Genomic DNA, 72,089 nt, shown 5'->3' on the forward strand with positions numbered 1-72,089 from the left:
GTCTGTGTGTGTCGTTAATCGACACACACAGAAATGGAACAAAAAATGGCAGCCCCCATAGGGAAGAAAAAAGTGTAAAAATAAGAAACAGTAAAACACAAACACACAAATGAAAATAAACGTTTTTATTAAAGCACTAACATCTTTAACATATAAAAAAATTATTTGTGATGACACTGTTCCTTTAATAAAAAAGCCTCATCAACAAAGGATTTCAATTCATTTCATGAACTGGAAAAATGTTAAAAAATTCAGGGTTTCTATACTTGTAAAACTACCTTTGCAATCTATTTACTTAGTTGCCCTTGCGGTTTATATTATGTGGGGGAGACCACAACTGAAGTAACTCTCAGAATGAGGAATCATAAATCGAATATTAAGACCAAGAGAAGAGACCTACCAGTATCTAGACACTTTTTAGATTGTAAACATAATGTATCCCAAATGCGTTTTAAAATTATTGATTCTGTTCCCCAACATAGACGAGGAGGTGATAGAGAACTGGCACTCAAAAGAAAAGAACTTGAGTGGATATTCACTCTTGAAACTATGGCCCCAAAGGGGCTTAATGTGGATTACACATATTTCCCACATATTTGATAGTCCATGAGTCTGCTGCATTTTTCTCAGTATAGGTAGTTTGTTCTTTAGTATACTTAGGATAATTTATCTAGTATTCTATTTTTTTTAAAAAAATTCACGTAACTTTAGATTTGAATCGTAATTTTATTTTTTTTCTTATATATACCTATCTTTTCACTGACAATTTTCTTTTCTATTACAGATACTGATCCATATGAAGGGATGTACAACATGGGAGCAGAGGCTACGTTTTTTTCGGCTAGTTATGTTTTATTGATTACTCATTATTTACACATTTGTATAATTTATGCTCTCTGTGAAAGATTTGGAATACAATTTATATGGCATTTTGACCTTATATATGACTCCCCCACCTTTATATATGTCTTGTTCTATAATTCATATCGACAAGGTCCTATGTAAATACATAGACGGGTGTGATACACCACTTTAACCTCTGTTCCAGGATATATGGCTGTTCGTCCTACTGTGACACAGCCACTTCTCCTTCCTATGTTACAGTCCGTGGCCCCCTTTTTCTCTAGACTCCATATTGAGCCTTAGAATTATATATAGACATAAAACTATACATATACATTGGTGGTATGATATCTACATTAAAATACTCATTGCCGGATAAATCCTGCAGTTGATTATTACTTTGTCCTGCTATAATATGCGCTGTGACGGTATTAGATATCTGCGCATGCGCGGCTGCACTGCGTTCCGGGGATGCGTTCCATGTGACGCACTTCCGCCAGTCCGCCATCTTGCGCATGCGCATTACTGATCGTGGGACGCCATTGCTTGCTCCATGCTTCACCGAGAGCCGATAATGTAAGTTTCTCAAATACAAGTTTAAAATCTTCTTGAACTTTACTATTTTCGATATGATTCCTCTGCTCCGCCCCTTCATTAGGATATGATATCATTAAATAGGGTAATTATAGTATTACCTGTGTTATATACATGTCTGTATTTTATATTGAGAGATGTTGTACTGAAATCAATGCACTGGTCACTTTAATATATGTCTTCACTAACTATATGAATATATTCCATACATGGATTTACTTATTTATGCATATTATATAATTGCACTGTGTACTGTATACTTTGTGTATCCTCTTATATATATGTGGTACTGCACATTGTTTGAATTAGCTTGAGAAAGGTTCAGGTGTGAACTGAAACGTCGCTCATTCTTCCACCTGGTGGTGAATAAACCAACATCTCCCCAACGCTGAAGTCCTGGTGCTGTTACTTGTTCTTTTGTCTTTTGGTATATATATATATATATATATATATATATATATACACATATATATATCAGAGCATATATCTATAGCACAAGACAAAAAATATTGTATTCACAAAACCAATATGACTAATGAACTAATCAATAAATAAATCGAAAAGTATGAAAAATATATAAACTTTATTAGTCCCAACTCAGAGGACGAAATACCTCGACGCGCGTTTCGCAACCTACGTCAGGAGGTGGTCCAAATGTAAAAAAAACACGTCAAAAAAAGATCCAAATGAGGTGCGTGTTTTTTTTTTTTTCTGTCTCCCATTGATTTTAATAGAGGCTTAGAGGCAGAGACCGCTCCAAGACAGGTCAAAAACTGCCCGAGGAAAAGAAAACGCCTTCGCCTCGCGCGGTTACGCCTCTGACCTCCCATTGACATCAATGGGAGGCAGAGAAGCGTATTTAGCTGAGTTTTGTGCCCGTAGCACTCAATGGGCGCAAGCGAAAAACGTGGTGAAAAACTTGGCGAAAATTGCGGCAAGCGCTGTGCAGAAAGGTCAAAATCTGCCTCAAAATTCCAAACTGAATTTTGAGGCAGAATTTTCCTCCTGCAAAAAACTCTGTGTGAACACAGCCTTATTAAAGTCAGCATAAAAAACTGCATGAACTAGGCCTCATGCCCTATTTTGGAGCATTATTTTTTTTTTACGCATTTTTTCACCAAAAACCGCCCGTTTTTGCATTTATTTCATTTAAATAAAATGCCTGAAAACACAACAAAAGACACCTATAAAAAGAGTATTTTGCAGGCAGAAAAAATCTGATCAGAATGTGATTTTGACCTGCCTGCGCTTATTTGGCGCGTCTTTTGCAATGTTTTTTGTTACGTTTTTCGCCTGCGACCATTGAGGACCGTGGGCCAAAAAAATGCAAAGAAAAACGCTTTTTCTGCCTCTTATTGATGGGAGGGGCAGAACCGCAGCGACTAAAGGGCATGTCGCTTTTTTTCCGTGAGCAGCTAAAAAAAGCAGCCCGGGAAAAAATACCTCCCATTGAAATCAATAGGAGGCGATTTAGGCTGTTTTTTGGCGCTGATTCAAATGCAGTTTCCGTGTCAAAATTAGCGTAAAAAAACCACAAGATTTCAACCTGCCTGAGCTTTTTTGCCACGGCCTTCGCTGCATTTTTCTCCCACAGGCGTTGAGGAAAGTGAGCAGAAAACGCTTTTTCTGCCTTCCATTGATTTCAATGAGAGGTCAGAGGCGTAACCGAGGCAAGAAAGGAACGCCTATTTTTCCAGCGGGCAGCTATTTCAGGAGGCAATTTTGGTCGTTTTTGGCGCTGATTCCGATGCGGTTTCCACGTCAAAATCAGCACTAAAAAACTCTGTGTAAACTGACCCTAAATAAGAAAGCCTAAAAAAAAAGCCTCGATTTCAAAATCTGCCTCAAAATTCCTTCACACTGAGTTTTTTGGCGCGGCAAAAAACGGCCGAAATTTAAGTCCATTGATTTCAATGGGAGGTGGACATATGCCCTATCTTGAGGAGTTTTCCACCTCAAAAACCCCATTGAAATCAATGGGAGACGTTTTTTTTGCCGCGTTTTTGCAGCGATTTTTCGGTAAAAAAACGCTCGCGGTTATTCCATCTTTGGCCCTGTACACACAGACTATTTTGTCTAGTTTTTTGGCGCGGAAACCGCTCCGCAAAACTCGTCAAAAACCGTCCGAACATACCTCCCATTGATTTCAATGGGAGGCGGAGGCGTTTTTTTTCCGCGAGCGGCAAAAAGAAGTGACATGCCCTATCTTTGGGCGTTTCCGTCTGACCTCAGATTGACATCAATGGGAGGCAGAGAAAGCGTTTTTTTCCCCTTGGCGCTCAATGGTCATGGCATGTAGCACTCAATGGGAGCGAGGGAAAAACACAGCAAAAATGCAGCGAAAATCGCGGCAAACTGCGTGCAAACTGAATTTTGAGGCAGAATTTTCCACCTGCAAAAAATTCTGTGTGAACACAGCCCTGTTCACACTGAGTTTTTTTTTTACGAGTTTTTGGGCGCGGAAACCGCTCCGCAAAACTCGTCAAAAAATGGCCAAAAATGCCTCCCATTGATTTCAATGGGAGGCAGAGGTGGTTTAAGGCTATGTTCACACTGAGTTTTTTGCAGGCGGAATTTCCGTCTCAGATTTTCCTCTCCCTGCACGCCGATTTTCGCAGCGTATTTCGCTGCGTTTTATGCCTGCGGGCGAAAATCAGCGTGCAGGGAGAGGAAAATCTGCATCAAACTTCCAAACAGAATTTTGAGGCAGAAATTCTGCCTGCAAAATACTCCGTGTGAACATAGCCTTAAATTGAGATAGCTAAAAAAAAACGCGTGTGGTGATAAACCACTTGCAAAAACCGGAGCTGATTTTTCCAGGCAGAATTTTCTGCCTGCAAAAAACTCAGTGTGAACATACAATGTTGGGGCCGATTTTTTCTGCCTGGCAAAAACCTCTGTGTACATAAAGCTAGGTTCCCACAATACTTTTTTCCCGCGGCAAAAAAACCGCATGGTAATATGCACCGTGTGAAGCCAGCCTCATGTAAACATACTCTAATGTAGCGTCTATGGCACTGTTTGTATTTATAACGTATTTTACTATTGGAGGACTGAACCGCCTAATCCTAATCCTGAAAAATTCTCACCAGCCTCAGTCCCTCAATAAATAAATACAGCCAATCACAGCTTTTGTCTTATGTGCGTTCTGACATCACGAAACAAAGCCGTAGCCATTTGTGAGCCGATCAGTCATTCGTTGCGATACTTCCGTAGGCGGGGCTTCGTCTCTAGCTGCTGTAGCGTCAGGATTATTATGTGTCAGGACGCAGCACTTCCGGTCTTGGTTGGCGGCTGTATCCGGCGCTATCTCTTCTTGTAAACCCGACACATATAATACTGAGGTAAGCAGGAATGAGTGACTACACATAACGGCCATGTCATTAACGACAGACACGGAGGACGACATTGTGAAGTAATTGTTATTCATGTCACTGCTGGTTGTCTATACAGCTGGTCAGGGAAAGTAGAAGATCACCTACCTGTTATGGAAGTAGATTGGATGCCTCCAAGTATTTTGTGAGAGAGGATCTGGGCGCATTCAGGGATAATAATAGATTTAGAGGGGATATTCTATAATTAATTTAATGTTTAGTGAAATTAAAGGGGTTGTTCGGGCACGGGGCGGGGTTTCATACTCATGACCTATCCACAGGATAGGTCATCAGTATATGATCGGTGGGGGTCCGACACCCGGACCCCCACCAATCAGCTGATCCGGGTGCCGGAAGCTATGTAGTGGTGTGAAGTAGATGGCTCTGTATAGTGTATAGTGGCCGTGCTGGGGTACTGCAGCCTGGCCGCTATATTGTAACCGAAGCCATCTACTTCCAGCACCGACCCTGCATACCTTCCACAGCTGATCGGTGCGGGGTCTGGGTGCTGGACCCCCACTGATCATATACTGATGACCTCTCCTGTGGAAGGTCATCAGTATGGGAAAAACCGACCCCAGCCTGGACAACCCCTTTAATCATGTAAAGCTACGTATGGTCCCATGTAGTGGCGTTCGCTATCCTTTGCCGCATGCAGCGGGACAAGGCTTCCAAATAGATTATTGGCAAAACGATTTTGCAGGTAATCGGCCGTTTTACAGTTTGGCCGTTAACCTGGTTGTGTTCACACAGAGCAGATTTCATTGCGGAAAATCCGCAGTGTTTTATGGTATCAGCAGAATGGATGAGATCTGAACAACTTTCATCCACACGCTGCGGAAAAAATCGGCTGAGAAAGCGTCCATAAATTGACTTTCGGTTTTATAATCCGCTGCACGTCAATTTCTGTTGCGGAATCGTTGTTCTTTTTGCGGTTATTCCCATTGTATTCAACGTGGAGGTAAAACCCACCACAAATAGCAAATGTTACTATTTTTGCAGCGGAAAAGCTGCAATTTCACCGTAAACATCACAAATCAGGAAAAAAAATAATCTATTTTTTTTTTCATTATTAAAATGAATAAAATAGCCAATACTTACCCCCAGGTGTCGTCATAGCGACACAGCCCTCTGTTTTCCGTCCAGCCCGGCCTGCTGGGATGATGTTTCATCCCATGTGACTGCTGCAGCCAATCACAGGCTGCAGAGTCATCCCAGGAGGCCGGGCTGCAAGGAGAACAGAGGGATGCGTCGCTATGACGACACCTGGGGAATATTTCCTATTCACTTCAAAGGGAGAAGGCTGTAATACTGTGAACCGCCACTACATGTGTGTCGGCGATTGACAGTTTGAGCAGTAAGGGAAATGAAAGGGAAGCAGCGCTCGCAGCGGCCGCCCCTTCAAAACAGCTGATCGCTGGGGGTGCCGGGATTCGGACTCTGACCGATCAGATATTGATGGCCTATCCAGGGGATAGGCAATATATTTTTTGGGGAAAAATCATGCGTATCTGAATAGCGCGATTGAATTGCATAGGTCCGTGTTCTGCCCATTATTTTAACGGAAAGCACACGGACGTATAAAATGTTCGTCTGAATAAGGCGAATAATTATTCATTATTCTATATTCATATGCATCGTGGTTCTCGTGAATGCCTAAACAGAGTGTTAAAAAGCTCAAAGTGTAAGCCGTTAAAACCGTACATTTTGTCTGGCCACGTTTCAAGCCTTCATTTCTTTCCCTCAGGTCATGGACTCCCGCTTCAGCCGTGGAAAGTCCACTATTTTAGAGCGTTCACTCGCCAGGCCAAAGACCGAGGTCAGCCTTAGCGCGTTCACACTTCTGTTTTCTGAAATAGTCCAGTACTGCCAAAATCGAGTATATTCGGTTTCTGAGCTACAAGCGAAACTATCTGAGCTGGGCCAACAAGTCGGATGTCGCATCCTTGACCCGCTGGTGATGAGGGAGAAGAACGGAAAACGGGAGACCAAAGTCATCAGCGCGCTGCTTTTCATAAAGGTCGTGGCTTGGAAAGCTTTATTTGGTAAAGAAGCCGATAAGCTGGAGCAGGCCAATGATGATGACAAAACCTACTACATTATCGAGAAGGATCCGCTTATCAACGCGTACATATCCGTTCCTAAGGAGAACAGCACTCTGAACTGTGCGTCTTTCACAGCGGGCATCGTAGAGTCCCTGCTGACCTGTAGCGGATTTCCAGCAAAAGTGACTGCCCATTGGCACAAAGGAACCACTCTTATGATTAAATTCGATGAGTCTGTCATCGCACGGGACAAAGCAATGGATGGCCGCTAGCCGGTAGACCTCGCTAGCCGGTAGACCTCGCTAGCCGGTAGACCTCGCTAGCCGGTAGACCTCGCTAGCCGGTAGACCTCGCTAGCCGGTAGACTTCGCTAGCCGGTAGGCCTCGATAGCCGGTAGACCTGGATAGCCGGTAGACCTCGATGGCCTCCTCCGATATCCCTTCTGTCTCTTTTCACCTTTTGTAAAACTGTTTTTGTTTTTCCGTTGTCCTGTATTATCATTGTTGTGTTTTCCATCGGCATGACTTCTAGAATGTTTAACTCCTCGTTATATCATTTACTATTGCTTTAGGTTAAATTTGAAAAACCTATAATATTCTTTTAACTGTCTAAATTTTTTTTCTATATGTAACACTTTCAATATGGTTAGGATCCTGGCGAAATAAATATGTTCACGAAACACAAATAAAAAAAAAAACTTGCGTTACATTTTTATAGTTTTGAATTATTTTTTTTTATACCTTTTTGCTTGTCTTTAAGATTTAATGGCTATAAATTATAGACACAAACCCTGAATGTGTAAGAGATTTTGTTGGGCTTTCCTGTTCTGAGGTCTGTCAGGAGCCGTGGTGATATCGAGACTTGGGTGGATTCAAATACTACAACACCTCATTTCTACCCGGCTTGAATAGTGGCGGTGTGTGTGGTGCCCTTAGGCTACTCTCACGGGGCAATATATTGGTCAGTATTTGTGAGACCTACACTGAGAAAAAGTATAATGGAAAGATTTGCACCTCTTCGTTTTTCGGAAGCACTCCTAGTTGTGTTAAACACTGAAGCGAAATACTGCTGTGTGAAAGGAGTCTTACATGTCTATTGTTCTCCTCGAATAGTTTCATTTTTCTCAGGGCATATTAACCAGAGGAGGTCAGGATCGATCAAGGGAGAGACAACATTTTCTTAACCTCTGAGTGATTTGGAACAATCCTTCACTTTTATCATGGGGTTCCTTCACATCTGCGTCAGGGCTCGGTTTGACAGAACCCTTGCACAACGGAGACAAACGGAAACCATTAGCTCCGGATCCGCCACATTGCAATCAATGGTGATGCAAACGGAAACCTATGGTTTCCATTTGTGTCAGTCAGGGCTCCGTTCCGACGGAAAACTGAGTCGGAACGGAGCCCTGACGCAGATGTGAACATAGCCTAAGGTTCCATGCGCACGAATGTGCTTTTGCAGCCGCAATTCCCCCGAAAATCCACGGGAGAATTGCGGCGCCATTCATTTTTATGGGCCCATGGTTTCCACGGTCTGTGCATGGCCCAGGAGCCTGGACCCCAGAAAGAACGGACATGTCTTATTACGACCGTAATACTCCGTGACACTCCGCTGCCGGCCAACCCGAAAATCACGGCCGTGCACATGGCTACGGTCGTGTGCATGGGGCCTTCGAGTTCCAGTGGGGTGCAATTTGTCTACCTGTGGCCGGCTGTACTCGCTTTATTTACCCTGGTCCTCTGATAACATTGTTTTTTATCAATGTTATTTCTCTATTTCCATAATATATTATTTATTTTTTCCCTTCGTGCCTCAAAGGACAGGAAAATTTCAGCTATTTTTGTAGACCTCCTAGGAGTCCGGGTTCTAGCCTAGGTCTCGAAGCAGAGGTATAGGTACTCGTTGTAGGAGAATCCTATAGAGCTCCTGTTCTGTCCATATCTCCCGACATGCCATACGGTGGAATATGTCCTACACACAAAAAATAAAAAAATCATTCGAATGGAGAGTCCTGGAGATTGCACCCCATGCCCGGTATAGATTCTGCTGGGGGGATTGTTTCATGTTTTTCTGTTTGGATGAATTTAAATGGATTTTATGTGCTAGAAACTTTTTTCAATCTCCGCCCCCTTTTATTTAACCCCTTGGCGATGTGACTTTGTTTCGTCACTGTCGCCAAGGACCTAACGCTATCCAAGGTACAGTTACGTCGGAGCGTTAAGTACTCGTGTCTGACACAATGACCAAGTAAAGATGGCTGCTGTCGCTAAAAGCAGGCCTTGTTTACTCACCGCCGATCGCTGCAATTTGCCCGGTTAATTCTGAAAACGGGTTTTATTAAAAAGCTTGCCATGCACATTGCACAGATGACATTGCTATCCCAAAGTTTTAGGCCAGACAGAGACATCATTTTCAAGAGATGGTTATTAAGGCATTTCTATTTGAAAACTAGGAAGTGGGGTTTCCAAAATGGGGTCACTTATTGGGGCTTTCCACAAGGACTCTGGCACCGAAGGGAGCTCTGCAAATGCGACATGGTGCCCGAACACCACTCCAGCAAAATCTGTGCTCTAAAAACTAAATGGCGCTTCTTCAAATTGGAGCTCTGCTATGTGCCCAAACAGCAGTTTAGGGCCACATATGGGATATTGACATGGAAGAAATTTTGTGGTGTTTTCTCTCCTATTACTCCCTGTGAAAATGAAATAAAATTGGGAGCTAAAACTATGTATTTTTGGAAAATAAATTTATTATTCATTTTCACTGCCTAATTCTAACAAAGTCTATGAAACACAACAACCCTAGATGAATGCCCTGAGGGGGTGTTATTTTCAAAATGGAGTCTCTTTTAAGGGTCCCTCTCCCTACTGGTACCTGAAGGGCTTTGCAAATGCAACATGGCACCCAAAATACAATCCAGAAAAGTTTAAATGCCAAATTGTGCTCCTGCCATTCTGAGCCCTACCGTCTGACCAAATAGCAGTTTATGACCACATGTGGGGTATTGCCGTACTCTGGAGAAATTGCTTTACAACTGTTGGGCGGCTTTTTCTCCTTTATTCCTTGTCAAAATAAAAACCATTACGTTTTATTGGAAAAATATGTAGATTTTAAATTTCCAGTCTAATGCCACTAATTTCATTAAAAAAAACCTGTGGGGTCAAAATGCTAACTATACCCCTTGATAAATTCCTTGAGGGGTGTAGTTTGCCAAATTGTGTCTTTTTGGGGGTTTCCACTGTTTTGGCATCACAACACCTCTCCAAACCTGACATGGAGCCTAAAATCTATTCTAATAATGAGGCACCAAAATCCACCAGGAGCTCCTTTACGTCAATTACCGCACTAGGGCCACATATGAGATATTTCTGAAAACGGCAGAATCTGGGCAATAAATATCGCGTTGCGTTTCTCTGGTACAACCTTCTGTGTTACAGAAAAAATTGATTAAAATTGACATTTCTGCAAAAAAAATTAAATTTCTAAATTTCACCTCCATTTTGTTTTAATTCCTGTGAAGCGCCTAAAGGGTTAAGAAACTTTTTGAATGCTGTTTTGAATACTTTGAGGAGTGCAGTTTTTAAAATGGGGAAATTTATGGGGGGTTTCTAATATATAAGGCCCTCAAAGCCGCCACCTCAGAACTGAACTGGTCCCTAAAAAAAATAGGTTTTGGAAAATGTGAGAAATTTCTGCTAAAGTTTTAAAAGCCTTGTAACGTCCTAGAAAAATTCAAGGACTTGATAAAAACGAGGCATTTGGTAAATGTTAACTAGTAACTAATTTGTGTGGTATTACTATATGTCTTACAAGCCGGTACATTAAAATATAGAAAACTGCACATTTTTGCAAATTTTGGTGCTTTTTAGAAATCGCCACTAGGGGGAGCTAGCTCAATATGTATTTATATTGCAGCAATTCACTTTTAATGGATTCTGCCATTTTTGGCGTTGAAGCCTGTCAGTGTGAACAGAGCCTAAGATACACGTTGTATCTATCAGTGGTCGTAGAGCGGTTAGATCCAGGTCAGTGAAATTCTAATAGAAATCTCTTCCATGGGGCTGGTAACTGAGATGTCTACATGGGTGACTGAAACCTCCACCATGAGGATGCCTCCAAACAGTGGCGGGCAATTGGTGGCCCCTGGCCCACCCTCCTCCTTTTGCCATGTACCTGACTTGTCAAGCTTTCTAATATACTTTTCTAAAATTCCTCACCATTTTCAAGATTTGTTTGCTGTCAGTGAATGAACACTCGTGTTTACATTCACAGTATGCTTTCTTGAGGAACATTTATAGAAATCTCGTGGTCATGATAAAATTATCTGATCTATTTTACATTTACTGCAGGCATATGTTATCCTTAGTCCTCTTCAAACCCAGGAGCCCAGATTAGAGATCATTAAAAACAGGAGCGGGTATAACGGAGCGTTGTATATTACACGGGACCCCGGTAGTAATAGTAGCGCTGCACATTCATCCCGTCATTCTACTTATTATAACCCTATATGATGGATATAGAATTTACCTCAACGCAATTCGGCGATTCCTCTTTAATACCCCATATGTGGCTTTAAACTGCTGTTTGGTCACACTGCCAGGCTCGGTAGGAGCGGCATTTGGCATTTGGAGTGCAGAATTTGCTTGGTACTAGTGTTTTGGGTTTTTGCTGGTATTTGAATTGATAACATGGGGGCATATGTAACCTGTGCAGAGAACATCAGAGCAGAAGAAGGTGCTATAATAATGGGGTAAATAAAGATGTGCTTGAGCCCTCCTGTAATGTATTGGCTGTAATGTCTGTCCAGTGTCACTAGATGGCGCTGTGACTGGGAGGTTTTAAGATAAACCAGTAATGTCAGTTATTTGTATGTTGCTTCTCATATATGTAGACTTGTTGGTATTTCTTCTCATTCTCCATTTTGTGAAGCAGTAATAAGAACATATAATGTTGATGTCGCATCGTCGTCATTGTCAATCATAATTCATGACTAAACATAACAGTCTATATCTTATAATAATTACTGCAGCCACTGCAGGACATCTTTCACAATAAGAATAGGAGAAGCTTCATAGCAATCACTCCCAACATCTTGTTTGACCGTATAAAAGCCGCATGTCTTGTGCTTTTTATATGACTGGCCCCTTCCTGTGATCTGTCCCATATATAATCTACATTATGTGTACAGGAATCCAGGGAACTCTCCAATGTTACTCTCCCGGCTTCACCAGTAGAACAGAGGAGCTGTTTATGGCAGCCTGTAGTCTGTGAATGGAGAGGGGGGGCTGTCAGCTCGAGGTGGAGCGTTATGTTAGTAAATGATCTGTCATTTCTTTCCTGCTGGTCCCAGTCTTCTTCTTATTACACACATAATAATAATGGGCACCGTACTGCATTAGGCAGGTGCAAGGAACTGGGAGACCGGATAAAATTAAGGGTTAAAGGGTGGAGGCTTCTCCTCCTCGGAGGCCGTGCTCGTCTCACTGGTTTTCATTATTTTAAATTTATCATATTTTTTGGGACGTTATAAGACTTATAAGTTTACTATAATGCTGGAGAAAGACCCTATTAGGGGTGAATAAAAAGGACACGTTTTTTTCAATCGGAGTGCTGCGGTTGTCTCTTCTCTAACTTTGGATAAGTCCTTTGGACTCTGTAGATTTCACTTCAGTTTTGAAGGGCCTATATATTAGAAGCCCCTCACTCCATTTTAAACACTGCCACATCAATGTGTTAAAAACAGCATTTAGAAAGTCTGTTAAGGCCCCGTGCACACCGTAAAAACGCCCGTGATTATGGGAAGGTGCCCGGGCCGTTGAAAAATATAGAACATGTCCTATTTCAGGCTGTAATTACGGCACGGGCAGCCCCATAGAAGTCTATGGGGCTCCCGTAATTACGGATGGCTACGTGTGTGCACCCGTAATTACGGCAGCGTTGCTAGGCGACGTCAGGGGATTTCAATTTTAGAATAAAGAGAAGCAGAGAAAATGGCGTCTGAGCGATCATGTGACCCCTTGTGACATTTCCAGCGGGTCCGTAAATATGGGTGACAACGGACCTGTATTTACGGGAGGGAAAAAATATGGTCGTGTGCATGGGGCCTAACCCTGTAGGTGTTCGAGAGGGATTAAAGCAAAGTGGAGGGGAAATGTATAAATTTAATTTGTTTTGCAAATATTCAATTTTAATCCATTTATTGTAGCAAGATAGCAGGTGTTAATAAAGAAACACATCTTAATATTTATTAGGCAGATTCTGTAGTTTTCAGAAATATCCCATATGTGGCCCTAGTGGGCTACTTGACTCAAACACAGGCCTCAGAAATAATGGAGCACCTTGTGGATTTTGGGGCCTCCTTTTTATGAGGATGTTTTCGGGGGCACCAGTTCTTGTTTGAAATAGTCTAAAGATGACAAAAAATATCAAACACCCTTTTCCTAATTTTGGAAACTACAATCCTCAGGGAATTTATCTAGAAGTGTTAGAAGATTTGACCACAAAGGTGTTTCATTGAATTTATTAGAAATGGGCCGTGAAAGTGAAAAATATAGGTTTTTTCCCCCCTAATCGTATGTAGATTTAGCTAAAAAAATTCATTTCCACAAATAATTCAGTAGAAAAAGCCCCCAAAAAAGTCTTAGGTAATTTCTCCTTAGCACGGCGATACTCCATGTGTTATTAACTGCTGTTTGAGCGCACGGCAGGGCCCAGAAGGGAAGGAGCGCCATTACGCTTTTGCAGCGCAGATTTTGCTGGATTGGTTTGTGGACAGAATGTCACATTTGCAAAGCCCCTGAGGTACCAGTACAGTGGAAACCCCCCAGATATGACCCTATTTCTGAAACTTTACCCCTGAAGGAATTAATCTAGGGGTGTAGTGAGCATCTTGACACCATGGGTGTTTTATAGATTTTATAAAAATTGGACCGTGAAGATGAAACATTTAATTTTTTCCAATAATGAGTCGTTTTAGCTCATAATTTTTCACTTTCACAAGGAGTACAGGAGAAATAGCACCACTAAATTTGTTACGCAATTTCTCCCGAGTAAGGAAATGCCCCATATGTGGCCGCAAACTGCTGTTTTTACAAACGAAAAGGCTCTAAAATGAAGGATCGGTATTTGGAGCGCAGATTTTACCGGATTGGTTTTCGGACACCATGTTGCAATGCCCTGAGGTACCAGTACAGTGGAAACCCCACAGAAGGGACTCCATTTTGGAAACTACACTCCTCAAGCGCCATTTGGCTTTTGGAGTGCAGAATTTGCTTGGTACTAGTGGTGTTTGGGTTTTTACTGGTATTTGAATTGATAACATGGGAGCATATGTAACCTGTGCGGAGAACATCAGAGCAGAAGAAGGTGGTATAATAATGGGGTAAATAAATAATTGTGTGGTCTGCTTTGAAGTAATCCTATATGCTGGTTTTGCGTGGCAGGTGTGGCACTGATAAATGATGTCCTTTCTTATTCCCCTTTTGGAGCCCTCTTTGAACCATTTTTGGGTCCTTCCCTTGTTTGGGGAGCTTCGCTCGGAAAGTGTTGCCCTGGTATAATATGGGCGGCCCGGCTTCCAGCGGCGGTGATGACGTTTTGGGGCAGATGTGCTTGAGCCCTCCTATAATGTATTGGCTGTAATGTCTGTCCAGTGTCACTAGATGGCGCTGTGACTGGGAGGTTTTAAGATAAACCAGTAATGTCAGTTATTTGTATGTTGCTTCTCATATATGTAGACTTGTTGGTATTTCTTCTCATTCTCCATTTTGTGAAGCAGTAATAAGAACATATAATGTTGATGTCGCATCGTCGTCATTGTCAATCATAATTCATGACTAAACATAACAGTCTATATCTTGTAATAATTACTGCAGCTACTGCAGAACATCTTTCACAATAAGAATAGGAGAAGCTTCATAGCAATCACTCCCAACATCTTGTTTGACCGTATAAAAGCCGCATGTCTTGTGCTTTTTATATGACTGTGGCCCCTTCCTGTGATCTGTCCCATATATAATCTACATTATGTGTACAGGAATCCAGGGAACTCTCCAATGTTACTCTCCCGGCTTCACCAGTAGAACAGAGGAGCTGTTTATGGCAGCCTGTAGTCTGTGAATGGAGAGGGGGGGCTGTCAGCTCGAGGTGGAGCGTTATGTTAGTAAATGATCTGTCATTTCTTTCCTGCTGGTCCCAGTCTTCTTCTTATTACACATATAATAATAATGGGCACCGTACTGCATTAGGCAGGTGCAAGGAACTGGGAGACCGGATAAAATTAAGGGTTAAAGGGTGGAGGCTTCTCCTCCTCGGAGGCCGTGCTCGTCTCACTGGTCTTCATTATTTTAAATTGATTATATTTTTTGGGACGTTATAAGACTTATAAGTTTACTAGCATGCTGGAGAAAGACCCTATTAGGGGTGAATAAAAAGGACACGTTTTTTTCAATCGGAGTGCTGCGGTTGTCTCTTCTCTAACTTTGGATAAGTCCTTTGGACTCTGGAGATTTCACTTCAGTTTTGAAGGGCCTATATATTAGAAGCCCCTCACTCCATTTTAAACACTGCCACATCAATGTGTTAAAAACAGCATTTAGAAAGTCTGTTAAGGCCCCGTGCACACCGTAAAAACGCCCGTGATTATGGGAAGGTGCCCGGGCCGTTGAAAAATATAGAACATGTCCTATTTCAGGCTGTAATTACGGCACGGGCAGGCCCATAGAAGTCTATGGGGCTCCCGTAATTACGGATGGCTACGTGTGTGCACCCGTAATTACGGCAGCGTTGCTAGGCGACGTCAGGGGATTTCAATTTTAGAATAAAGAGAAGCAGAGAAAATGGCGTCTGAGCGATCATGTGACCCCTTGTGACATTTCCAGCGGATCCGTAAATATAGGTGACAACGGACCTGTATTTATGAGAGGGAAAAAATACGGTCGTGTGCATGGGGCCTAACCCTGTAGGTGTTCGAGAGGGATTAAAGCAAAGTGGAGGGGAAATGTATAAATTTAATTTGTTTTGCAAATATTCAATTTTAATCCATTTATTGTAGCAAGATAGCAGGTGTTAATAAAGAAACACATCTTAATATTTATTAGGCAGATTCTGTAGTTTTCAGAAATATCCCATATGTGGCCCTAGTGGGCTACTTGACTCAAACACAGGCCTCAGAAATAATGGAGCACCTTGTGGATTTTGGGGCCTCCTTTTTATGAGGATGTTTTCGGGGGCACCAGTTCTTGTTTGAAATAGTCTAAAGATGACAAAAAATATCAAACACCCTTTTCCTAATTTTGGAAACTACAATCCTCAGGGAATTTATCTAGAAGTGTTAGAAGATTTGACCACAAAGGTGTTTCATTGAATTTATTAGAAATGGGACGTGAAAGTGAAAAATATAGGTTTTTTTCCCCCTAATCGTATGTAGATTTAGCTAAAAAAAAATTCATTTCCACAAATAATTCAGTAGAAAAAGCCCCCAAAAAAGTCTTAGGTAATTTCTCCTTAGCACGGCGATACTCCATGTGTTATTAACTGCTGTTTGAGCGCACGGCAGGGCCCAGAAGGGAAGGAGCGCCATTACGCTTTTGCAGCGCAGATTTTGCTGGATTGGTTTGTGGACAGAATGTCACATTTGCAAAGCCCCTGGGGTACCAGTACAGTGGAAACCCCCCAGATATGACCCTATTTCTGAAACTTAACCCCTGAAGGAATTAATCTAGGGGTGTAGTGAGCATCTTGACACCATGGGTGTTTTATAGATTTTATAAAAATTGGACCGTGAAGATGAAACATTTAATTTTTTCCAATAATGAGTCGTTTTAGCTCATAATTTTTCACTTTCACAAGGAGTACAGGAGAAATAGCACCACTAAATTTGTTACGCAATTTCTCCCGAGTAAGGAAATGCCCCATATGTGGCCGCAAACTGCTGTATTTACAAACGAAAAGGCTCTAAAATGAAGGATCGGTATTTGGAGCGCAGATTTTACCGGATTGGTTTTCGGACACCATGTTGCAATGCCCTGAGGTACCAGTACAGTGGAAACCCCACAGAAGTGACTCCATTTTGGAAACTACACTCCTCAAGCGCCATTTGGCTTTTGGAGTGCAGAATTTGCTTGGTACTAGTGGTGTTTGGGTTTTTACTGGTATTTGAATTGATAACATGGGGGCATATGTAACCTGTGCGGAGAACATCAGAGCAGAAGAAGGTGGTATAATAATGGGGTAAATAAATAATTGTGTGGTCTGCTTTGAAGTAATCCTATATGCTGGTTTTGCGTGGCAGGTGTCGCACTGATAAATGGTGTCCTTTCTTATTCCCCTTTTGGAGCCCTCTTTGAACCATTTTTGGGTCCTTCCCTTGTTTGGGGGCTTCGCTCGGAAAGTGTTGCCCTGGTATAATATGGGCGGCCCGGCTTCCAGCGGCGGTGATGACGTTTTGGTGCAGATGTGCTTAAGCCCTCCTATAATGTATTGACTGTTATGTCTGTCCAGTGTCACTAGATGGCGCTGTGACTGGGAGGTTTTAAGATAAACCAGTAATGTCAGTTATTTGTATGTTGCTTCTCATATATGTAGACTTGTTGGTATTTCTTCTCATTCTCCATTTTGTGATGCAGTAATAAGAACATATAATGTTGTTGTCGCATCGTCGTCATTGTCAATCATAATTCATGACTAAACATAACAGTCTATATCTTATAATAATTACTGCAGCCACTGCAGAACATCTTTCACAATAAGAATAGGAGAAGCTTCATAGCAATCACTCCCAACATCTTGTTTGACCGTATAAAAGCCGCATGTCTTGTGCTTTTTATATGACTGTGGCCCCTTCCTGTGAGAACGCATCAGTTGTGCTCCGTCAGGCTCCGTTCTGTCAGGTTTCCGTTTTTTTGACAGAAATACTGTAGTCTACTGCGCTATTTTATTTGTTTCCATCAAAAATTACGGAAACCTGACGGAAAGGAGCTTTTTTTTAACATTGAAGTCAATGGATGACGGATATAGACTGATCTGCCATACGTTTATATCAGTTATACATTACGTTTAGCGGATCCGTATTTTTGTGCACATGCGCAGACTAAAAATGAAAGCAAGAAAGATTCAAAGATCAAGATGGATCCGTTAAAAACGGGGTATAACTGATGACAAACCGAAAGAAAGGAGTCCATTTTATTGACGGATCCGGTAAACTGATCCATCAAAAACGAAACATATTTTACCTTCCGTTGCATTCAGTCTGGCATCAGTCAGTCTATCCGTTTTTTTATTTTTTTTATTTCAACGGATCCGCTAAAATGGATACCACAACGCAGATGTGAACGAAGCCTAATAAAGACGGTCTGATGTATCTTTGAAAACATTTAGAATCCCAAAGAGGAGCTAAACCCATTCTATAAGCTTCGATGGCTGCTCCGATTCTAAAGGAATGTGTAGAAAAAGGGTAAATCGAGTGCTAAAATACCCTCCTTAAATCCCATTCGAAACTGTAATTGGGTCCCACACAATCCTATTGCATGCAAAGAAAAATAACCGTGAACCAGTAGGTCTAAGGGTATCTTCACACGGCCTATTTACGGACGTAATTCGGGCGTTTTTGCCCCGAATTACGTCTGAAAATAGCGCCTCAATAGCGCTGACAAACATCTGCCCATTGAAAGCAATGGGCAGACGTTTGTCTGTTCACACGAGGCGTATATTTACGCGCCGCTGTCAAATGACGGCGCGTAAATAGACGCCCGCGTAGAAGAAGTGACCTGTCACTTCTTTGGCCGTAATTGGAGCCGCTATTCATTGACTCCAATGAATAGCAGCGCTAATTACGGCCGTAATTGACGCGGCGTTCAAGCGCCTGCACATGCCGGTACGGCTGAAATTACGGGGATGTTTTCAGGCTGAAACATCCCCGTAATTTCAGCCGTTACGGACCCCCGCCGTGTGAACATACCCTAAGAGACAAATACCTACTAATTAACCCTTCAATTTCCAGCCAATTTTAAGCCTTAATGACCAAGCCATTTTTTACGTTTTTCTATCGTCGCATTCCAAGAGCTATAACTTTTTCATTTTTGCGTCGACATAGCTGTATAAGGTCTTGTTTTTTGCGGGACAAGTTGTATTTTTTAATAGCACCATTCTGGGGGACATATTATTTATTGATTAACTTTTATTTACTTTTTTTTGGAGGGGGAATAGAAAAAAAAAGGACATTTCGCCACTCTTTTTCGCGTCCTAAATCTACACTGTTTACTGTGTGATATAAATAACACAATAACTTTATTCAGCGGGTTCTTACGATTGCAAAGATATCAAATTTGTATCGTTTTTGTATGTTTTACTACTTTTACACAGTAAAACCGCTTTTTTTTCAAAATTATTTGTTTTTGTGTCTCCATATTTGAAGGGCCATAACTTTTTTATTGTTCCGCCGATGCGGTTGTATGAGGGCTTTTTTTTTTTTGCGGGAAGACTTGTACTTTTTATTGGTACCATTTTAGAGTAGAAGCGACTTTTTGATCACTTTTTATCACATTTTTTATAAGGCAGGATTCAAAGAAAACAGCAATTTTTGCATTATTTGTAATTTAATTGTTTACGGCGTTCACCGTGCCTGTTAAATAATGTAATAGCTTTATAGTTGGGGTCGTTACGGACGCGGCGATACAAATATGTGTAACTTTTTTTTAACTTTATTTTGTTTCTTTAATAATAAAGCATTTTGAAAGGGGAAAAAGCGGGTTTTTCTTTTTTTTTCCCCACTTTTTTTAAATTAACTTTATTAAACTTATTTTTTTACTAGTCCCTCTAGGGGACTTTAATATGCGATCATCCGATTGCTTTTATAAACACTGCAATACTTTTGTATTAACATATGAGGTGCCATCCTGAAAACAATGATCTTTTTTTTATAGCCTATTAATAATTGTTTAATCAAAAAATAGCTATTTAAAGCGTTCTCTCCCAATATTTTTACAAAAAAGGATACACCAGCGGGCGTTTTACATACAGTCCCATAAGCAAGCCCTTCATCAAACATTTGCACACAAAAAACTAAAGCGGCTTTCTCAGAACTATGGACTGTGGATAATTTATTTGTGCCCATAACAATGCACAATTTTCTCCGTGCTGCGACATAACCTGTCCAAGTTGTTTTAGCCACTGAATGCCCCAAAAAGTCAAAAAAGTAAGTAGAAATTATTCCCCACAGGTGCTCCGGGCAGAACTCCTCGACTTCCTTGGCCCAAGGAACCAGCTCTCGAAACCTGGTAAACTGAAATCGTGAAAGCGCATCAGCCACAGAGTTATCTACGCCAGGTACACTACCGTTCAAAAGTTTGGGGTCACCCAGACAATTTTGTGTTTTCCATGAAAACGCACACTTATATTTATCAAATGAGTTGCAAAATGACTAGAAAATATAGTCAAGACATTGACAAGGTTAGAAATAGAAAATGCATAAAAGCAAAAAAGAGGGAATACGTGGGCGCTGCTTGGTTCTAAATGAAAAGTTGGTTTATTAGGTAAAAGCAAGGTATAGGACATGCTACGCGTTTCAACGCTGGACTGGCGTCTTCATCAGGCAGGTAAAACATACAGAGAAAATGAATGTATATATACAGAGGCATGTGATTAGGTTAATTTGACCAATTCAGATGGAGCAGTGGAAAAAACCGCCAAAACATAGAAAGGTCCAAGATCAGAGCAATAGTTTAAAAGTTTTTTCATAGTTCAAAACACAAGATACAATGTGATTAGTATGAGGAATTACAAATTGATGTAAGGACACACCATGGTAGAGTACAAATGTACGTGTGCTTGATTAAAGAATTGCAGCGCACTGACAGTCTATTTTCGTAATAGATAAAAACACTAATAATTCATAAAACAGGAGTTGTAACGATAAATATAATACAACCGTACAGATAAGCATGAAATGGTATAAATATATGCAAAAAGAAAGTTTATCATTCCAAATGAAAAAGGACAGGGGAAATAAACAGACCTTGTGGGAGTCATGGAGATCGCAAACAGTACGGTGGTCGAATGGAACCGGAGAACACTGGAACGCACAGTGGTACGCAAACGCGAAAGGATCGCGTGAAGCGAGATGCAGAGGGGAAAGGAAAGGTAAGACGAGAATCAATGTGAGTGACGATGAAATAAATTGATTTGAGTTGCATAATGAAAGTGAATTCAATGTACATGGTAGGCATCAAACAATAATTGAAAATACAATGCAATAGATTTGCGTAAATTAAATCATTAAAATAATAGAAATAAATATTTAAATAGATGATAAGAGCAGAGATTAAATGGTGAATTAATTAATTAAACCCCAAATAAAGTATAATAAAATCGGATGAAAAGTTAAAAATTAAAAGTTAAAAATATTAGTGAGAGAGGGATATTCACAATATCATAAGAAAAATTAAAATAACGTTGGTAGTAATATGGCAAATGAATTGGAGGGGAAATAAAAATGTTAATCCAATGCAGATTCTGTAATATCGTTGAGGCCATTTGGATGTAAGGTCCCCAGTTTGTAAATCCAAAAGTTCTCCCTCTGTTTGAGTCTGATGAACCTATTAGACAACTCTAACGGAATACTTTCAATGGGGATGACAGTCATGACATCAAAATTGCATTTGTTTTCCAGAGTGCAATGGCGGGATACACTATGTTTAGGATAACCATTTTTTACATTAAATCTGTGTTTATTGACCCTATTTCTCAGGGTTTGGGTTGTGCGACCAACGTACTGAACTCAAACTCAATATATATATATATTATGTTACTTATGTGTGTACCTACTTATTACTCTATCATCCTAAACCTATTTAAAGCCGTGCTGATCCAGCGGAAGGCAAAAAAAAACCTTGGAGGAATGAGTGAATTGTCCTCCTATTAAGGGGGGGAAATTCCTTCCTGACCACAAATATGGCGATCACAATAAATCCCAAAATCAAAGGCGGATGTCTAATCTATCTGTTCAATTTGTCTATGTGTGGGTGTCTATACTTATCATGTAGCGTGGTGTCTATACTTATTATGTAGTGTGGACTCTATACTTATTATGTAGTGTGGGTGTATTACTTACCTGGCCTGTGCTGAGGTGAAATCAGGTGTAATAGCCGCTCCGGTACATTTCCGCTACTCAGTGGCCCCAGGACTACTACATGCGGCTATTGTTCCTGATCTCTCCAGATGGAAACTAAGCACAGGCCACTCCTGGGTGGTGTAGAGGATCTTCAGGCTGGAGTTATCTTAGATGCCAGCCTGGGATTGGAGAATGCCAAGTCAAGCTCCTGGGTCAGCAGCAAGACAGCAGAGGTGTGGCATGAAGATGGCATGGAGAGAGATGATGGTCTGGGCAGCCGAGGTGACATACAGCAGCAGAGACATGAGGCACAAGTCAGGACGCATGAAGTTCTGGGCCCTTGTCCCGGGATATTATCGGGTCCAGCTTGGTGACATGACGCTGAATCCGGCCAAGGGGTGAAGGGCTTTCTAATTCTCTGGCCAATTCAGATGTTGGTTCTCCAGAACTGGCAAAAATGGTGTAAATGGCAGACGTGCCCTCCTCTCCTGCAGTTCCTCCCAGCCGATGGTGGAGAAGAATGGATGCTCTCCGATGTTACTGCACACACCGAGGCGCGTCTTAGGATTTTTACGGACCAGTCTCTTGATAAGTTGTTTCACGTCAGCATTAAGGCAAGTTGGAAATTTTGGCTTCTCGGTGGTGATGGCTTTGTAAGCCATTTGCATGATGGGGCCGTTGTAAAATGGGAAGCGTCCTGATGCCATCCTAGATACCACTATCCCCAGGCTCCACCAGTCAACTTCTGTGCCGTATCTTTTCTTAAGAAGTACCTCGGGGGCCATGTAATTGAACATTCCCGTCACTCCACGGATCTTATTGGACACGGTGATGCCATCTTGGGCCAGCCCCAGATCGATGATACGGATGTGGCCATCTGCATCCAACATGATGTTCTCCGGCTTTAGATCTCTGCAAAGAAATAAGACAAGAGAATGACAAATCAGCCTAAAGATACAGGAGACGGGGGATGGGTCACTGTAGCACCAGACAGAATAACCAATCAGGACTCTAGGAAAGCTGGGTGCATTATTTCCAGCATGTAAAGGAGACAGAAGGAAGGTGAACGTTCTGCTTACCGGTGGACGATGTGTCCATGGAGGAACTGGAGGCCACATATCATGTGTGGAACCTGATGGGGAGAACAGAGTGGAGTCTCAATGTCATCACATCTTCCTCTATCAATTCCCTAATATCATGTTATGATGGAGTGTGTGTGGTCTCTAGCAGAGAAGAGGCACTGATTATGGCAGCCTGTATTTTGCATTCTCTGCATTGTCCTTCATCTGACCGCCCACCTCACCTTTTATTCTTTTCACCCCCTCAGTCTCCTGAATATTAACTTGCCTCACGTTGCCGATGTCCAAGCAGTCGCACATCCTGATCAAAGCCTCCAGGCTGCCACCGGACAGATACTCCGTGATGAAATATGCCCGCTCCTCAGACTAATGTGCGGCATAGGAACGGGCAGTCTCTTGCTGGCAGGACTATCCGCCGCAATCTCGTTCATTAGTCTGCATTGTCCCGTTTGTTGATCATCTTGATGGCCATGCAGGTGTTTCGGTCGGGGACTGATGCCAGGACCACCAGAGGAAATTTGGGCTTCTCGGTGGTGATGGCTTTGTAAGCCATTTGCATGATGGGGCCGTTGTAAAATGGGGAGCGTCCTGCTGCCATCCTGGACACCACAGTCCCCAGGCTCCACAAGTCAACTGCTGTGCCGTATCGTTTCCTAAGGAGCACCTCAGGGCCATGTAATCGAACGTTCCTGTCACTCCACGGATCTTATTGGAGGTGGTGACGCTATCCTGGGCCCGCCCCAGATCCATGATACAGATGTGGCCATCTGCATCCAACATGATGTTCTCCGGCTTTAGATCTCTGCGAAGAAATAAGACAAGAGAATGACAAATCAGCCCAGTGATACTGGAGATGGGGGGAATGGGTCACTGTAGCACCAGACAGAATAACCAATCAGGACTCTAGGAAAGCTGGTTGCATTATTTCCAGCATGTAAAGGAGACAGAAGGAAGGTGAAAGTTCTGCTTACCGGTGGACGATGTTGTGTCCATGGAGGAACTGGAGGCCACATATCCTCTCTGCTGTGTGGAATTTGATGGAGAGAACAGAGCGTAGTCTCAATGTCATTACATCTTCCTCTATCAATTCCCTAATTTCATTTTCTGATGGATTGTGTGTGTCTCTAGCTGAGAAGAGGCGCTGATTATGGCAGCCTGTATTCTGCATTCTCTGCATTGTCCTTCATCTGACCTCCTACCTCACCTTTTATTCCTTGCACCCCCTCAGTCTCCTGACTATTTACTTGCCTCACGTTGCCGATGTCAGAGCAGCCGCACATCCTGATCAAAGCCTCCAGGCTGTCACCGGACAGATACTCCGTGATGAAATATGCCCGCTCCTCAGACTGATGTGTGGCATAGAGGCGGCTTAGGAACGGGCAGTCTCTGGCCGGCAGGAGTATCCACCGCAATCTCGTTAATTAGTCTGCATTGTCCCGTTTGGTGATCATCTTGATGGCCATGCGGGTGTTTCGGTCGAGTACTGATGCTAGGACCACCAGAGGAAAACAGGTGTAGAATTGGAAGGAGGAGAAGAAGGAACAGGGGTGCACTGAGTGGTGGGTCAGCCTTTTAGTACCCAGCAGCTTACAGAATAACAAAGCTGATCTCCTGGCCATAATGCAGTGTCTGCTGTTAGGTGCTGTATGGAGAGATCTTAACCCCTTACCAACATTTGACGTAATTGTATGTCTTAGGCCTCATTTACACGAACGTATTATACGCGCGTGCGACGCGCGTGCTTTGCACGCATGTCGTACGCACCTATATTAGTCAATGGGGCAGTTTAGACGATGCGTGAATTGCGCTCAGCGCGTGTGCGTAGAAAAAAACTCACGACATGTTCTATAATCGTGCGTTTTTCGCGCACTCACGCACCCATTGAAGTCAATGGGTGCGTGAAAACCACGCATGCCGCACGGAAGCACTTCCGTGCGAACTGCGTGATTCGCGCAAGAGCTGTCAAACTCCTGAATGTAAACAGAAAAGCACCACGTGCTTTTCTGTTTACAAACATCCAAACGGAGTGTCAAATTCGAGATGAGCGCACCGAACTTCACCGGGTTCGGCCAAACTCGTTTTGACCGAAACCGGTAAAAAATGTTCGGGTACGCGACGTCAGGAGACAGTCACTGTCCACGGTGCTGAAAGCGTTAAACTGGTTCAGCACCATGGACAGTGACTTACGCTCCGAAAATCCATGAACCTGTAAAAAAAAAAAGACGTTCTGACTTACCGATATCTCCGGTCCGACCTCCCGGGATGACAGTTCAGTCAAAGTGACAGCTGCAGCCAATCACAGGCCAAGCACAGGCTGCAGCCAATCACAGGCTGCAGCGGTCTCATGGACTGCGGCGTCATCCTGGGAGGTGGGGCCGGATGACAAGAGAGGGACGCGTCACCAAGGCAACGGCCGGGAGCCCGGACTGGGGGAAGCAGGAAGTTCTTGGTAAGTATGAAAGTCTTTTTTTATTCACAGGTTGGTGTATATTGTGTTCGGCATTCACTGTCGAGGGTGCTGAAAGAGTTACTGCCGATCAGTTAGCTCTTTCAGCACCTTGGACAGTGACGAGCGTCGACTAGCCTCATCTCTATGATGGCGGCTGCGCGAAAATCACGCAGCCGCGCATCATACACGGATGACACACGGAGCTGCCAAGTGCCTTTTGCGCGCGCAAAACGCAGCGTTTTTTGCGCGCGCAAAACGCACACGCTCGTGTAAATGAGGCCTTAGTTTGGAGAAGGGGAGTATGAAGTTATAGCTCTAATAGCGACTTGGAGTCTAAACTGTTCGATAGAACGAAGCTCCCTCTGCCGCTCCATCCTCCGCATCATGATCACAGTGTATGGATGGTTGGCATTGCTGCCTAATCAACGCCTCCTTGTCTGCCATTTTGGTCCTCCTATTAAGCCTTGCCAGAGGCACAGTACACTGCACTACATAAATATTACTGTGTATTGTACCAGCAATCTAATGATCGTATGTTGAGGTCTCCTACTGGGACTAAAAAAACTAATTTAAAAAATAATTTAACTTGAAAAATAAAAAAATTACTTTTTCTCCTAAGTAATGTATAATATAAAAAAAATTATTTTTATCACAGCTTCCAGAAAAGGCCGAACTTTTACAATAAAACATTATTTAACCCGTAGAGTGAATGCCGGAAATAAACAAAATAATAAATTGCCAGAGTTGCTGCTTTTTTGGTCACCTTAGCTCCCAAAATACTAAAATGGAATAAAAAGTGATCAAAATGTAATCCACAAGGGCACCAATAAAAACTACAGCGCGTCCTGCAAAAAACCAAGTCCTCACACCACTCCACTGACCGAATAATAAAAAGGTTATTGGTCTCGGAATATGGCGACACAAAACACATTTTTCCTTTTACAAATAGTTTTTATTTTGCAAAAATATTAAAAAAATGAAAGAAACGATATCATTTTGGTATCGCCGCAATTGTACTGACCGGCAGATTAAAGTTAACATGTAATTTTTACCGCTCAGTTAACGCAGTGAAAGCAAAATCCTTAAACCAATGGAGGAATTGCTGTATTTTTGCTATTTCTTCTAACAAAATAATTTTTTAAAATTTCCCAGTACATTATATGGTACATTGAATGGTGCTGTTAAAAAACGACAACTCATCCCGCAAAAGAAAAAAAAGCTCTCATATGGCTATGTCGAGAAAAAATAAAAAAGTTATGGATTTTGGAAGGATGGGAGGAAAAAATAAAATGAAAAACTAAAGTAGTGGTCATGAGGGCAGGAAAAATTCTGGATATCCTATTAGGTTTCCCATAGAAGAACACCACAATTATCATCTATCCAGCATGACATCACTGATAACACAGAACTATTGATGGAGAAAAAAAGGTAATCTTTAGGTTTACCGTCCCTTTAAAATTAAATAAGGAGATATTAAATTTACTTTGCCAAAGCTGCCCCTGCCCAGAACCTGGTGGATGGTGAAGTGGCTGGTGGTAAGCCTGGCATAGGGGCTGGATGTTCCAGGGTCTTGGTTGCTCCCTGCTCCTCATCCTCCAATCCCCTGTCCTTGGCACCTCTGCTCTTCTTCCTGATCTTCTTGGATTCTGTGTCGCTGTCCTCTTCCCTCTTCCTCTTCTCATCTTCTCTCACCAACTAAATAGCCTAAAACAGCTTTTACCTGCACTGATTCATTGCAACAAACTCTCAATTATCATTATATAACCATTATAGTTGTTTTCTGGTTGGAAAACCCATTTTCAAATTCCCTATTAGGGAATTCTGGGGTTTTAGAGGTTGTCCCCCCCCCCCCCATTTAGGATTCTTATCAATTAGCCAGAATGGAGAGGGGCTACAAACAGCATCTCCTACTCAGGAGGACCCAACACATCCACACATAACATGTACTTTAATTGTAGAGCTGTGTAATTCTGTTTTTCCCCTTTAGAGGCGCTGTAGGGAAATTAAACACTGGTAGCCATTTATATATATATATATATATATATATATATATATATCTTATGTTACTTATGTGTGTAGCTACTTATTACTCTATCATTCTAAACCTATTTAAGGCCGTGTTGATCCAGAGGAAGGCAAAAAAAACCCTTGGAGGCATGAGCCAATTGTCCTCCTATTAAGGGGGGAAAATTCCTTCCTGACCCCAAATATGGCGATCAGAATAAATCCCAGGATCAAAGTCTGATGTCTAATCTATCTGTTCAATGTGTCTATGTGTGGGTGTCTATACTTATCATGTAATGTGGTGTCTATACTTATTATGTAGTGTGGGTGTATTACTTACCTGGCCTGTGGTGAGGTGAAATAAGGTGTAATAGCCGCTCCGGTACATTCCCGCTACTCAGTGGCCCCAGGACTACTACATACGGCTGTTGTTCCTGATCTCTCCAGATGGAAACTAAGCACAGGCCACTCCTGGGTGGTGTAGAGGATCTTCAGGCTGGAGATAATTTAGATACCAGCCTGGGATTGGAGGATGCCAAGTCAAGGTCCTGGGTCAGCAGCAAGATAGCAGAGGTGTGGCATGAAGATGGCATGGAGAAAGATGATGGTTTGGACAGCCGAGGTGACATACAGCAGCAGAGACATGAGGCACAAGTCTGGAGGCCTGAAGTTCTGGGCCCTTGTCCCAGGATATTATCGGGTCCAGTTTGGTGACATGACGCTGAATCCGGCCAAGGGGTGAAGGGCTTTCTAATTCTCCGGCCAATTCAGATGTTGGTTCTCCAGAACTGGCACAAATGGTGTAAATGGCAGACGTGCCCTCCTCTCCTGCAGTTCATCCAAGCTGATGGTGGAGAAGAATGGATGCTCTCTGATGTTCCCGCACACACCGAGGTGCGTCTTAGGATTTTTACTGACCAGTCTCCTGATAAGTCGTTTCACGTCAGCATTAAGCCAAGTTGGAAATTTTGGCTTCTCAGTGGTGATGGCTTTGTAAGCCATTTGCATGATGGGACCATGGTAAAATGGGGAGCGTCCTGCATCCATCCTGGACACCACAATCCCCAGGCTCCACAAGTCAACTGCTGTGCCGTATCTTTTCCTAAGAAGCACCTCTGGGCCATGTAATCGAATGGGCCCGTCACTCCACGGATCTTATTGGAGGCGGTGATGCCATCTTGGGCGGGTGCCATCTTGGGCCCGCCCCAGATCGATGATACGGATGTGGCCATCTGCATCCAACATGATGTTCTCCGGCTTTAGATCTCTGCGAAGAAAGAAGACAAGAGAATGACAAATCAGCCCAGTGATACAGGAGACGGGGGATGGGTCACTGCAGCACCAGGCAGAATAACCAATCAGGACTCTAGGAAAGCTGGTTGCATTATTTCCAGCATGTAAAGGAGACAGAAGGAAGGTGAACGTTCTGCTTACCGGTGGACGATGTTGTGTTCATGGAGGAACTGGAGGCCACATATCATGTGTAGATTCTGATGGGGAGAACAGAGCAGAGTCTCAATGTCATCACATCTTCCTCTATCAATTCCCTAATATCATGTTCTGATGGATTGTGTGTCTCTAGCAGAGAAGAGGCACTGTTTATGGCAGCCTGTATTCTGCATTCTCTGCATTGTCCTTCATCTGACCTCCCACCTCACCTTTTATTCTTTCCACCCTCCTCAGTCTCCTGACTATTTACTTGCCTCACGTTGCCGATGTCCAAGCAGCCGCACATCCTTATCAAAGCCTCCAGGCTGTCACCGGACAGATACTCCGTGATTAAATATGCTCGCTCCTCAGACTTATGTGCGGCTTAGAGGCGGCATAGGAACGGGCAGACTCTGGCCGCCAGGAGTATGCGCCGCAATCTCATTAATTCGTCTGCATTGTCCCGTTTGGTGATCACCTTGATGGCCATGCGTGTGTTTCAGTCGGGGACTCATGCCAGGACCACCAGAGGAAAAGAGTTCTTAACCCCTTAGCAACATTTGACTTAATTGTATGTCTTAGTTGGTAGAAGGGGAGTATGGAGTTAAAGCTCTAATAGCGACTTGGAGTCGAAACGGTTCGATAGAAGGAAGCTCCCTCTGCTGCTCCATCCTCCGCATCATGATCACAGTGTATGGATGGTTGGCATGGCTGCCTAATCAACGCCTCCTTGTCTGCCATTGTGGTCCTCCTATTTAGCCTTGCCAGAGGCACAATACACTGCACTACATAAATATTACTGTGTATTGTACCAGCAATCTAATGATCGTATGTTGAGGTCTCCTACTTGGACTAAAAAAACTAATTTAAAAAATAATTAAACTTGGAAAATAAAATTACTTTTTCTCCTAAGTAATGTATAAAATAAAAAATAAATAAAAATAATTTTTTATCACAGCTTCCAGAAAAGGCCGAACTTTTACAATAAAACATTATTTAACCCGTAGAGTGAATGCCGGAAATAAACAAAATAATAAATTGCCAGAGTTGCTGTTTTTTTGTTCACCTTGGCTCCCAAAATACTAAAATGAAATAAAAAGTGATCAAAATGTAATCCACAAAGACACCAATAAAACCTACAGAGCGTCCTGCAAAAAACCAAGTCCTCACACCGCTCCACTGACCGAAAAATAAAAAGGTTATTGTTCTCGGAATATGGCGACACAAAACACATTTTTCCTTTTACAAATTGTTTTTATTTTATAAAAATATTTAAAAATGAAAGAAACAAAATCATTTTGGTATCACCGCAATTGTACTGACCGGCAGATTAAAGTTAACATGTAATTTTTACCGCTCAGTTAACGCCGTGAAAGCGAAATATTTAAACCAATGTAGGAATTGCTGTATTTTTGCTATTTCTTCTAACAAAATAAGTTTTTTACATTTCCCAGTACATTATATGCTACATTGAATGGTTCTGTTTAAAAACTACAACTCATCCCGCAAAAGAAAAACAAGCTCTCATATGGCTATGTCGAGAAAAAATAAAAAAGTTATGGATTTTGGAAGAATGGGAGGAAAAAATAAAATGAAAATCTAAAGTAGTGGTCATGAGGGCAGGAAAAATTATTTTGGATATCCTATTAGGCGTCCCATAGAAGAACACCACAATTATCATCTATCCTGCATAACATGACTGATAACAGAGAACAATTGATGGGAAAAAAAAGGGAATCTTTAGGTTTACCGTCCCTTTAAAATTAAATAAGGAGATATTAAATTTACTTTGTCAAAACTGCCCCTACCCAGGACCTGGTGGATGGTGAAGTGGCTGGTGGTAAGCCTGGCATAGGGGCTGGATGTTCCAGGGTCTTGGCTGCTCCCAGGTCTTGGCTCCTCATCCTCCAATCCTCTGTCCTTGGCTCCTCTCCCCTTCTTCCTGATCTTCTTGGATTCTGTGTCGCTGTCCTCTTCCCTCTTCCTCTTCTCGTCTTCTCTCTTCTCCTCGTCGTCTTCTCCGTGTCCAGTTGGTCGTATGCAGGTGACATGATGTCAGACGTCGTGGAATCCTCAGGTGTCATCTGCCTGGCAGTGGCTCTTGGACTTGCTCTGACATATCTGATGTGGGCATCATGAGTGCCAGTCTAGTGCACAGAGCAGTATTTCTCAACCAGGGTTCCTGGGGTTCATTATAGCCCAGTCAGGGGTCCGCAGAACAAAGTAGCAATACATGTCACTTCTACAGTAGAGATAGAAAACTCTATTTACTCAGGTTATTGGTAAAACATTTTCTTATCCAGAATATAGAATTATAGAATGCTTTACCCCCTCTACACCAACTCCTATGAGATACACAGGAATGGGAGTAGTGGTTCCCCAGAGTAGAAAAATAGTTCCATGGTAATAAGGTTGGGAGACACTGGTTCAGAGGAATGAGAGAGAACTTCATGGCGGATCTTCTATTTCTGTATTGATAGTAGATGGGGAGAGGGCAGGTGATGGGATGGATATATCGGGGCTGGCAGTGCTGCCCATAGTTCATCAGAAACTGTACTGTAATGTTATAATAAGAGCAGTTGTGCTGAAATGCTAGCAAATGGGGTAACCCTGGCACTGTTTATAGGGCACTCTGACACTGTTTATAGGGCACTCTGGCACTGTTTATAGGGCACTCTGGCACTGTTTTATAGTGCACCTGTAATGACGGGGGGTAGGGAAACGGACAAGTGAGCCCTAGTCTACCCGCCACTCTGTCCCTGCCTACTTGCAACGACCCGCCCTAGGCGACGGGGTACAACTGGGCGGCGGTCCCTGCGCTCAGTAAGTGCACGACAAACATACAAGGGAATACAAGCAAGGGAAAGGGGCAGTTGCCCACGGCAACACCGTGAGCAACCAGAGTGGTGAACGAGCCGAGTCAAGCCAGGAGTGTGCGAGGTACCAAACGAAGAGCAGAAGAGTAGTCAGTAAGCCAGGGTTTGTATGGAGCAGGATCAAAATAGAAGGAGCTGTAGCTGGGACAGGAAACCACACGAAAAGAATCACAAGCACCGAGGGACAGGAAGGGCAGGCTTAAATAGACCGAGGGCGGGAGCTAGCTGAGTCTGGCCAGGTTGCGATAGGCTCTCCCACTCCTAAGCCTGCCAGCCTGAGTGGTGGAAGCTGGAGTCAGTCTCAGGGATGTAGATTCAGGTGCTGACTGATTAATTATGGGAGTTAACCCCGAAGCTGTGCCTGGCAGATCCTTTACAGCACCCTAGCACTATTTAAAGGGGCACTAGTATCGCATTAGGAAGGTGTACATAAAGCATTCGGGATTGCCCTGGAAATGTTATGTTACGGCTGACATTGGTATTTATGGACTACAGACAATGCTGTTGTGACACCAGTCGGGCACTTTACGTCTGTGGTTAGACTCAGCTCGGATATTCCTTCGTCACTAGGACTGGCAGCGCACATACAGAGATGACAGGGACACTTTGAGACGTTCCTCTTGACTGTTCTGATGCCTGAAGATAGATGTCCGCACTGTGTTTTCTGTGGAGCAGATGGGTGACGTCGAGGGATGGGACAGTAATTTAATTTTAATATTTTCCAATCCGTTTCTACACTAAAGGCAATGAAAATACTAACATGAACACTGAATGTATAATATATAATGGTGTGTGAATAGACCATAATTGTAAGATCATTTATAATGGAAACCACGTCACAGCCCCGAATCTATTGTATGAAGGACATCTCCTTCACCAGGAGGACCCCATTGACTTATTATGGACCATTGGGTTCGGTCATTGTATCATTCGTTTTGATGGAGTTTGTGACAGAGGCTCTGAAAGGATCCGCCAACACTAGAGATTGAGGCGTTGTCTCCTGCACGTCTTCTGTGTCCTCATCCCAGTACAATGTCTGTCGAGGGGGAAACATATTATTTAATTTTATTACACACATTTATATACTGGACATAACCTGTAACTAGTGAATGCATGCAGAAAGCGTAAGTGAATGCATATGTTACACTTCACATATGAATGCTCCGTCTTTTTTATTATTGTATCGCATGTTGGTAACATTGAACCTTCTTGGAGAGAATTAGAAGGGAAAGTGGATTAGAAAGTATTTACTATTAGGAATTGTGGGGCTTGGATACGTTTTGTTACAAATGGTTTGAAAAATAAAAGCTGGTGGAGACTCTGGTATTATTCAGGTGAGCACTTAGGGTCACAATCTCGTGTATTTGACTAAACTTGTACAGCGCTGCCCCCAGATCCCCCTCTGTCCTCCCTCCTCACTGACTGTCTCCTCTTCCCTGGTACCTCCTCTCAGGCTCATGCCCCCCAATAGACAATGATCGGGATAAAGCTTCCCTATCTTCTCCTCAAAGCAGTTCTGCAGCATCTGACAATAAACTATATCTTGTAATACTTACTCTAGCTACTGCAGAACATCTTTGAGAATAAGAAAAGGAGAATGGGAGAAGCTTCATACCAATCACTCCCAACATCTATTGATTGTTTGACCATATAAAATCCGGATGTCTTGTGCTTTTTATAGGACTCTGGCCCTATTTTATAGCGTTTCAATAATTGTTTAATCAAAAAATAGCTATTTAAAGTGTTCTCTCCCAATATTTTTACAAAAAAGGAGACACCAGCGAGCGTTTTACATACAGTCCCATAAGCAAGCCCTTCATCAAACATTTGCAAACAAAAAACTAACGCAGCTTTCTCAGAACTATGGACTGTGGATAATTTATTTGTGCCCATAACAATGCACCATTTTCTCCATGCTGCGACATAACCTGTCCAAGTTGTTTTAGCCACTGAATGCCCCAAAAAGTCAAAAAAGTAAGTAGAAATTATTCCCCACAGGTGCTCCAGGCAAAACTCCTCGACTTCCTTGGCCCAAGGAACCAGCTCTCGAAACCTGGTAAACTGAAATCGTGAAAGCGCATCAGCCACAGAGTTATCTACGCCAGGTATATGCACCACTTTAATCCAAATATTACATTTTAGACACAGCAATACCAAATGGCGTAGTAATTTATCTACCAATGGGCATTTAGACGACAGGCCAAACAACACTCCTTTATTATCAGTGTGAAGGAGGATTGGTTTATTTTCAAAAGCATTACCCCATAGAGATAAAGCAACTACCACTGGAAATAATTCCAATAGTACCATATATTTTAAAACGTTATGAATAACCCAAGCCTGGTCCTATGCTTCTGCATGTCAACGACCTTCCCCAAAATGCTCCAAAACCAATAGAACCGGAAGCATCGGTAAACAAATGCAGTTGCTGAGAGCTGACAAACTCTGCCTGCCAAAGAGAACGACCATTATAAGTAGACAGAAATTCAAGCCAAATTTTAAAATCCTCAAGTATATCATCTGATAATGTAAGAAAAAAACTTTGATTTTTTATATCCACGCTCTCCATAGCAGCCCGCCTACAAAAAACTTCTACCCATGGGCATGACTAGACGCAAAAGCCAATAAGCTCAATACCAACTGAAGCTCCTGAACAGAAACTATACACATTCTAAACAATAAAGTTTTAATTTTAATAACCTTACTCATAGGTAACCCATAGGTCATGCGCTAGAGGTACCCCTAAAAGTGCACAGGTATCAACAAATGTATTCAACATTTGCAAACAAACCGGGGATTTACAGGGAACTACAAACAGAAAATCTTAGAAATAATGTAGAACACGGCCTTTCATAACCTTAACCGCAACAACCCATTCCAAAAAAACTAGAAAACGCTTCAAAATAAAACCAGGGTAAAGAACAGACCATAGGCAAACACATATCTATATAAAACTCATCTTTAAAATGAACATCTAAGGAATTACATCCAGAAGGAAGTATAGGTAAAAAAATGAAAAGCAGACTGTATATCCACCTTAGCCATGAGAGATTTAGGTCCAAACTGTTTAACAGTTCCCCATTCAATGTATTTAGTCTAGCCAATCCTCCACCAACTAAATAGCCAGGAGTCCAGCTTTTACCTGCACTGATACATTGTAACAAACTCTCACTTATCATTATATAACCATTATAGTTGTTTTCTGGTTGGAAACCCCATTTTCAAATTCCCTATTAGGGATTTCTGGGGTTTTAGAGGTTGTTCCCCCCCATTTTGGATTCTTAACCAATTAGCCAGAATGGAGAGGGGCTACAAACAGCATTTCCTACTCAGAAGGACCCAACACATCCATACATTACATGTACATTAATTGTAGAGCTGTGTAATTCCGTTTTTCCCCTTTAGAGGCGCTGTAGGGAAATGAAACACTGGTAGCCAAGTTCCCCCACAGATTACAGGACCCCTCTAACAAAAAGATATTGTAAAAAACCTGACTACCCCTGTAAGGCTCTGTTTACACCACATTTGGGCTTTACATCTGACGTATACCTTCGAATGGGTAAAACCTGGAGAATAAGACACCGGGGCCTATACAACATTCATAACACAGATGTTCAATGGGAATAAAAACAAGCACAAAGATTTAGAGAGGTAAAAAAGGGCAATGTTATTTATAGATGAGAAGGGAGTTATATTTTATTATTGAGAATTATTATATATCTATTGAGACTACTATTATTATATACTGTGTATGTGCCATTTATTTATCTCTTATACTAAACCTATTTAAATGCCGGGTTGGTCCAGAGGAAGGTGAAAACCCCCTTGTGAGGAATGAGCCAATTGTCCTCATATTAGCGGGGGAAATTCCTTCCTGACCCCAAATATGGTGATTGGAATAATCCCAGGATCAAAGTCTAAAACCTAACCTGTGTAATATATGGAAAAGCTGGAAAAATGTAACTATTTTTTATTTTTTTTTGTGAACTATTGTATTTATGCATATGTGACCTATAAATTATATTCAATTAACCCTTTTTTTTTTCTCTCTCTCTCTGCTGTGTTTTTTGCCCACATTTTTTTTAAGCCGTTGAAGCAAATGCAAAAACCGCAGAAAAAATAGCACCAAACGAGCGCCGCAGGTTTTTTCTGCCTCCTATTAATTTCAATGGGAGGTCAGAAGTGGGAACCACTCGAAGACCATCAGCCCCCCACTCACAGTAAAATGACCATCAGCCCCCCACTCACAGTATAATGACCATCAGCCCCCCACTCACAGTAAATTAACCTTCAGCCCCCCACTCACAGTAATGACCATCAGCCCCCCACTCACAGTAAAATGACCATCAGCCCCCCACTCACAGTAAAATGACCATCAGCCCCCCACTCACAGTAATGACCATCAGCCCCCAACTCACAGTAAAATGACCATCAGCCCCCCACTCACAGTAATGACCATCAGCCCCCAACTCCCAGTAAAATGACCATCAGCCCCCCACTCACAGTAAAATGACCATCAGCCCCCCACTCACAGTAAAATGACCATCAGCCCCCCACTCACAGTAAAATAACAATCAGCCCCCCACTCACAGTAAAATGACCATCAGCCCCCCACTCACAGTGATATAACCATCAGCCCGCTACTCACAATAAAATGACCATCACATCAGCCCGCTTCTCACAGTAAAATGACCATCAGCCCCCCACTCACAGTAAAATGACCATCAGCCCCCCACTCACAGTAATGACCATCAGCCCCCAACTCACAGTAAAATGACCATCAGCCCCCAACTCACAGTAAAATAACAATCAGCCCCCCACTCACAGTAAAATGACCATCAGCCCCCCACTCACAGTAAAATAACCATCAGCCCCCACTCACCGTAAAATGACCATCAGCCCCCCACTCACAGTAAAATGACCATCAGCCCCCCACTCACAGTAAAATTACCATCAGCCCCCCACTCACTGTATAATGACCCCTCAGTAAAGAGACCATAAGCCCCCTCCAGTAAAGTGACCATCAGCCTCACCCCCCCCCCCCCAGTAAAATGACCATCTGCCCCTCTAGTAAAGCCACCATCACAGAGAGAAAGTGTGCTTACTCCTGGGGAAGGAATAAATAAGGAGGTATAAGAACAACAACTCCCAGCATGTCCAGGCTATTATGTGATGTTAATTGACATTACCGGGAGGAGATATAAGAGGAGAGAACTACAACTCCCAGCATGTCCAGGATGTTATGTGATATCAGAGAAAGTTTACAGGAGGAGGAGGAGGTAGAAGAGGAAAGAACTACAACTTGCCGCATGTCCAGACTCTTATTATGGGATATCAGAGGACATTACAGAGAGGAGGTATAAACGGAGAGAACTACAACTTTCGGCGTTCCCCTGGCTCAATTTCTCACACAACTGCTAACAAACTAAAGAAAAAAAATATTTACCTTGCTCAAGGTTAATGGCTCCTCTCCCTCCGTCAGGCTTCTAGTGGGAAGCGGTGGGCGGTACTCGTAACAGACGTCCACGCGTCACATCTGCTACAACGTCGGGGGCGGAGCTTGGAAACCACTGTCCTAAACCTATTTAAAGCCATGTTGATCCAGAGGAAGGCAAAAAAAACCTTGGAGGAATGAGCCAATTGTCCTCCTATTAAGGGGGGAAATTCCTTCCTGACCCCAAATATGGCGATCAGAATAAATCCCAGGATCAAAGGCTGATGTCTAATCTATCTGTTCAATGTGTCTATGTGTGGGTGTCTATACTTATTATGTAGTGTGGACTCTATACTTATTATGTAGTGTGGGTGATGTGGGTGTATTACTTACCTGTCCTGTGCTGAGGTGAAATCAGGTATATTAGCCGCTCCGGTACATTCCCGCTACTCAGTGGCCCCAGGACTACTACATGCGGCTATTGTTCCTAATCTCTCCAGATGGAAACTAAGCACAGGCCACTCCTGGGTGGTGTAGAGGATCTTCAGGCTGGTGTTACCTTAGATGCCAGCCTGGGATTGGAGGATGCCAAGTCAAGCTCCTGGGTCAGCAGCAAGATAGCAGAGGTATGGCATGGAGAGAGATGATGGTCTGGGCAGCCGAGGTGACATACAGCAGCAGAGACATGAGGCACAAGTCAGGAGGCATGAAGTTCTAGGCCCTTGTCCCGGGATATTATCGGGTCCAGCTTGGTGACATGACGCTGAATCCGGCCAAGGGGTGAAGGGATTTCTAATTCTCCGGCCAATTCAGATGTTGGTTCTCCGGAACTGGCACAAATGGTGTAAATGGCAGACGTGCCCTCCTCTCCTGCAGTTTCTCCCAGCCGATGGTGGAGAAGAATAGATGCTCTCCGATGTTACTGCACACACCGAGGCGCGTCTTAGGATTTTTACTGACCAGTCTCCTGATAAGTTGTTTCACGTCAGCATTAAGCCAAGATGGAAATTTTGGCTCCTCGGTGGTGATGGCTTTGTAAGCCATTTGCTTGATGGGGCCGTTGTAAAATGGGGAGTGTCCTGCTGCCATCCTGGACACCACTATCCCCAGGCTCCACCAGTCAACTGCTGTGCCATATATTTTCCTAAGAAGCACCTCGGGGGCCATGTAATTGAACGTTCCCGTCACTCCACGGATCTTATTGGAGACGGTGATGCCATCCTGGGCCAGCCCCCGATCGATGATAATGATGTGGCCATCTGCATCCAACATGGTGATCTCCGGCTTTAGATCTCTGCAAAGAAATAAGACAAGAGAAGGACAAATCAGCCCAGTGATACAGGAGACGGGGGATGGGTCACTGCAGCACCAGGCAGAATAACCAATCAGGACTCTAGGAAAGCTGGGTGCATTATATCCAGCATGTAAAGGAGACAGAAGGTGAAAGTTCTGCTTACAGGTGGACGATGTTGTGTCCATGGAGGAACTGGAGGCCACATATAATGTGTAGAATCGGATGGGGAGAACAGAGCGGAGTCTCAATATCATCACATCTTCCTCTATCAATTCCCTAATATCATGTTATGTTGGAGTGTGTGTGGTCTCTAGCAGAAAAGAATTGCTGTTTATGGCAGCCTGTGTTCTGCATTCTCTTCATTGTCCTTCATCTGACCTCCCACCTCACCTTTTCTTCTTTGCACCCCCTCAGTCTACTGACTATTTACTTGCCTCACGTTGCCGATGTCAGAGCAGCCGCACATCCTGATCAAAGCCTCCAGGCTGCCACCGGACAGATACTCCGTGATGAAATATGCCCGCTCCTCAGACTGATGTGCAGCATAGAGGTGGCATAGGAACGGACAGTCTCTGACCGCCAGGAGTATCTGCCGCAATCTCATTAATTAGTCTGTATTATCCTGTTTGATGATCATCTTGATGGTCATGCAGGTGTTTTGGTCGGGGACTGATGCCAGGACCACCTGAGGAAATTTGAGCTTCTTGGTGGTGATGGCTTTGTAGGCCTTTTGCATAATGGGGCCATTGTAAAACGGGGAGCGTCCTGCTGCCATCCTGGACCCCACAATCCCGAGGCTCCACAAGTCAACTGCTGTGCCGTAACTTTTCCTATGAAACACCTCGGGGCCATGTAATCGAATGTTCCCGTCACTCCACGTATCTTATTGGAGGTTGTGGCGCCATCTTGGGCCAGCCCCAGATCGATGATACGGATGTGGCCATCTGCATCCAACATGATGTTCTCCGGCTTTAGATCTCTGAGAAGAAATAAGACAAGAAAATGAAAAAAAAAATCCCAGTCATACAGGAGACGGGAGATGGGTCACTGCAGCACCAGGCGGAATAACCAATCAGAACTCTAGGAAAGCCGGGTGCATTATTTCCAGCATGTAAAGGAGACAGAAGGAAGGTTAAAGTTCTGCTTACCGGTGGACGATGTTGTGTCCATGGAGGAACTGGAGGCCACATATCATGTGTAGAATCTGATGCTGAGAACAGAGCGGAGTCTCAATGTCATCACATCTTCCTCTATCAATTCCCTAATATCGTGTTCTGATGGATTGTGTGTGTCTCTAGCAGAGAAGAGTCACTGCTTATGGCAGCCTGTATTCTGCATTCTCTGCATTGTCCTTCATCTGACCTCCCACCTCACCTTTTATTCTTTGCACCCCCTCAGTCTCCTGACTATTTACTCGCCTCACGTTGCCGATGTCAGAGCAGCTGCACATCCTGATCAAAGCCTCCAGGCTGCCACCGGACTGATACTCTGTGATGAAATATGCTCGCTCCTCAGACTGATGTGCGGCATAGAGGCGGCATAGGTACGTGCAGTCTGGCTGCCAGGAGTATCCGCCGCAATCTCATTAATTCGTCTGCATTGTCCCGTTTGGTGATCATCTTGATGGCCATGTGGGTGTGTCGGTCGGCGACTCGTGCCAGGACCACCAGAGGAAAACAAGTGTAGAATTGGAATTAGGGGAAGAAGGAACATGGGTGCACTGAGTGGTGGGTCAGCCGTGTAGTAGCCAGGAGCTTACAGAAGAACAAAGCTGAGCTCCCGGCATAATGCAGTGTCTGCTGTTAGGTGCTGTATGGAGAGATCTTAACCCCTTACCGACATTTGATGTAATTGTATGTCTTAGTTGGTAGAAGGGGAGTATGGAGTTATAGCTCTAATAGCGACTTGGAGTCTAAACTGTTCGATAGAAGGAAGCTCCCTCTGCCGCTCCATCCTCCGCATCATGATCACAGTGTATGGATGGTTGGCATGGCAGCCTAATCAACGCCTCCTGATCTGCCATTGTGGTCCTCCTATTTAGCCTTGCCAGAGGCACAATACACTGCACTACATAAATATTACTGTGTATTGTACCAGCAATCTAATGATCGTATGTTCAGGTCTCCTACTGGGACTAAAAAAACTAATTAAAAAACTAATTAAACTTGAAAAATAAAAAATTTACTTTTTCTCCTAAGTAATGTATAAAATAAAAAATAAATACAAATAATTTTAATCACAGCCTCCAGAAAAGGCCGAACTTTTACAATAAAACATTATTTAACCCGTAGAGTGAATGCCGGAAATAAACAAAATAATAAATTGCCAGAGTTGCTGTTTTTTTGTTCACCTTGGCTCCCAAAATACTAAAATGGAATAAAAAGTGATCAAAATGTAATCCACAAGGGCACCAATAAAAACTACAGCGCGTCCTGCAAAAAACCAAGTCCTCACACCGCTCCACAGACCGAATAATAAAAAGGTTATTGGTCTTGAAATATGGCGAGACAAAACACATTTTTCCTTTTACAAATAGTTTTTATTTTGCAAAAATATTTAAAAATGAAAGAAACGATATCATTTTGGTATCGCCGCAATTGTACTGACCGGCAGATTAAAGTTAACATGTAATTTTTACCGCTCAGTTAACGCAGTGAAAGCGAAATCCTTAAACCAATGGAGGAATTGCTGTATTTTTGCTATTTCTTCTAACAAAATAATTTTTTAAAATTTCCCAGTACATTATATGGTACATTGAATGGTGCTGTTTAAAAACGACAACTCATCCAGCAAAATAAAAAAAAGCTCTCATATGGCTATGTCGAGAAAAAATAAAAAAGTTATGGATTTTGGAAGGATGGGAGGAAAAAATAAAATTAAAAACTAAAGTAGTGGTCATGAGTGCAGGAAAAATTCTGGATATCCTATTAGGTTTCCCATAGAAGAACACCACAATTATCATCTATCCAGCATGACATCACTGATAACACAGAACTATTGATGGAGAAAAAAAGGTAATCTTTAGGTTTACCGTCCCTTTAAAATTAAATAAGGAGATATTAAATTTACTTTGCCAAAGCTGCCCCTGCCCAGAACCTGGTGGATGGTGAAGTGGCTGGTGGTAAGCCTGGCATAGGGGCTGGACGTTCCAGGGTCTTGGTTGCTCCCTGCTCCTCATCCTCCAATCCCCTGTCCTTGGCACCTCTGCTCTTCTTCCCTCTTCCTCTTCTCATCTTCTCTCACCAACTAAATAGCCTAAAACAGCTTTTACCTGCACTGATTCATTGCAACAAACTCTCAATTATCATTATATAACCATTATAGTTGTTTTCTGGTTGGAAAACCCATTTTCAAATTCCCTATTAGGGAATTCTGGGGTTTTAGAGGTTGTCGTCCCCCCCCCCCCCCCCCATTTAGGATTCTTATCAATTAGCCAGAATGGAGAGGGGCTACAAACAGCATCTCCTACTCAGGAGGACCCAACACATCCATACATTACATGTACTTTAATTGTAGAGCTGTGTAATTCTGTTTTTCCCCTTTAGAGGCGCTGTAGTGAGATTAAACACTGGTAGCCATTTCTATATATATATCTTATGTTACTTATGTGTGTAGCTACTTATTACTCTATCATTCTAAACCTATTTAAGGCCGTGTTGATCCAGAGGAAGGCAAAAAAAACCTTGGAGGCATGAGCCAATTGTCCTCCTATTAAGGGGGGAAAATTCCTTCCTGACCCCAAATATGGCGATCAGAATAAATCCCAGGATCAAAGTCTGATGTCTAATCTATCTGTTCAATGTGTCTATGTGTGGGTGTCTATACTTATTATGTAGTGTGGACTCTATACTTATTATGTAGTGTGGGTGTATTACTTACCTGGCCTGTGCTGAGGTGAAATCAGGTGTAATAGCCGCTCCGGTACATTCCCGCTACTCAGTGGCCCCAGGACTACTACATACGGCTGTTGTTCCTGATCTCTCCAGATGGAAACTAAGCACAGGCCACTCCTGGGTGGTGTAGAGGATCTTCAGGCTGGAGATATTTTAGATGCCATCCTGGTATTGGTGGATGCCAAGTCAAGGTCCTGGGTCAGCAGCAAGATAGCAGAGGTGTGGCATGAAGATGGCATGGAGAAAGATGATGGTTTGGACAGCCGAGGTGACATACAGCAGCAGAGACATGAGGCACAAGTCTGGAGGCCTGAAGTTCTGGGCCCTTATCCAGTTTGGTGACATGACGCTGAATCCGGCCAAGGGGTGAAGGGCTTTCTAATTCTCCGGCCAATTCAGATGTTGGTTTTCCAGAACTGGCACAAATCGTGTAAATGGCAGACGTGCCCTCCTCTCCTGCAGTTCATCCAAGCTGATGGTGGAGAAGAATGGATGCTCTCTGATGCTCCCGCACACACCGAGGTGCGTCTTAGGATTTTTACTGACCAGTCTCCTGATAAGTCGTTTCACGTCAGCATTAAGCCAAGTTGGAAATTTTGGCTTCTCAGTGGTGATGGCTTTGTAAGCCATTTGCATGATGGGGCCATGGTAAAATGGGGAGCGTCCTGCTGCCATCCTGGACACCACAATCCCCAGGCTCCACAAGTCAACTGCTGTGCCGTATCTTTTCCTAAGAAGCACCTCTGGGCCATGTAATCGAATGGGCCCGTCACTCCACGGATCTTATTGGAGGCGGTGATGCCATCTTGGGCCCGCCCCAGATCGATGATACGGATGTGGCCATCTGCATCCAACATGATGTTCTCCGGCTTTAGATCTCTGCGAAGAAAGAAGACAAGAGGATGACAAATCAGCCCAGTGATACAGGAGACGGGGGATGGGTCACTGCAGCACCAGGCAGAATAACCAATCAGGACTCTAGGAAAACTGGTTGCATTATTTCCAGCATGTAAAGGAGACAGAAGGAAGGTGAACGTTCTGCTTACCGGTGGACGATGTTGTGTTCATGGAGGAACTGGAGGCCACATATCATGTGTAGATTCTGATGGGGCGAACAGAGCAGAGTCTCAATGTCATCACATCTTCCTCTATCAATTCCCTAATATCATGTTCTGGTGGATTGTGTATCTCTAGCAAAGAAGAGGCACTGTTTATGGCAGCCTGTATTCTGCATTCTCTGCATTGTCCTTCATCTGACCTCCCACCTCACCTTTTATTCTTTCCACCCTCCTCAGTCTCCTGACTATTTACTTGCCTCACGTTGCCGATGTCCAAGCAGCCGCACATCCTTATCAAAGCCTCCAGGCTGCCACCGGACAGATACTCCTTGATTAAATATGCTCGCTCCTCAGACTTATGTGCGGCTTAGAGGCGGCATAGGAACGGGCAGACTCTGGCCGCCAGGAGTATCCGCCGCAATCTCATTAATTCGTCTGCATTGTCCCGTTTGGTGATCACCTTGATGGCCATGCGTGTGTTTCAGTCGGGGACTCATGCCAGGACCACCAGAGGAAAAGAGTTCTTAACCCCTTACCAACATTTGACGTAATTGTATGTCTTAGTTGGTAGAAGGGGAGTATGGAGTTATAGCTCTAATAGCGACTTGGAGTCGAAACGGTTCGATAGAAGGAAGCTCCCTCTGCTGCTCCATCCTCCGCATCATGATCACAGTGTATGGATGGTTGGCATGGCTGCCTAATCAACGCCTCCTTGTCTGCCATTGTGGTCCTCCTATTTAGCCTTGCCAGAGGCACAATACACTGCACTACATAAATATTACTGTGTATTGTACCAGCAATCTAATGATCGTATGTTGAGGTCTCCTACTTGGACTAAAAAAACTAATTTAAAAAATAATTAAACTTGGAAAATAAAATTACATTTTCTCCTAAGTAATGTATAAAATAAAAAATAAATAAAAATAATTTTTTATCACAGCTTCCAGAAAAGGCCGAACTTTTACAATAAAACATTATTTAACCCGTAGAGTGAATGCCGGAAATAAACAAAATAATAAATTGCCAGAGTTGCTGTTTTTTTGTTCACCTTGGCTCCCAAAATACTAAAATGGAATAAAAAGTGATCAAAATGTAATCCACAAAGACACCAATAAAACCTACAGAGCGTCCTGCAAAAAACCAAGTCCTCACACCGCTCCACTGACCGAAAAATAAAAAGGTTATTGGTCTCGGAATATGGCGACACAAAACACATTTTTCCTTTTACAAATTGTTTTTATTTTATAAAAATATTTAAAAATGAAAGAAACAAAATCATTTTGGTATCACCGCAATTGTACTGACCGGCAGATTAAAGTTAACATGTAATTTTTACCGCTCAGTTAACGCCGTGAAAGCGAAATATTTAAACCAATGTAGGAATTGCTGTATTTTTGCTATTTCTTCTAACAAAATAAGTTTTTTACATTTCCCAGTACATTATATGGTACATTGAATGGTTCTGTTTAAAAACTACAACTCATCCCGCAAAAGAAAAACAAGCTCTCATATGGCTATGTCGAGAAAAAATAAAAAAGTTATGGATTTTGGAAGAATGGGAGGAAAAAATAAAATGAAAATCTAAAGTAGTGGTCATGAGGGCAGGAAAAATTATTTTGGATATCCTATTAGGCGTCCCATAGAAGAACACCACAATTATCATCTATCCTGCATAACATGACTGATAACAGAGAACAATTGATGGGAAAAAAAAAGGGAATCTTTAGGTTTACCGTCCCTTTAAAATTAAATAAGGAGATATTAAATTTACTTTGTCAAAACTGCCCCTACCCAGGACCTGGTGGATGGTGAAGTGGCTGGTGGTAAGCCTGGCATAGGGGCTGGATGTTCCAGGGTCTTGGCTGCTCCCAGGTCTTGGCTCCTCATCCTCCAATCCTCTGTCCTTGGCTCCTCTCCCCTTCTTCCTGATCTTCTTGGATTCTGTGTCGCTGTCCTCTTCCCTCTTCCTCTTCTCGTCTTCTCTCTTCTCGTCGTCTTCTCCGTGTCCAGTTGGTCGTATGCAGGTGACATGATGTCAGACGTCGTGGAATCCTCAGGTGTCATCTGCCTGGCAGTGGCTCTTGGACTTGCTCTGACATATCTGATGTGGGCATCATGAGTGCCAGTCTAGTGCACAGAGCAGTATTTCTCAACCAGGGTTCCTGGGGTTCATTATAGCCCAGTCAGGAGTCCGCAGAACAAAGTAGCAATACATGTCACTTCTACAGTAGAGATAGAAAACTCTATTTACTCAGGTTATTGGTAAAACATTTTCTTATCCAGAATATAGAATTATAGAATGCTTTACCCCCTCTACACCAACTCCTATGAGATACACAGGAATGGGAGTAGTGGTTCCCCAGAGTAGAAAAATAGTTCCATGGTAATAAGGTTGGGAGACACTGGTTCAGAGGAATGAGAGAGAACTTCATGGCGGATCTTCTATTTCTGTATTGATAGTAGATGGGGAGAGGGCAGGTGATGGGATGGATATATCGGGGCTGGCAGTGCTGCCCATAGTTCATCAGAAACTGTACTGTAATGTTATAATAAGAGCAGTTGTGCTGAAATGCTAGCAAATGGGGTAACCCTGGCACTGTTTATAGGGCACTCTGGCACTGTTTATAGGGCACTCTGGCACTGTTTATAGGGCACTCTGGCACTGTTTTATAGTGCACCTGTAATGACGGGGGGTAGGGAAACGGACAAGTGAGCCCTAGTCTACCCGCCACTCTGTCCCTGCCTACTTGCAACGACCCGCCCTAGGCGACGGGGTACAACTGGGCGGCGGTCCCTGCGCTCAGTAAGTGCACGACAAACATACAAGGGAATACAAGCAAGGGAAAGGGGCAGTTGCCCACGGCAACACCGTGAGCAACCAGAGTGGTGAACGAGCCGAGTCAAGCCAGGAGTGTGCGAGGTACCAAACGAAGAGCAGAAGAGTAGTCAGTAAGCCAGGGTCTGTATGGAGCAGGATCAAAATAGAAGGAGCTGTAGCTGGGACAGGAAACCACACGAAAAGAATCACAAGCACCGAGGGACAGGAAGGGCAGGCTTAAATAGACCGAGGGCGGGAGCTAGCTGAGTCTGGCCAGTTTGCGATAGGCTCTCCCACTCCTAAGCCTGCCAGCCTGAGTGGTGGAAGCTGGAGTCAGTCTCAGGGATGTAGATTCAGGTGCTGACTGATTAATTATGGGAGTTAACCCCGAAGCTGTGCCTGGCAGATCCTTTACAGTACCCCCCCTTTTATGAGGGGCCACCGGACCCTTTCTAAGTGGACCTGGCTTACTGGGGAAACGCAGGTGGAACCTCCTGACAAATACCCCAGCGTGAACATCCCGGGCGGGTACCCAAGTCCTCTCCTCGGGCCCGTATCCTCTCCAATGGACCAGGTACTGGAGGGAGCCTTGGACCATCTTGCTGTCCACAATCTTGGCCACCTCGAATTCCACCCCCTCAGGGGTGAGGACGGGAACAGGAGGTCTCCTCGAGGGAGCCAAGGCTATGTAATGACGGGGGGTAGGGAAACGGACAAGTGAGCCCTAGTCTACCCGCCACTCTGTCCCTGCCTACTTGCAACGACCCGCCCTAGGCGACGGGGTACAACTGGGCGGCGGTCCCTGCGCTCAGTAAGTGCACGACAAACACGACAAACATACAAGGGAATACAAGCAAGGGAAAGGGGCAGTTGCCCACGGCAACACCGTGAGCAACCAGAGTGGTGAACGAGCCGAGTCAAGCCAGTAGTGTGCGAGGTACCAAACGAAGAGCAGAAGAGTAGTCAGTAAGCCAGGGTCTGTATGGAGCAGGATCAAAACAGAAGGAGCTGTAGCTGGGCCAGTAAACCACACGAAAAGAATCACAAGCACCGAGGGACAGGAAGGGCAGGCTTAAATAGACCGAGGGCGGGAGCTAGCTGAGTCTGGCCAGGTTGCGATAGGCTCTCCCACTCCTAAGCCTGCCAGCCTGAGTGGTGGAAGCTGGAGTCAGTCTCAGGGATGTAGATTCAGGTGCTGACTGATTAATTATGGGAGTTAACCCCGAAGCTGTGCCTGGCAGATCCTTTACAGCACCCTAGCACTATTTAAAGGGGCACTAGTATCGCATTAGGAAGGTGTACATAAAGCATTGGGGATTGCCCTGGAAATATTATGTTACGGCTGACATTGGTATTTATGGACTACAGACAATGCTGTTGTGACACCAGTCGGGCACTTTACGTCTGTGGTTAGACTCAGCTCGGATATTCCTTCGTCACTAGGACTGGCAGCGCACATACAGAGATGACAGGGACACTTTGAGACGTTCCTCTTGACTGTTCTGATGCCTGAAGATAGATGTCCGCACTGTGTTTTCTGTGGAGCAGATGGGTGACGTCGAGGGATGGGACAGTAATTTAATTTTAATATTTTCCAATCCGTTTCTACACTAAAGGCAATGAAAATACTAACATGAACACTGAATGTATAATATATAATGGTGTGTGAATAGACCATAATTGTAAGATCATTTATAATGGAAACCACGTCACAGCCCCGAATCTATTGTATGAAGGACATCTCCTTCACCAGGAGGACCCCATTGACTTATTATGGACCATTGGGTTCGGTCATTGTATCATTCGTTTTGATGGAGTTTGTGACAGAGGCTCTGAAAGGATCCGCCAACACTAGAGATTGAGGCGTTGTCTCCTGCACGTCTTCTGTGTCCTCATCCCAGTACAATGTCTGTCGAGGGGGAAACATATTATTTAATTTTATTACACACATTTATATACTGGACATAACCTGTAACTAGTGAATGCATGCAGAAAGCGTAAGTGAATGCATATGTTACACTTCACATATGAATGCTCCGTCTTTTTTATTGTTGTATCGCATGTTGGTAACATTGAACCTTCTTGGAGAGAATTAGAAGGGAAAGTGGATTAGAAAGTATTTACTATTAGGAATTGTGGGGCTTGGATACGTTTTGTTACAAATGGTTTGAAAAATAAAATATGGTGGAGACTCTGGTATTATTCAGGTGAGCACTTAGGGTCACAATCTCGTGTATTTGACTAAACTTGTACAGCGCTGCCCCCAGATCCCCCTCTGTCCTCCCTCCTCACTGACTGTCTCCTCTTCCCTGGTACCTCCTCTCAGGCTCATGCCCCCCAATAGACAATGATCGGGATAAAGCTTCCCTATCTTCTCCTCAAAGCAGTTCTGCAGCATCTGACAATAAACTATATCTTGTAATACTTACTCTAGCTACTGCAGAACATCTTTGAGAATAAGAAAAGGAGAATGGGAGAAGCTTCATACCAATCACTCCCAACATCTATTGATTGTTTGAGCATATAAAATCCGGATGTCTTGTGCTTTTTATAGGACTCTGGCCCTATTTTATAGCGTTTCAATAATTGTTTAATCAAAAAATAGCTATTTAAAGCGTTCTCTCCCAATATTTTTACAAAAAAGGAGACACCAGCGAGCGTTTTACATACAGTCCCATAAGCAAGCCCTTCATCAAACATTTGCAAACAAAAAACTAACGCAGCTTTCTCAGAACTATGGACTGTGGATAATTTATTTGTGCCCATAACAATGCACCATTTTCTCCATGCTGCGACATAACCTGTCCAAGTTGTTTTAGCCACTGAATGCCCCAAAAAGTCAAAAAAGTAAGTAGAAATTATTCCCCACAGGTGCTCCGGGCAAAACTCCTCGACTTCCTTGGCCCAAGGAACCAGCTCTCGAAACCTGGTAAACTGAAATCGTGAAAGCACATCAGCCACAGAGTTATCTACGCCAGGTATATGCACCACTTTAATCCAAATATTACATTTTAGACACAGCAATACCAAATGGCGTAGTAATTTATCTACCAATGGGCATTTAGACGACAGGCCAAACAACACTCCTTTATTATCAGTGTGAAGGAGGATTGGTTTATTTTCAAAAGCAATACCCCATAGAGATAAAGCAACTACCACTGGAAATAATTCCAATAGCACCATATATTTTTAAAACTTTATGATTAATCCAAGCCTGGTCCTATGCTTCTGCATGTCAACGACCTTCCCCAAAATGCTCCAAAACCAATAGAACCGATAGGACGCTATCGTGGGCTGGCGGGGTTTAACGGCGGCTGTCATTGGTGACCGCCCCTGAACACCGAGACATTCTATGGGAAACGGCAACCACTTAACTTAATAGATGCTACACATGAAACCATTTGAGAGGAGGGACTATTTAGGGCTTTCTGGGTGAGTTGGACATCAACCCCCGAAGAAGCATTAGCGAAACGCGCGTCGGGTCTAGCAGCGGACCCCTGGTCTTAATCTCCCGGCTTTTCCCGTACTTGGCAGGTGTAGGTATATTGTTGCTCATATGTGATAGCATTATTGTCTTTATTCTATTTACCTTTATATAACAATCTGTGCAAAAAAATTTCATTCCTATTACCTGTTTAAAAAGCTACTATCTATGCACTTCAGCATGTTTGGGGGATCCTTTGATCGGATTACTATCTGGTTGATCCGCTGCGTTAATATTCTGATTCCATCTTTCATCTTGCGAGGGTTATACGATTTTATTGTGTTTAATGTTGTTTGTTTGTATATGTCTATTTGACTACAATAAAGGACTTTTTGTATTTTTTCAATTATATGGTTGTGACCGTTTCTTCTTTTTTGGTTTGATCTATCAGTCACTAGGACCATTGGTATATTTGGGGTTATTGCTCGGTTGGCTAAATGCTATTTTCTGTATCTATTACAGTATACAACCCGTTCCTATAATGGACTACAGGAGCAGAGAGATCTCCTGGTCAGCACAGGCTGCAAACGTTTTTTTCCAATCAAACTGCGCACTTGATGGAATCTGTTCAGAAGGTGGCAATTAAGAAAACCTTAACTAATCTGTTACACCAACGCACTCGAATGTGATGGAATAAAACATATATTCAGCAATACTTAGGTGAAGGCCTAATTCCACGGGGCCTGCGAGTACAGGTCTTCCCGTCCTTCCCTATAGAGGATGATGCGTTCACTACCAAATGGGAGGAATCATGTGCCATGTGTTCCAGGAATTTCATGGAACTTCTGGTGAGTCATAACAACATGTCTATTGAATCAATGGATAAGGAGATTGAGGAGGTACAAAAACGTGTGCAAACTGAATTTTCAAAGGATGAGATGGATAACTTCAATAGAGAATTGGAGGAATCCTTCACAACTTGGGAGAAAGAGATCTCCTCTACCAAAATAAAGAAATATCAACGCAATGTGGATGACTTCCAGAATAAACGTGTTTATAAATGGCATTGGAAGACCGGCGGTGAAAGGGCACGATCGCTATCTATTACCTCACGATCGTCGGCTAGTACCAACTCCAACACCTCTATGTCTAGACCTGGAAGATACCCTCAGAGACAGGGAAAACGTAAATTTGATCAAGACCGGGGCATGACCAACAACAGCATGTCAGTAAACGGACCTATGAATCCAGATTAGAATCGATACTTACCAACCCACTTAAGGTAATTAATCTTTCCGATAGAACCTTAACACCTGCCCAATGTGATGTTTTACAACTTGGTTTAACATTTTCCCCTGTAGCTAAATTCAATGTTTTTTCTGCTGTAAAGGACCTTCACTTATTTGCTTGCAAATTAGCTTTTAAAAAAATATATGCTAACAAAGACCTTACTTTTTCCTCGTTTACCGAGTTGGAATTGGAAGCTATTAATGCTCTCCAAGGATTACTGGATGAACAGACAGAGCCTCTTCAAAGTAGGTATCCGCAACATCTCTTACTCAGATCCCCAAAATTTCCCACACTTAGTATGTTCCCAGAAATTTCTTTATTTGTTAATGTGGTGTCCGAGGAGTTGAAGCGGATCCCTGATCGTATTAAGAACGACAACCTCACCTACACCCAGAGAGTGGCGATCAAGGAATTGACTTCTATGAAGGGGATCGTCTTCAAGCCTTCGGACAAAGGTGGGAACATTGTACTTTGGCCCACTCCATCCTATGAGAGAGAAGTGTTCTGTCAGTTATGTACTGTAGAATGCTATAAGAAATTAACATTCAACCCACTATCCAAATTCCAACAGGAATTGTACATCCTTATTGAGCAGGTATGTAATGATGGTATTTTTACTAGAAAACAGGCAGATGGGTTGCAGATCTTGGAACCGACGGTGGCCACAATTTACCTACTTCCAAAGATACACAAAGATGCTCGAAATCCCCTAGGATGCCCGATTGTATCCGGGTCCAATAGTATTCTGGGACCACTTTATAAGTACATTGAACATTTTTTAAAACCAATTGTTGAAACCCTTCCATCCTTTGTCCAAGACACTAATGACATCTTAAGAAAGATCGAGGGGATACACCTTCAACCAGATATGTACTTGGTTACATGTGATGTCGAATCACTTTACACATCCATTCGACACAAAGATGGTCTGAAGGCTGTACAATTTTTCTTGGCAATGGGCAACCTGGATTGTGGGCTTCAAGATTTTTTATTGAGAGCTCTTCAATTTATCTTGACCCACAATTTCTTTATTTTCAAGGAGTCTTTCTACCTACAGCTCCAGGAAACGGCGATGGGCGCAGCTTGTGCACACGCTTACGCCAATTTGTTCCTGGGGCTGTGGGAGAGAGAGATCTTCTTGTCCAATCCGGTTCCAAATTTTGATAAAGTACATCTCTGGGCTAGGTATATTGATGACGTGTTATTGATCTGGCAGGGAACATCTGAGGAGCTCAATTTGTTCATCGATTTTTTGAATTGCAACGACATTAATGTCAAATTAACTTATCAACTTAGCAAATCGATAATTAAGTTCCTTTATATCCAGGTTCGGGTTGACGACCAGGGCCTGCTACATACGGATCTGTACAGAAAAAAGACCGCAGTGAACTCTGTACTACACGCATCTTCAGCTCACCCTCGACAACTTATCAATAATATTCCGGTTTTGACAATATCTGCGGGCAAGACGGGTATGCTCAGATCAACATACTTTCGAGGTGCAAGCCCAAGACCTGAAGAAACGATTCAAAGAAAGGGGATATAGTAATCGCTCCATCAAGCGAGCTTATGACAGGGCAAGATGCAGTCAGAGGACGACGTTACTACAAGGCTCTAGACGGAGTGCCACATCCGATAATAAGGCTCGTATGTTCACCGACTTCAATTGCGAATCTGAGCAAATTCTAGGGACAATGAAAATTTTTTTGCCCATACTGACACAAGACCACACTCTGGGAGAGTTGTTGCCCCCTATTCCCTCCATAACCTTTAGGAGAGCAAAAAATCTTGAAGATCTGTTGGTACATAGTTACCACAGGGGCCTACAACCCCAATATGCTTTCGGTTCCAAGGGTCCTAAATGGGGCTGTTTCAGATGTGGGCATTGTGTAGACTGCTCCAACATCGAACAGGCAACAACGTTCTATAACTTTGATCATGGGCATGAATTTAAGATCACTCACGACATCTATTGTGCCACCACAGGGGTCATATATTTTGCCACCTGTCCTTGTGATAAAATCTATGTCGGCATGACAATCAGACAATTTCGTAGGAGGGTACGTGAACATGTGTTGAGTATAGAAGCGGCCATTGAAATTGAAGATATGTCACTACTCAAAACGATTCCTCGTCATTTCAGGTCTTACCATAATTGTGATGCATCACTCCTGAAAGTAAGAGCCATCGACATGTACTAATCGGACCAAGAGGAGGGAACTGGAAGAAGATTTTGGGACAGAAGGAGACCATGTGGATTATGAGGTTGGGAACCCTATGCCCCCATGGCCTTAATGAATATAATAGTTTTGTTCCATTTCTCTAGGGTAGCCTTCTATATTCTATTTTTACTTTTAAATTGCCATCTTCATATTGGTGTCCACCAATATTTTTATCATTTTTAATCTTGTTTTTATTTATATTCATATTTTTTTTAAAAACTTTTTATTTGTGTACTTTGCGCTTTACCCATGCCCGGTTCCTCCTTTCTATAAAAAGGCTTTTGGGATTGGTCTATATCATTGAGGTTGATTGTGGCTATTGATGTATAGCTACTGGTATCTTTCTCATATTTGTTTGTTATTTTCCAGTATGGCTCCGTTTACACCATCCAACTTCGATGGTTCGGCCGGGCATTCCGCGATGTCCTGACTACAAATCCAGTTCTATATTCCATGGTTACATCTATGACCAGTACTGATGCTGGCGTTCCTGGTCACCCTCGTTGTTGAATGATGGTGTTCAGCAGGACCCAGTATAACGATTTACTGTTTTCATGATACCTGCTTTTATAACCCTACCCCATTGGGTGCTATGAATAGAATTGCTCGCTTTATGTATACTTTTTATATACTGCATATAATTATGCCTTGTAATTTTGCACAGGGCCGTTGGCCCCCAACAGTTCCCTTTGTCCTGTTTTCACTTTGCACAGATTGGTATAAAGTGCTTTTTAATAATTTGTTATATACAATACCCTTATCTGTTTTGATATATTTATCATAGTACTGTATTACTATTACTATTTGTATCATGTAGTCATATACCATTCACTATGTTCATTTTTTTTTTTTTTTTCACATGTATTACATTAATTGCATTATTGTCACCATTGGTCTCACTGCATCACTAAGTTATTCAAATTATCATTCAGGATGTGTTTCATCCCTTCCACAATAGCTAATTTCACTATTTATGCATTGTTACCGGGTTTATCCGCCTTTTATGGGGTAACCTCTTATTTTATGATTTGTTGTACGCTTAGACATATGCACTATTGTGTCTAATTTATCTGTTCAATGTGTCTATGTGTGGGTGTCTATACTTATCATGTAATGTGGTGTCTATACTTATTATGTAGTGTGGACTCTATACTTATTATGTAATGTGGGTGTATTACCTGGCCTGTGCTGAGGTGAAATCAGGTATATTCCCGCTACTCAGTGGCCCCAGGACTACTACATGCGGCTGTTGTTCCTGATCTCTCCAGATGGAAACTAAGCACAGGCCACTCCTGGGTGGTGTAGAGGATCATCAGGCTGGAGATATTTTAGATGCCATCCTGGTATTGGTGGATGCCAAGTCAAGGTCCTGGGTCAGCAGCAAGATAGCAGAGGTGTGGCATGAAGATGGCATGGAGAGAGATGATGGTATGGACAGCCGAGGTGACATACAGCAGCAGAGACATGAGGCACAAGTCAGGAGGCATGAAGTTCTGGGCCCTTGTCCCAGGATATTATCTGGTCCAGCTTGGTGACATGACGCTGAATCCGGCCAAGGGGTGAAGGGCTTTCTAATTCTCCAGCCAATTCAGATGTTGGTTCTCCAGAACTGGCACAAATGGTGTAAATGGCAGACGTGCCCTCCTCTCCTGCAGTTCATCCAAGCCGATGGTGGAGAAGAATGGATGCTCTCTGATGTTCCTGCACACACCGAGGTGCGTCTTAGGATTTTTACTGACCAGTCTCCTGATAAGTTGTTTCACGTCAGCATTAAGCCAAGTTGGAAATTTTGGCTTCTCGGTGGTGATGGCTTTGTAATCCATTTGCATGATGGGGCCGTTGTAAAATGGGGAGCGTCCTGCTGCCATCCTGGACACCACAATCCCCAGGCTCCACCAGTCAACTGCTGTGCCATATCTTTTCCTAAGAAGCAGCTCGGGACCATGTAATCGAACGTTCCCGTCACTCCACAGATCTTATTGGAGGTGGTGACGCCATCTTGGGCCAGCCCAAGATCGAAGATATGGATGTGGCCATCTGCATCCAACATGATGTTCTCCGGCTTTAGATCTCTGCAAAGAAATAAGACAAGAGAATGACAAATCAGCCCAGTGATACAGGAGATGGGGATGGGTCACTGCAGCACCAGGCACAATAACCAATCAGGACTCTAGGAAAGCTGTTTGCATTATTTCCAGCATGTAAAGGAGACGGAAGGTGAAGGTTCTGCTTACCGGTGGACGATGTTGTGTCCATGGGGGAACTGGAGGCCACATATCATGTGTAGAATCTGATGGGGAGAACAGAGCGGAGTCTCAATGTCATCACATCTTCTTCTACCAATTCCCTAATATCGCGTTCTGCTGGATTGTGTGTCTCTGTCAGAGAAGAGGCAATCTTTATTGCAGCCCGTATTCTGCATTCTCTTCATTGTTCTTCATCTGACCTCCCACCTCACCTTTGATTCTTTCCACCCCCCTCAGTCTCCTGACTAATTACTTGCCTTACGTTGCCGATGTCCAAGCAGCTGCACATCCTGATCAAAGCCTTCAGGCTGCCACCGGACAGATACTCCGTGATGAAATATGCCCGCTCCTCAGACTGATGTGCGGCATAGGAATGGGCAGTCTCTGGCCGCCAGGAGTATCCGCCGCAATCTCGTTAATTAGTCTCCATTGTCCCGTTTGGTGATGATCTTGATGGCCATGCAGGTGTTTCGGTCGGGGACTGATGCCAGGACCACCTGAGGAAATTTGGGCTTCTCGGTGGTGATGGCTTTGTAAGCCATTGCATGATGGGGCCATTGTAAAATGGGGAGTGTCCTGCTGCCATCCTGGACACCACAATTCCCAGGCTCCACCAGTCAACTGCTGTGCAATATCTTTTCCTAAAAAGCTCCGCGGGGCCATGTAATCGAACGTTCCCGTCACTCCACGGATCTTATTGGAGGTGGTGACGCCATCTTGGGCCAGCCCGAGATCCATGATATGGATGTGGCCATCTGCATCCAACATGATGTTCTCCGGCTTTAGATCTCTGCAAAGAAATAAGACAAGAGAATGACAAATCAGCCCAGTGATACAGGAGACTGGGGATGGGTCACTGCAGCACCAGGCAGAATAACCAATCAGGAATGTAGGAAAGCTGGTTGCATTATTTCCAGCATGTAAAGGAGACGGAAGGTGAAGGTTCTGCTTACCGGTGGACGATGTTGTGTCCATGGAGGAACTGGAGGCCACATATCATGTGTAGAATCTGATGGGGAGAACAGAGCGGAGTCTCAATGTCATCACATCTTCCTCTATCAATTCCCTAATATCGTGTTCTGATGGATTGTGTGTCTCTAGCAGAGAAGAGGCAATCTTTATTGCAGCCTGTATTCTGCATTCTCTTCATTGTCCTTCATCTGACCTCCCACCTCACCTTTTATTCTTTCCACCCTCCTCAGTCTCCTAACTATTTACTTGCCTCACGTTGCCGATGTCAGAGCAGCTGCACATCCTGATCAAAGCCTCCAGGCTGCAACCGGACTGATACTCTGTGATGAAATATGCTCGCTCCTCAGACTGATGTGCGGCATAGAGGCGGCATAGGTACGTGCAGTCTCTGGCCGCCAGGAGTATCTGCCGCAATCTCATTAATTCGTCTGCATTGTCCAGTTTGGTGATCAACTTGATGGCCATGTGGGTGTTTCGGTCGGGGACTGATGCCAGGACCACCAGAGGAAAACAAGGGTAGAATTGGAATGAGGGGAAGAAGGAACAGGGGTGCACTGAGTGGTGGGTCAGCCGTGTAGTACCCAGGAGCTTACAGAACAACAAAGCTGAGCTACCGGCATAATGCAGTGTCTGCTGTTAAGTGCTGTATGGAGAGTTCTTAACCCCTTACTGACATTTGACGTAATTGTATGTCTTAGTTGGTAGAAGTGGAGTATGGAGTTATAGCTCTAATAGCGACTTGGAGTCTAAACTGTTTGATAGAAGGAAGCTCCCTCTGCCGCTCGATCCTCTGCATCATGATCACAGTGTATGGATTGTTGGCATGGCTGCCTAATCAACGCCTCCTGGTCTGCCATTTTGGTCCTGCTATTAAGCCTTGCCAGTGGCACAATACACTGCACTGCATAATTTTTACTGTGTATTGTACCAGCAATCTAATGATCGTATGTTGAGGTCTCCTACTGGGACAAAAAAAACGAATTAAAAAAATAATTAAACTTGAAAAATAAAAAAATTACTTTTTCTCCTAAGTAATGTATAAAATAAAAAAAATAAAATTTTTTTTTTAGCACAGCTTCCAGAAAAGGCCGAACTTTTACAATAAAACATTATTTAACCCGTAGAGTGAATGCCGGAAATAAATAAAATAATAAATTGCCAGAGTTGCTGTTTTTTTGTTCACCTTGGCTCCCAAAATACTAAAATGGAATAAAAAGTGATCAAAATGTAATCCACAAGGGCACCAATAAAAACTACAGCGCGTCCTGCGAAAAACCAAGTCCTCACACCGCTCCACAGACCGAATAATAAAAAGGTTATTGGTCTCGGAATATGGCGACACAAAACACATTTTTCCTTTTACAAATAGTTTTTATTTTGCAAAAATATTTAAAAATGAAAGAAACGATATCATTTTGGTATCGCCGCAATTGTACTGACCGGCAGATTAAAGTTAACATGTAATTTTTACAGCTCAGTTAACGCAGTGAAAGCGAAATCCTTAAACCAATGGAGGAATTGCTGTATTTTTGCTATTTCTTCTAACAAAATAATTTTTTTACATTTCCCAGTACGTTATATTCTACATTGAATGGTGCTGTTTAAAAACGACAACTCATCCCGCAAAATTAAAAAAACCTCTCATATGGCTATGTCGAGAAAAAAAAAAGTTATGGATTTTGGAAGGATGGGAGGAAAAAATAAAATTAAAAACTAAAGTAGTGGTCATGAGGGCAGGAAAAATTCTGGATATCCTATTAGGTTTCCCATAGAAGAACACCACAATTATCATCTATCCAGCATGACATCACTGATAACACAGAACTATTGATGGAGAAAAAAAAGGTAATCTTTAGGTTTACCGTCCCTTTAAAATTAAATAAGGAGATATTAAATTTACTTTGCCAAAGCTGCCCCTGCCCAGAACCTGGTGGATGGTGAAGTGGCTGGTGGTAAGCCTGGCATAGGGGCTGGATGTTCCAGGGTCTTGGTTGCTCCCTGCTCCTCATCCTCCAATCCCCTGTCCTTGGCACCTCTGCTCTTCTTCCTGATCTTCTTGGATTCTGTGTCGCTGTCCTCTTCCCTCTTCCTCTTCTCATCTTCTCTCACCAACTAAATAGCCTAAAACAGCTTTTACCTGCACTGATTCATTGCAACAAACTCTCAATTATCATTATATAACCATTATAGTTGTTTTCTGGTTGGAAAACCCATTTTCAAATTCCCTATTAGGGAATTCTGGGGTTTTAGAGGTTGTCGTTCCCCCCCCCCCCCCATTTAGGATTCTTATCAATTAGCCAGAATGGAGAGGGGCTACAAACAGCATCTCCTACTCAGGAGGACCCAACACATCCTTACATTACATGTACTTTAATTGTAGAGCTGTGTAATTCTGTTTTTCCCCTTTAGAGGCGCTGTAGGGAGATTAAACACTGGTAGCCATTTCTATATATATATCTTATGTTACTTATGTGTGTAGCTACTTATTACTCTATCATTCTAAACCTATTTAAGGCCGTGTTGATCCAGAGGAAGGCAAAAAAAAACCTTGGAGGCATGAGCCAATTGTCCTCCTATTAAGGGGGGAAAATTCCTTCCTGACCCCAAATATGGCGATCAGAATAAATCCCAGGATCAAAGTCTGATGTTTAATCTATCTGTTCAATGTGTCTATGTGTGGGTGTCTATACTTATCATGTAATGTGGTGTCTATACTTATTATGTAGTGTGGACTCTATACTTATTATGTAGTGTGGGTGTATTACTTACCTGGCCTGTGCTGAGGTGAAATCAGGTGTAATAGCCGCTCCGGTACATTCCCGCTACTCAGTGGCCCCAGGACTACTACATACGGCTGTTGTTCCTGATCTCTCCAGATGGAAACTAAGCACAGGCCACTCCTGGGTGGTGTAGAGGATCTTCAGGCTGGAGATAATTTAGATACCAGCCTGGGATTGGAGGATGCAAAGTCAAGGTCCTGGGTCAGCAGCAAGATAGCAGAGGTGTGGCATGAAGATGGCATGGAGAAAGATGATGGTTTGGACAGCCGAGGTGACATACAGCAGCAGAGACATGAGGCACAAGTCTGGAGGCCTGAAGTTCTGGGCCCTTGTCCCAGGATATTATCGGGTCCAGTTTGGTGACATGACGCTGAATCCGGCCAAGGGTTAAGGGCTTTCTAATTCTCCGGTCAATTCAGATGTTGGTTCTCCAGAACTGGCACAAATCGTGTAAATGGCAGACGTGCCCTCCTCTCCTGCAGTTCATCCAAGCTGATGGTGGAGAAGAATGGATGCTCTCTGATGCTCCCGCACACACCGAGGTGCGTCTTAGGATTTTTACTGACCAGTCTCCTGATAAGTCGTTTCACGTCACCATTAAGCCAAGTTGGAAATTTTGGCTTCTCAGTGGTGATGGCTTTGTAAGCCATTTGCATGATGGGGCCATGGTAAAATGGGGAGCGTCCTGCTGCCATCCTGGACACCACAATCCCCAGGCTCCACAAGTCAACTGCTGTGCCGTATCTTTTCCTAAGAAGCTCCTCTGGGCCATGTAATCGAATGGGCCCGTCACTCCACGGATCTTATAGGAGGCGGTGATGCCATCTTGGGCCCGCCCCAGATCGATGATACGGATGTGGCCATCTGCATCCAACATGATGTTCTCCGGCTTTAGATCTCTGCGAAGAAAGAAGACAAGAGAATGACAAATCAGCCCAGTGATACAGGAGACGGGGGATGGGTCACTGCAGCACCAGGCAGAATAACCAATCAGGACTCTAGGAAAGCTGGTTGCATTATTTCCAGCATGTAAAGGAGACAGAAGGAAGGTGAACGTTCTGCTTACCGGTGGACGATGTTGTGTTCATGGAGGAACTGGAGGCCACATATCATGTGTAGATTCTGATGGGGAGAACAGAGCAGAGTCTCAATGTCATCACATCTTCTTCTATCAATTCCCTAATATCATGTTCTGATGGATTGTGTATCTCTAGCAGAGAAGAGGCACTGTTTATGGCAGCCTGTATTCTGCATTCTCTGCATTGTCCTTCATCCGACCTCCCACCTCACCTTTTATTCTTTCCACCCTCCTCAGTCTCCTGACTATTTACTTGCCTCACGTTGCCGATGTCAGAGCAGCTGCACATCCTGATCAAAGCCTCCAGGCTGCCACCGGACTGATACTCTGTGATGAAATATGCTCGCTCCTCAGACTGATGTGCGGCATAGAGGCGGCATAGGTACGTGCAGTCTCTGGCCGCCAGGAGTATCTGCCGCAATCTCATTAATTCGTCTGCATTGTCCAGTTTGGTGATCAACTTGATGGCCATGTGGGTGTTTCGGTCGGGGACTGATGCCAGGACCACCAGAGGAAAACAAGGGTAGAATTGGAATGAGGGGAAGAAGGAACAGGGGTGCACTGAGTGGTGGGTCAGCCGTGTAGTACCCAGGAGCTTACAGAACAACAAAGCTGAGCTACCGGCATAATGCAGTGTCTGCTGTTAAGTGCTGTATGGAGAGTTCTTAACCCCTTACTGACATTTGACGTAATTGTATGTCTTAGTTGGTAGAAGTGGAGTATGGAGTTATAGCTCTAATAGCGACTTGGAGTCTAAACTGTTTGATAGAAGGAAGCTCCCTCTGCCGCTCGATCCTCTGCATCATGATCACAGTGTATGGATTGTTGGCATGGCTGCCTAATCAACGCCTCCTGGTCTGCCATTTTGGTCCTGCTATTAAGCCTTGCCAGTGGCACAATACACTGCACTGCATAATTTTTACTGTGTATTGTACCAGCAATCTAATGATCGTATGTTGAGGTCTCCTACTGGGACAAAAAAAACGAATTAAAAAAATAATTAAACTTGAAAAATAAAAAAATTACTTTTTCTCCTAAGTAATGTATAAAATAAAAAAAATAAAATTTTTTTTTTAGCACAGCTTCCAGAAAAGGCCGAACTTTTACAATAAAACATTATTTAACCCGTAGAGTGAATGCCGGAAATAAATAAAATAATAAATTGCCAGAGTTGCTGTTTTTTTGTTCACCTTGGCTCCCAAAATACTAAAATGGAATAAAAAGTGATCAAAATGTAATCCACAAGGGCACCAATAAAAACTACAGCGCGTCCTGCGAAAAACCAAGTCCTCACACCGCTCCACAGACCGAATAATAAAAAGGTTATTGGTCTCGGAATATGGCGACACAAAACACATTTTTCCTTTTACAAATTGTTTTTATCTTGTAAAAATATTTAGAAATGAAAGAAACAAAATCATTTTGGTATCGCCGCAATTGTACTGACCGGCAGATTAAAGTTAACATGTAATTTTTACAGCTCAGTTAACGCAGTGAAAGCGAAATCCTTAAACCAATGGAGGAATTGCTGTATTTTTGCTATTTCTTCTAACAAAATAATTTTTTTACATTTCCCAGTACGTTATATGGTACATTGAATGGTGCTGTTTAAAAACGACAACTCATCCCGCAAAATTAAAAAAACCTCTCATATGGCTATGTCGAGAAAAAAAAAAGTTATGGATTTTGGAAGGATGGGAGGAAAAAATAAAATTAAAAACTAAAGTAGTGGTCATGAGGGCAGGAAAAATTCTGGATATCCTATTAGGTTTCCCATAGAAGAACACCACAATTATCATCTATCCAGCATGACATCACTGATAACACAGAACTATTGATGGAGAAAAAAAAGGTAATCTTTAGGTTTACCGTCCCTTTAAAATTAAATAAGGAGATATTAAATTTACTTTGCCAAAGCTGCCCCTGCCCAGAACCTGGTGGATGGTGAAGTGGCTGGTGGTAAGCCTGGCATAGGGGCTGGATGTTCCAGGGTCTTGGTTGCTCCCTGCTCCTCATCCTCCAATCCCCTGTCCTTGGCACCTCTGCTCTTCTTCCTGATCTTCTTGGATTCTGTGTCGCTGTCCTCTTCCCTCTTCCTCTTCTCATCTTCTCTCACCAACTAAATAGCCTAAAACAGCTTTTACCTGCACTGATTCATTGCAACAAACTCTCAATTATCATTATATAACCATTATAGTTGTTTTCTGGTTGGAAAACCCATTTTCAAATTCCCTATTAGGGAATTCTGGGGTTTTAGAGGTTGTCGTTCCCCCCCCCCCCCCCATTTAGGATTCTTATCAATTAGCCAGAATGGAGAGGGGCTACAAACAGCATCTCCTACTCAGGAGGACCCAACACATCCTTACATTACATGTACTTTAATTGTAGAGCTGTGTAATTCTGTTTTTCCCCTTTAGAGGCGCTGTAGGGAGATTAAACACTGGTAGCCATTTCTATATATATATCTTATGTTACTTATGTGTGTAGCTACTTATTACTCTATCATTCTAAACCTATTTAAGGCCGTGTTGATCCAGAGGAAGGCAAAAAAAAACCTTGGAGGCATGAGCCAATTGTCCTCCTATTAAGGGGGGAAAATTCCTTCCTGACCCCAAATATGGCGATCAGAATAAATCCCAGGATCAAAGTCTGATGTTTAATCTATCTGTTCAATGTGTCTATGTGTGGGTGTCTATACTTATCATGTAATGTGGTGTCTATACTTATTATGTAGTGTGGACTCTATACTTATTATGTAGTGTGGGTGTATTACTTACCTGGCCTGTGCTGAGGTGAAATCAGGTGTAATAGCCGCTCCGGTACATTCCCGCTACTCAGTGGCCCCAGGACTACTACATACGGCTGTTGTTCCTGATCTCTCCAGATGGAAACTAAGCACAGGCCACTCCTGGGTGGTGTAGAGGATCTTCAGGCTGGAGATAATTTAGATACCAGCCTGGGATTGGAGGATGCAAAGTCAAGGTCCTGGGTCAGCAGCAAGATAGCAGAGGTGTGGCATGAAGATGGCATGGAGAAAGATGATGGTTTGGACAGCCGAGGTGACATACAGCAGCAGAGACATGAGGCACAAGTCTGGAGGCCTGAAGTTCTGGGCCCTTGTCCCAGGATATTATCGGGTCCAGTTTGGTGACATGACGCTGAATCCGGCCAAGGGGTGAAGGGCTTTCTAATTCTCCGGTCAATTCAGATGTTGGTTCTCCAGAACTGGCACAAATCGTGTAAATGGCAGACGTGCCCTCCTCTCCTGCAGTTCATCCAAGCTGATGGTGGAGAAGAATGGATGCTCTCTGATGCTCCCGCACACACCGAGGTGCGTCTTAGGATTTTTACTGACCAGTCTCCTGATAAGTCGTTTCACGTCACCATTAAGCCAAGTTGGAAATTTTGGCTTCTCAGTGGTGATGGCTTTGTAAGCCATTTGCATGATGGGGCCATGGTAAAATGGGGAGCGTCCTGCTGCCATCCTGGACACCACAATCCCCAGGCTCCACAAGTCAACTGCTGTGCCGTATCTTTTCCTAAGAAGCTCCTCTGGGCCATGTAATCGAATGGGCCCGTCACTCCACGGATCTTATAGGAGGCGGTGATGCCATCTTGGGCCCGCCCCAGATCGATGATACGGATGTGGCCATCTGCATCCAACATGATGTTCTCCGGCTTTAGATCTCTGCGAAGAAAGAAGACAAGAGAATGACAAATCAGCCCAGTGATACAGGAGACGGGGGATGGGTCACTGCAGCACCAGGCAGAATAACCAATCAGGACTCTAGGAAAGCTGGTTGCATTATTTCCAGCATGTAAAGGAGACAGAAGGAAGGTGAACGTTCTGCTTACCGGTGGACGATGTTGTGTTCATGGAGGAACTGGAGGCCACATATCATGTGTAGATTCTGATGGGGAGAACAGAGCAGAGTCTCAATGTCATCACATCTTCTTCTATCAATTCCCTAATATCATGTTCTGATGGATTGTGTATCTCTAGCAGAGAAGAGGCACTGTTTATGGCAGCCTGTATTCTGCATTCTCTGCATTGTCCTTCATCCGACCTCCCACCTCACCTTTTATTCTTTCCACCCTCCTCAGTCTCCTGACTATTTACTTGCCTCACGTTGCCGATGTCCAAGCAGCCGCACATCCTGATCAAAGCCTCCAGGCTGCCACCGGACAGATACTCCTTGATTAAATATGCTCGCTCCTCAGACTTATGTGCGACTTAGAGGCGGCATAGGAACGGGCAGACTCTGGCCGCCAGGAGTATCCGCCGCAATCTCATTAATTCGTCTGCATTGTCCCGTTTGGTGATCACCTTGATGGCCATGCGTGTGTTTCAGTCGGGGACTCATGCCAGGACCACCAGAGGAAAAGAGTTCTTAACCCCTTACCAACATTTGACGTAATTGTATGTCTTAGTTGGTAGAAGGGGAGTATGGAGTTATAGCTCTAATAGCGACTTGGAGTCGAAACGGTTCGATAGAAGGAAGCTCCCTCTGCTGCTCCATCCTCCGCATCATGATCACAGTTTTTGGATGGTTGGCATGGCTGCCTAATCAACGCCTCCTTGTCTGCCATTGTGGTCCTCCTATTTAGCCTTGCCAGAGGCACAATACACTGCACTACATAAATATTACTGTGTATTGTACCAGCAATCTAATGATCGTATGTTCAGGTCTCCTACTGGGACTAAAAAAACTAATTTAAAAAATAATTAAACTTGGAAAATAAAATTACTTTTTCTCCTAAGTAATGTATAAAATAAAAAATAAATAAAAATAATTTTTTATCACAGCTTCCAGAAAAGGCCGAACTTTTACAATAAAACATTATTTAACCCGTAGAGTGAATGCCGGAAATAAACGAAATAATAAATTGCCAGAGTTGCTGTTTTTTTGGTCACCTTGGCTCCCAAAATACTAAAATGGAATAAAAAGTGATCAAAATGTAATCCACAAAGGCACCAATAAAACCTACAGAGCATCCTGCAAAAAACCAAGTGCTCACACCGCTCCACTGACCGAAAAATAAAAAGGTTATTGGTCTCGGAATATGGCGACACAAAACACATTTTTCCTTTTACAAATTGTTTTTATTTTGTAAAAATATTTAAAAATGAAAGAAACAAAATCATTTTGGTATCGCCGCAATTGTACTGACCGGCAGATTAAAGTTAACATGTAAGTTTTACCGCTCAGTTAACGCCGTGAAAGCGAAATATTTAAACCAATGTAGGAATTGCTGTATTTTTGCTATTTCTTCTAACAAAATAAGTTTTTTACATTTCCCAGTACATTATATGGTACATTGAATGGTTCTGTTTAAAAACTACAACTCATCCCGCAAAAGAAAAACAAGCTCTCATATGGCTATGTCGAGAAAAAATAAAAAAAGTTATGGATTTTGGAAGAATGGGAGAAAAAAATAAAATGAAAATCTAAAGTAGTGGTCATGAGGGCAGGAAAAATTTTGGATATCCTATTAGGCGTCCCATAGAAGAACACCACAATTATCATCTATCCAGCATGACATGACTGATAACAGAGAACAATTGATGGGAAAAAAAAGGGAATCTTTAGGTTTACCGTCCCTTTAAAATTAAATAAGGAGATATTAAATTTTCTTTGTCAAAACTGCCCCTGCCAAGAACCTGGTGGATGGTGAAGTGGCTGGTGGTAAGCCTGGAATAGGGGCTGGATGTTCCAGGGTCTTGGCTGATCCCAGGTCTTGGCTCCTCATCCTCCAATCCTCTGTCCTTGGCTCCTCTCCCCTTCTTCCTGATCTTCTTGGATTCTGTGTCGCTGTCCTCTTCCCTCTTCCTCTTCTCGTCTTCTCTCTTCTCGTCGTCTTCTCCGTGTCCAGTTGGTCGTATGCAGGTGACATGATGTCAGACGTCGTGGAATCCTCAGGTGTCATCTGCCTGGCAGTGGCTCTTGGACTTGCTCTGACATATCTGATGTGGGCATCATGAGTGCCAGTCTAGTGCACAGAGCAGTATTTCTCAACCAGGGTTCCTGGGGTTCATTATAGCCCAGTCAGGGGTCCGCAGAACAAAGTAGCAATACATGTCACTTCTACAGTAGAGATAGAAAACTCTATTTACTCAGGTTATTGGTAAAACATTTTCTTATCCAGAATATAGAATTATAAAATGCTTTACCCCCTCTACACCAACTCCTATGAGATACACAGGAATGGGAGTAGTGGTTCCCCAGAGTAGAAAAATAGTTCCATGGAAATAAGGTTGGGAGACACTGGTTCAGAGGAATGAGAGAGAACTTCATGGCGGATCTGCTATTTCTGTATTGATAGTAGATGGGGAGAGGCCAGGTGATGGGACGGATATATATCGGGGCTGGCAGTGCTGCCCATAGTTCATCAGAAACTGTACTGTAATGTTATAATAAGAGCAGTTGTGCTGAAATGCTAGCAAATGGGGTCACCCTGGCACTGTTTATAGGGCACTTTGGCACTGTTTATAGGGCACTCTGGCACTGTTTTATGGGGCACCCTAGCACTGTTTAAAGGGGCACTAGTATCGCATTAGGAAGGTGTACATAAAGCATTGGGGATTGCCCTGGAAATGTTATGTTACGGCTGACATTGGTATTTATGGACTACAGACAATGCTGTTGTGACACCAGTCGGGCACTTTACGTCTGTTGTTAGACTCAGCTCGGATATTCCTTTGTCACTAGGACTGGCAGCGCACATACAGAGATGACAGGGACACTTTGAGACGTTCCTCTTGACTGTTCTGATGCCTGAAGATAGATGTCCGCACTGTGTTTTCTGTGGAGCAGATGGGTGACGTCGAGGGATGGGACAGTAATTTAATTTTAATATTTTCCAATCCGTTTCTACACTAAAGGCAATGAAAATACTAACATGAACACTGAATGTATAATATATAATGGTGTGTGAATAGACCATAATTGTAAGATCATTTATAATGGAAACCACGTCACAGCCCCGAATCTATTGTATGAAGGACATCTCCTTCACCAGGAGGACCCCATTGACTTATTATGGACCATTGGGTTCGGTCATTGTATCATTCGTTTTGATGGAGTTTGTGACAGAGGCTCTGAAAGGATCCGCCAACACTAGAGATTGAGGCGTTGTCTCCTGCACGTCTTCTGTGTCCTCATCCCAGTACAATGTCTGTCGAGGGGGAAACATATTATTTAATTTTATTACACACATTTATATACTGGACATAACCTGTAACTAGTGAATGCATGCAGAAAGCGTAAGTGAATGCATATGTTACACTTCACATATGAATGCTCCGTCTTTTTTATTGTTGTATCGCATGTTGGTAACATTGAACCTTCTTGGAGAGAATTAGAAGGGAAAGTGGATTAGAAAGTATTTACTATTAGGAATTGTGGGGCTTGGATACGTTTTGTTACAAATGTTTGATAAGAAGAGCTGGTGGAGACTCTGGTATTATTCAGACGAGCACTTAGGGTCACAATCTCGTGTATTTGACGAAACTTTTACAGCGCTGCCCCCAGATCCCCCTCTGTCCTCCCTCCTCACTGACTGTCTCCTCTCAGTCTCATGCCCCCCAATAAACACTGATAGGGATAAAGCTTCCCTATCTTCTCCTCAAAGCAGTTCTGCAGCATCTGACAAACTATATCTTGTAATACTTACTCTAGCTACTGCAGAACATCTTTGAGAATAAGAAAAGGAGAATGGGAGAAGCTTCATACCAATCACTCCCAACATCTATTGATTGTTTGACCATATAAAAGCCGGATGTCTTGTGCTTTTTATATGACTCTGGCCCTTTTTTATAGGGTTTCAATAATTGTTTAATCAAAAAATAGCTATTTAAAGCGTTCTCTCCCAATATTTTTACAAAAAAGGAGACACCAGCGAGCGTTTTACTATACAGTCCCATAAGCAAGCCCTTCATCAAACATTTGCACACAAAAAACTAAAGCGGCTTTCTCAGAACTATGGACTGTGGATAATTTATTTGTGCCCATATCAATGCACCATTTTCTCCGTGCTGCGACATAACCTGTCCAAGTTGTTTTAGCCACTAAATGCCCCAAAAAGTCAAAAAAGTAAGTAGAAATTATTCCCCACAGGTGCTCCGGGCAAAACTCCTCGACTTCCTTGGCCCAAGGAACAAGCTCTCGAAACCTGGTAAACTGAAATCGTGAAAGCGCATCAGCCACAGAGTTATCTACGCCAGGTATATGCACCACTTTAATCCAAATATTACATTTTAGACACAGCAATACCAAATGGCGTAGTAATTTATCTACCAATGGGCATTTAGAAGACAGGCCAAACAACACTCCTTTATTATCAGTGTGAAGGAGGATTGGTTTATTTTCAAAGGCAGTACCCCATAGAGATAAAGCAACTACCACTGGAAATAATTCCAATAGTACCATATATTTTAAAACGTTATGAATAACCCAAGCCTGGTCCTATGCTTCTGCACGTCAACGACCTTCCCAAAATGCTCCAAAACCAATAGAACCGGAAGCATCGGTAAACAAATGCAGTTGCTGAGAGCTGACAAACTCTGCCTGCCAAAGAGAACGACCATTATAAGTAGACAGAAATTCAAGCCAAATTTTAAAATCCTCAAGTATATCATCTGATAATGTAAGAAGAAATCTTTGATTTTTTATATCCACGCTCTCCATAGCAGCCCGCCTACAAAAAACTTCTACCCATGGGCATGACTAGACGCAAAAGCCAATAAGCTCAATACCAACTGAAGCTCCTGAACAGAAACTTTACACATTCTAAACAATAAAGTTTTAATTTTAATAACCTTACTCATAGGTAACCAATAGGTCATGCGCTAGAGGTACCCCAAAAAGTGCACAGGTATCAACAAATGTATTCAACATTTGCAAACAAACCGGGGATTTACAGGGAACTACAAACAGAAAATCTTAGAAATAATGTAGAACACGGCCTTTCATAACCTTAACCGCAACAACCCATTCCAAAAAAACTAGAAAACGCTTCAAAATAAAACCAGGGTAAAGAACAGACCATAGGCAAACACATATCTATATAAAACTCATCTTTAAAATGAACATCTAAGGAATTACATCCAGAAGGAAGTATAGGTAAAAAAATGAAAAGCAGACTGTATATCCACCTTAGCCATGAGAGCTTTAGGTCCAAACTGTTTAACAGTTCCCCATTCAATGTATTCAGTCTAGCCAATCCTCCACCAACTGAATAGCCTGGAGTCCAGCTTTTACCTGCACTGATGCATTGTAACAAACTCTCACTTATCATTATATAACCATTATAGTTGTTTTCTGGTTGGAAAACCCATTTTCAAATTCCCTATTAGGGAATTCTGGGGTTTTAGAGGTTGTTGCCCCCCCCCCCCCATTTAGGATTCTTATCAATTAGCCAGAATGGAAAGGGGCTACAAACAGCATCTCCTACTCAGGAGGACCCAACACATCCATACATTACATGTATATTAATTGTAGAGCTGTGTAATTCTGTTTTTCCCCTTTAGAGGTGCTGTAGGAAAATTAAACACTGGTAGCCAAATTCCCCCACAGATTACAGGACCCCTCTAACAAAAAGGTATTGTAAAAAAACTTGACTACCCCTGTAAGGCTCTGTTTACATGACATTAGGGCCTTACATCTGACATATACCCTTGAATGGGTAAAACCTGGAAAATAAGACACCGGATTCATAACACATTCATAACACAGATGTTCAATGGGGATAAAAACAAGCACAAAGATGTAGATAGGTAAAAAAGGGCAATGTTATTTATAGATGAGAAGGGAGTTATATTTTATTATTGAGAATTATTATATATCTATTGAGACTACTATTATTATATACTGTGTATGTGCCATTTATTTATCTCTTATACTAAACCTATTTAAAGGCTGGGTTGGTTCAGAGGAAGGTGAAAACCCCCTTGTGAGGAATGAGCCAATTGTCCTCATATTAGGGGGGGAAATTCCTCTCTGACCCCAAATATGGCGATTGGAATAATCCCAGGATCAAAGTCTGAAACCTAACCTGTGTAATATATGGAAAAGCTGGAAAAATGTAACAATTTTTAATTTATTTTGTGAACTATTGTATTTATGCATATGTGACCTATAAATGATGTTAAATTAATACATTTATTTATATATATATAATGTTACTTATGTGTGTACCTACTTATTATTCTATCATCCTAAACCTATTTAAGGCCGTGTTGATCCAGAGGAAGGCAAAAAAAACCTTGGAGGCATGAGCCAATTGTCCTCCTATTAAGGGGGGAAAAATTCCTTCATGACCCCAAATATGGCGATCACAATAAATCCCAGAATCAAAGGCTGATGTCTAATCTATCTGTTCAATTTGTCTATGTGTGGGTGTCTATACTTATCATGTAGCGTGGTGTCTATACTTATTACGTAGTGTGGACTCTATACTTATTATGTAGTGTGGGTGTATTATTGACCTGGCCTGTGCTGAGGTGAAATCAGGTATATTAGCCACTCCGGTACATTCCCGCTACTCAGTGGCCCCAGCACTACTACATGCGGCTGTTGTTCCTGATCTCTCCAGATGGAAACTAAGCACAGGCCACTCCTGGGTGGTGTAGAGGATCTTCAGGCTGGAGTTATCTTAGATGCCAGCCTGGGATTGGAGAATGCCAAGTCAAGCTCCTGGGTCAGCAGCAAGATAGCAGAGGTGTAGCATGAAGATGGCATGGAGAGAGATGATGGTCTGGGCAGCCGAGGTGAGGCTATAGCAGAGACATGAGGCACAAGTCGGGAGGCATGAAGTTCTGGGCCCTTGTCCCGGGATATTATTGGGTCCAGCTTGGTGACATGACACTGAATCCGGCCAAGGGGTGAAGGGCTTTCTAGTTCTCCGGCCAATTCAGATGTTGGTTCTCCGGAACTGGCAAAAATGGTGTAAATGGCAGACGTGCCCTCCTCTCCTGCAGTTCCTCCCAGCCGATGGTGGAGAAGAATGGATGCTCTCCGATATTACTGCACACACCGAGGCGCGTCTTAGGATTTTTACTGACCAGTCTCTTGATAAGTTGTTTCACGTCAGCATTAAGCCAAGTTGGAAATGTTGGCTTCTCGGTGGTAATGGCTTTGTAAGCCATTTTCATGATGGGGCCGTTGTAAAATGGGAAGTGTCCTGATGCCATCCTAGACACCACTATCCCCAGGCTCCACCAGTCAACTGTTGTGCCATATCTTTTCCTAAGAAATACCTCGGGGGCCATGTAATTGAACATTCCCGTCACTCCACAGATCTTATTGGATACGATGATGCCATCTTGGGCCAATCCCAGATCGATGATACGGATGTGGCCATCTGCATCCAACATGATGTTCTCCGGCTTTAGATCTCTGCAAATAAATAAGACAAGAGAATGACAAATCAGCCTAATGATACAGGAGATGGGGGGAATGGGTCACTGCAACACCAGGCAGAATAACCAATCAGGACTCTAGGAAAGCTGGGTGCATTATTTCCAGCATGTAAAGGAGAGAGAAGGAAAGTGAAAGTTTTGCTTACTGGTGGACGATGTTGTGTCCATGGAGGAACTGGAGGCCACATATCACGTGTGGAACCTGATGGGGAGAACAGAGCGGAGTCTCAATGTCATCAAATCTTCCTCTATCAATTCCCTAATATCATGTTATGAAGGATTCTGTGTGGTCCCTAGCAGAGAAGAGGCGCTGATTATGGCAGCCTGTATTTTGCATTCTCTGCATTGTCCTTCATCTGACC

At 43.1% G+C, this 72,089-nt stretch overlaps 1 protein-coding gene across 2 annotated transcripts; it reads left to right on the plus strand.

Annotated features, from left to right (window-relative positions):
* The first annotated feature begins 4,675 nt into the window (after window positions 1–4,675).
* Window positions 4,676–7,565, plus strand: TRAPPC5 (trafficking protein particle complex subunit 5). 2 transcript variants are annotated; one of them, XM_075846858.1, is made up of 2 exons: window positions 4,676–4,781; window positions 6,559–7,565. In XM_075846858.1, the coding sequence occupies exon 2, from the start codon at window positions 6,562–6,564 to the stop codon at window positions 7,126–7,128; it is 567 nt and encodes a 188-aa protein (XP_075702973.1). In that variant the 5' UTR covers window positions 4,676–4,781; window positions 6,559–6,561; the 3' UTR covers window positions 7,129–7,565. The 2 variants fall into 2 exon arrangements, with proteins under 2 accessions (XP_075702973.1, XP_075702974.1); XM_075846859.1 differs by lacking the exon at window positions 4,676–4,781 and adding an exon at window positions 4,794–4,852.
* Window positions 7,566–72,089: the final 64,524 nt, after the last annotated feature.

The sequence above is a fragment of the Rhinoderma darwinii genome, chromosome 13 (genome assembly GCF_050947455.1).
Source record: "Rhinoderma darwinii isolate aRhiDar2 chromosome 13, aRhiDar2.hap1, whole genome shotgun sequence".
Classification (NCBI taxonomy): domain Eukaryota; kingdom Metazoa; phylum Chordata; class Amphibia; order Anura; family Rhinodermatidae; genus Rhinoderma; species Rhinoderma darwinii.

Bases quoted from the DNA above. Each gene is read 5' to 3' on its own strand.
- TRAPPC5 (XM_075846858.1), top strand. From the start codon at position 6,562: ATGGACTCCCGCTTCAGCCGTGGAAAGTCCACTATTTTAGAGCGTTCA.